Source organism: Arachis ipaensis, chromosome B9 (genome assembly GCF_059453495.1).
Source record: "Arachis ipaensis isolate K30076 ecotype BB chromosome B9, ASM5945349v1, whole genome shotgun sequence".
In the NCBI taxonomy this organism is placed as follows: domain Eukaryota; kingdom Viridiplantae; phylum Streptophyta; class Magnoliopsida; order Fabales; family Fabaceae; genus Arachis; species Arachis ipaensis.
The window spans coordinates 124534473-124606561 of record NC_142444.1 but is presented as its reverse complement, the minus strand read 5'-3'; the positions used below and the strand labels follow the sequence as shown (position 1 = coordinate 124606561).

The 72089-nt window shown below is 37.1% G+C and overlaps 3 protein-coding genes and 1 non-coding gene across 5 annotated transcripts; 3 read left to right on the top strand and 1 right to left on the bottom strand.

The window, feature by feature from the left end:
* The first annotated feature begins 1708 nt into the window (after positions 1–1708).
* Positions 1709–1812, top strand: LOC148546202 (small nucleolar RNA R71). Its single transcript, XR_015901836.1, has one exon. It is a non-coding gene; the product is annotated as a small nucleolar RNA R71 (small nucleolar RNA).
* Positions 1813–16722: 14910 nt separating this feature from the next.
* Positions 16723–18147, top strand: LOC107619270 (large ribosomal subunit protein eL14). The gene is made up of 4 exons (XM_016321528.3): positions 16723–16810; positions 16930–17031; positions 17131–17373; positions 17901–18147. The coding sequence occupies exons 1-4, from the start codon at positions 16808–16810 to the stop codon at positions 17952–17954; spliced, it is 402 nt and encodes a 133-aa protein (XP_016177014.1). The 5' UTR covers positions 16723–16807; the 3' UTR covers positions 17955–18147.
* Positions 18148–45126: 26979 nt separating this feature from the next.
* LOC107617017 (Protein phosphatase 2C family protein) lies at positions 45127–46747 on the top strand. Its single transcript, XM_016318854.3, has 5 exons — positions 45127–45280; positions 45377–45670; positions 45757–46027; positions 46154–46251; positions 46450–46747. The coding sequence occupies exons 1-5, from the start codon at positions 45248–45250 to the stop codon at positions 46585–46587; spliced, it is 834 nt and encodes a 277-aa protein (XP_016174340.1). The 5' UTR covers positions 45127–45247; the 3' UTR covers positions 46588–46747.
* Positions 46748–47349: 602 nt separating this feature from the next.
* On the bottom strand, positions 47350–54610 carry LOC107617931 (COP1-interacting protein 7). Of its 2 annotated transcripts, none has more exons than XM_016319820.3 (13): positions 54140–54610; positions 53352–53531; positions 52906–53026; positions 52768–52825; positions 52601–52653; positions 52457–52515; positions 51762–51914; positions 51460–51656; positions 49761–51313; positions 48724–49671; positions 48136–48541; positions 47791–47856; positions 47350–47675 (listed from the first exon to the last, which is right to left on the bottom strand). In XM_016319820.3, exons 1-13 carry the CDS (start codon positions 54196–54198, stop codon positions 47605–47607), a joined length of 3924 nt encoding a protein of 1307 aa, XP_016175306.1. In that variant the 5' UTR covers positions 54199–54610; the 3' UTR covers positions 47350–47604. The 2 variants fall into 2 exon arrangements, with proteins under 2 accessions (XP_016175306.1, XP_020967980.1); XM_021112321.2 differs by having other exon boundaries at positions 51762–51876; positions 54140–54582.
* Positions 54611–72089: the final 17479 nt, after the last annotated feature.

Sequence of the window (72089 nt, the reverse complement as noted above, 5' to 3'; positions counted from 1 at the left end):
CACTTCCTTTATTGTTTCCTCAAAAGTTTCTTGTACTGCAATGTCCACTACATCAACCCTCATGCATTCCCTTAGTGATTCTGATGGATAGCTCATTGCCTTGAATACATTGAACACCAATTTCTCATCATGTAGTCTAAGAGTGAGTTCACCCTTTTGTACATCTATGATGGCTCCAGCAGTAGCTAGGAAGGGTCTTCCCAGAATTATTGAAGCCTTGGCTTCTTCCTCCATATCTAACACCACAAAATCAGCAGGAAATATAAAATCTCCCACTTTCACCAACAAATCCTCAACTATCCCATGAGGGAATTTAAAAGTTCGATCTGCCAATTGGAGGGCCATTCTTGTTGGTTTGGCTTCCTCAATCTTCATTCTTCTCATCATTGTTAGAGACATCAAATTGATGCTGGCCCCTAAGTCACACAAGGCCTTCTCCACCATGACTTCTCCTATGATGCAGGGGATTTGGAAACTGCCTGGGTCCTTCAATTTCTGAGGCAATTTGTGCTGAATGATGGCACTGCATTCTTCAGTTAACAACACAGTTTCCTCATTTCTCCAGCTTCTCTTCTTGGTCATTAATTCTTTTAAAAATTTTGCATAGAGTGGCATTTGCTCTATTGCCTCAGCAAACGGAATGTTGATTTGGAGCTTCTTGAAAATCTCCAAGAACCGGGAGAATTGACCATCCTTTTCACTTTTCATCAAACGTTGAGGATATGGTGCTTTAGGTGTATAAGGCTTCAGGACCTCTTTTTCTTTTTCTTTTGTTGCAGCCTGTGTAAAAGATTGTCCTTGTTCCTTGTCTCTCACATGTTCCCTTGCTTCATCCTCTATGATTTCCTTCAGATTCTTTCCACTTCTGAGGGTTATGGCCTTACATTCTTCCCTTGCAATAGCCTTGGCAGCATGAGAAACGCTTGTCCCAGGGTTTTGCTTAGACAAATACAAAATTTGATTTTCTAGCTTCTGGATGGCAGCTCCTTGGTTTTGCAGGTTAGAATTTACTTCTTCCTTAAAAGCTTTCAATTCGGTTATGTCTTGACTCATGGTTGTAAGCATTCCTTCTATCCGGTTTAATTGATCCTGAAATTGTTGGTTCGGATTAGGTTGGGTAGGTTGATTATTTTGGCCATGATATGGTGGTTGAGGGTAAGTGTTTTGTGTGGCTTGGTATGATCTTTGGTTGGAGTTTTGGTATGTGGAATTGTTATGTTGGTTGTGGTTGTAAGGTTTGTGGTTTTGTGGTTGGTTTTGTTGGTTTCCCCACCCAAAGTTTGGGTGGTTTTTCCAGCCTGGGTTGTAAGTGTTGGAATGTGGATCATATGATTGCCTTTGTTGGTTTCCCACATAGTTGGCCTCTTCCCAATCACCTCCTTCAATGCTTACTTCCTCTTGATCTTGTGTGTGTATTGCAGCCACTTGCTTTGTTTCTAATTGCCTGGTAAGCTCTGCTAGTTGCTTGGCAAACACCTTGTTTTGGGCTAGAATTGTATCAACATGGTTCAGCTCCATGACTCCCTTAGTGTTGTGCCTTTCTGATGCATAGTAGTACTCATTCTCAGCCACTGTCTCAATCACTTCAATGGCCTCTTCCACAGTCTTTTTCCTGTTCAATGAACCTCCTGATGAATGGTCCACAGCCTTCCTTGATTCATAAGAGAGTCCATCATAGAAAATATGCAATTGCACCCAATCATGGAACATGTCTGGTGGGCATTTCCTTGTCAAGTCCTTGAATCTCTCCCATGCCTCGTAGAGAGTTTCACCATCTTGTTGTCTAAAAGTCTGAACCTCAGATCGAAGCCTATTGACCTTTTGTGGAGGGTAGAAACGTGCCAGAAACTTGCTTTCCACCTCATCCCATGTTGTTAGACTCCCCCTTGGGAATGATTCCAGCCACTTAGCTGCTTTGTCCCTAAGTGAAAATGGGAACAAAAGCAGTTTATAGGCATCTTCCTGGACTCCATTGGACTTCACAGTGTCACAAATTCTCAGGAATTTTGTGAGATGTTGGTTTGGGTCTTCATTAGCACTTCCACCAAAAGAACAATGATTCTCCACCAGTGATATTAGCTGTGGTTTGAGCTCAAAATTGTTGGCCTGAATGGGTGGTTTCTGGATGCTGCTACCACAATTCCCAGAGGTTGGGTTTATGTATGAACTAAGAACCCTTCTCTCAGGAATGGCATTGTTTCCATCAGCTCTCTCATGGTTGTGAACTTCTCTATCCATGTTGAGATCTAGAGCTTCCTCAAAATTGTCCTCAGATTCTCCTTCAGATTCTTCTTCTCCCAGTACTCTCTTCCCTCTTGCTTCCCTTCTAAGTCTATGAAGGGTCCTCTCTGGTTCAGTATATGGAGGAGTTGATGTCTCTCCTCTCCTACCTGTCATACAAGAACACAGCACAGGCAACAAACAAGTGAAATACTCTTGGTTAATGGAAGAGTATGGTTAGAGCAATTGAGGAATTAATTCAAACAGTTAGTGAGTCAGTGAGTTAGTTGCTTGAATTTAAAGGCATAAAGAAAGAAAGCATGTAACAGAGTGCAGAAATTAAAATTCAACAAGTAACTTGTACTGAATTAATCAAAACAAAAAAAAATGCTCAATCTAGTTAACTTCCAATTTGAGAATTGTCAATCGAAAACCAATCCCCGGCAACGGCGCCATAAACTTGATGCACATAAACTAGTTATGCTACGATTTAGGAAATTGCACGATCGGCAAAATTCCTTCCGGCAAGTGCACCGGTTATCGTCAAGTAAAAACTCACAATAGAGTGAGGTCGAATCCCACAAGGATTGGTTGAGTGAGCAATTCGGATTAGAAGTGTGTTCTAGTTGAGCGGAATCAAGATTGAGATGAGAATTTGCGGAATGTAAAGTTGGCGGGAAAAGTAAATGACAAGAAATTAAAATGGCAGAATCTTAAATTGCATGAATTAAAGAGCAGAAATTAAATTGCTGAAATTAAAAAGGGAATGGGGGTGATTGCATGAATTGAGTTGCAGAATGTAAAGAGAAGATGTAAATCAGAATTGGGGGATTCATTGGGTTATAGGAGATATTGAGATCTCCGAATCAAAACATGTTTATCTCTTCCTCAACCAATGCGTTCATTGAATTTTGCTTGGCAATCTTATATGATTGGATCCCAATCCCTTGGCTCACCAATTCTCTCTAAAAATGAACAAATTCCCAATCCCTTGGTTTAAATGTTCATAAGAAGAGATGATGCTCGATCACTGATTATACCACACAGTTTCATGAACCACAATTTGGTAGGATTACATATCACAATATCCATCCAAACCCCAATCCAATTCACTGTGAGAAAGCTTCTCTAGCATGAATCCTCCATTCCTTTCCCAAGGTTCCGAAGGATTCCAATTATGGGTAGTTTCTTTCCCAAGACAACTACCCAATGGAATTAGATCGAGAAGCTTTCTAACAAAATTCAAGAGAAAAGATTGAAGAAGAAGATAAACTATTATTGATTCATTGAATTACAATAGAGCTCCCTAACCCAATGAAAGGGGGTTTAGTGAGTCATAGCTCTGAATTCAATTACAAAGATATGAAAACTAGCTCAAAGTGAAGGTAAAAGTCCTCTCTAACTTAAATTCTATCCTATTTATACACTTTCTATATTGAGCTTCTGTTGTGCTTCTTGGGCTTTGAGGCCTCTCCCTGCTTTCCTTTTGTCTTGGGTTTATGATCCATAATCTTGATGAGGTTGTTGATCCAAATTCTGTAACATTCATTGAGCCAACTTAGTGATAATCAAATAATGACACATGACTCAATAAATTGAGATTTCAAACTCATCAATCCTTCAGGCCCAATCTCATAAACCATGATATTCACTTGGGTTTCATACCAGGGTAAGTTTAAGTTAATGTTTGTGCTCAAAGACTAACTTAAACCGCAATATTTTTGGCCCAGAAACCTTTTCCAAGAGTGGCGTTTAAGTTGCAGTTTAAGCTTAAACTGCAGCTTAAACGCCAGCCACTTCCAGTGAGGCCTTTTGTAGAAGCATGTTTAAGCTTCAGTTTAAGGTTAAACTGAAGCTTAAACGTGGAAATGGAAGAAGGCAGCCCTGGAGAGTCATGTAGTCGAACACGTTTAAGCTTCAGTTTAAGGTTAAACTGAAGCTTAAACGTGGAGATAGGAAGGGCAGCCCTGGAGGTCGAACACGTTTAACCTCCAGTTTAAGGTTAAACTGGAGGTTAAACGTGGAAAAGGAAGGAGGCATCCTGGAGGTCGAACACGTTTAACCTCCAGTTTAAGGTTAAACTGGAGGTTAAACGTGGAAATGGAAGGAGGCATCCTGGAGGTCGAACACGTTTAACCTCCAGTTTGAGGTCAAACTGGAGGTTAAACGTGGAAGCTTAGAATGGTAGCCCTGGAGGTGTCGAACACGTTTAACCTCCAGTTTGAGGTCAAACTGGAGGTTAAACGTGGAAATGGAGAAAGCAACCCTGGAGGAAAGTTCTTGGTCGAACACGTTTAAGCTCCAGTTTGAGGTCAAACTGGAGCTTAAACGTGGAAATGGCTCCCTGGTGCTCTTCCCACTTCTGGCGTTTAACCTCCAGTTTAAGGTTAAACTGGAGGTTAAACGTGGAACTCCTTGCTGAGTGGCATTCTCATTCTGACGTTTAACCTCCAGTTTAAGGTCAAACTGGAGGTTAAACGTGGACATGCTTCTTTGGTGAGACTTTCCATTCTGGCGTTTAACCTCCAGTTTAAGGTTAAACTGGAGGTTAAACTTCAATTCCAGCATTTCTTAGCCTTCATGATTCTGGCGTTTAAGCTCCAGTTTAGGCTTAAACTGGAACTTAAACTCCACATGTGATAATCAAGCTTCCTTTGTTGATTTTGTTACTTCCTTGCCTAGCCTCTTCTTCCCTGAAATCATCCAAACAATTGCATCAAAGTCTTGCAAATTTTCATGAGAAATCTTCCATTCATAGCATTCAAGTAACATAACTAAAACTCATGGAATTTGCATCAAAATCATATTGTTTGGATGGTTCATTGCTTTGTTCTTCCTTTAACCATTTTTGGTTACTTTAAGCTCAAGAAAATGCATAAAACAACTAAAACTAACAGAAAAATGCTAGTGAAACTAGCCTATGATGCCTTGGCATCAATTACCAACATACTGAAGCAGCTACAGCTGAATCAACAACAACCTCAGCCTCTCCCGCAACAACAATGTCAACAGTTGGTTCCTCTGAGAGTGTACGGAATATGTGCCTGCTATACTCATTACACTGATGAGTGTCCACAGCTCTAACAAGAAGACAACACCTTGGCAGCTACCCATAATTTCTACGATCGCCCAAATCCAGGATACTATCAACAAGGCGGTAATTATAACCAAGGTGAGAACTACAATCAAGGTTGGCAAGATAACTCCAACCAAGGATGGAGAGATAATTCCAACCAAGGATGGACAGACAACTACAACCGAGGAGGCAGAGACAATGGAGGAAATCAGAGGTGGAACAATAACAGACAGCAGAACCAAAACCAGCCTTACCGAGCACCTCACCAAAGGTAGTCCCAAGCGCCTCAGAACAACCAACAGCAGGCCCCTCAAATCACTTACCCCCTTCTTCTAATGATGAGATGCTTCGCTCTCTTGCGCAAGGACAGCAAGACATTCAGAATACACTTAACTCTACCATAAACGGTCTGAACGCTACTTTGCAAGCGCTCATCTCCCGGATGGATTCACTATCTACCCCCAACAATCAACTTTCAGACTCCAGTGCAATTCCTTCTCAACCTTTACCCAACCCCAAAGGTGGAATCAATGCCATTACTTTGAGGTCCGGAATGACACTGCAAGAGAGGAATCATAAGGAGCCAAGCTCAAAGGAAGACATTCAAGTTGAAGACATTGTTGAGGTAGAGGATGTTGAAGAAGAGGAGGAAGTACAAGACATGGTTGAAGAAGAAGTGGCTCAACGAAGGAATGGAGCACCAAAAGAAGATAAAGTTACAAGAGAAGCCATTCCCATTCCCATTCCCACACCTTGCTAGGAAGTCCATAAAGTAGATGGAGCTCGATCCCAAGATGGTGGAGATCTTCAAAAAGGTTGAGGTAACCATTCCCCTTTTTGATGCCATTCGCCAGGTACCTAAATATGCGAAGTTTCTAAAAGATTTATGCATGAATAAAGATAAAATACAGGATTTAGAAACTATTCCTCTAGGTAGCTCTATTTCTGCTTTAATGGGTGATATACCGGATAAATGTAGTGATCTGGGTCCATGCATGGTTACTATTACTATAGAGGGTGTGAAATTTTCTGATTACATGTGTGATTTAGGCGCGTGTGTGAGTATTAGGTCATTATCTGTATATGATGCTTTGAGGCTCCCTCCCTTAGAAAGGTCGGCAGCACGTTTTGTTTTGGCAGATAAAAGCATAATCTCGGTGGTAGGAATTGCCGAGGACGTGCTGGTGAGCATTAAGGGGTTAACATTCCCTATTAACTTCTATATTTTGGAGATGCCCCCTAATGACTTAGGAAGACCATCTTTCATCCTCCTTGGAAGGCCATTTCTGAAGACTTCAAGGTTCAAATTGGATGCTTTCTCTGGAATTTACTCTTTTGAGATAGATGGCAGAGCAGTGAGTTTCAACCTGGATGAAGCTATGAAGCACCATCCGGAAGATCATTTCATCTTCCAGTGCGACATCATTGATGAGATTGTAACTGCAGTCCAGCAAGAAGAAGTAGAAGAGCTGCACATGGCGCAAGGTGCAAGTGTGGGAAAACCCTCTGAACAAGATGAAGACACCTTGCCACCATCACCAGCTCCAGATGATCAAGTGCCTAGCAATGAGCAGAAAATGGAATTGAAGCCCTTTCCACCCCACCTCAAGTATGCTTACCTTGAGGATAATCAGAAGCTCCCAGTTATTATTGCAAGGGAACTCACTTCCCAACAGGAGGAGCAGCTGCTTAGTGTGCTGAGAAGACACAAGAAAGCAATTGGGTGGAGCTTGGCGGATATAGTAGGTATCAGCTCTCAAGTTTGTGAACACCGGATATTTTTAGAAGAGGGAGCAAGGCCTGTCCGTCAACCTCAAAGGCGGTTGAACCCCACCATCTTAGAGGTTGTCAAGAAGGAAGTGACAAGGTTGCTTAAAGCTGACATCATCTATCCAATCTCGGATAGTGAATGGGTCAACCCAGTAGAAGTGGTGCCCAAGAAGTCTGGAGTCACAACAGTGAAAAATGAGCATGGAGAGCTCCTGACAACTAGAGTGCAGAACTCCTGGAGGGTGTGCATTGATTACAGGCGCCTCAACCAGGTTACTCGCAAGGATCACTACCCCCTGTCCTTCGTCGATCAGATGCTTGATCACCTGTCAGGTAAATCACACTACTATTTTCTATATGGTTACACTGGCTATTTTCAAATTCATATAGCTCCTGAAGATCAGGAGAAAACTACTTTCACATGTCCCTTTGGAACGTATGCATACAAGAGGATGCCTTTTGGCTTATGTAATGCACCGGCTACTTTCAAAAGATGCATGATGAGTATTTTCTCAGATCTTATTGAGAGCTGTATGGAAGTTTTCATGGATGACTTTAGTGTGTATGTTGATTCATTTAACCTTTGCTTGGATAGTTTAGCTAAAGTATTAGACATGTGTGTTAGTTCAAACCTTGTATTAAATTTTGAAAAATGTAATTTTATGGTAAAACAAGGTATTGTTCTAGGACACGTTGTTTCTAATACTGGTATTTCAGTTGATCCAGCAAAGGTAGATGTGATTTCTAGTTTACCTTACCCCTCCTCTGTGAGGGAAGTCCGTTCATTCCTTGGTCATGCAGGTTTCTACCGGAGATTTATCAAGGACTTCTGTAAGGTAGCATTGCCTTTATCCAGACTGCTGCAGAAGGATGTTGAGTTTGAGCTGAGCGAGGACTGCATGGAAGCGTTTGATAAGCTGAAGATCGCCCTAACTCAAGCTCCGATTGTGAGAGGACCTGACTGGAGCCAGCCATTTGAGATTATGTGTGACGCCTCCAACCAAACAGTAGGAGCGGCGCTGGCTCAGCGCGAAGGTCTACTGAAGAAACATGGCATTGTGCACAAGGTAGCAACATCTTACCATCCTCAGACCAATGGGCAAGCCGAGGTGTCTAATAGAGAGATAAAGCACATATTGGAGAAGATAGTCAAGCCTCATAGGAAGGACTGGAGTACCAGACTTGTAGATGCACTCTGGGATTATCGGACAACATACAAGACACCCATCGGAATGAGTCCCTTCCGCCTATTATACGGAAAGGCTTGTCACTTCCTAGTGGAGGTGGAGCACAAAGCTTTCTGGGCTGTAAGGGAATGCAACATGGAATTTGAAAAGGCCGGTACTGAAAGGAAGCTGCAACTAGCAGAACTGGAGAACCTTCGACTCGAAGCATATGACAACTCCAAACTATACAAAGAGAAGGTGAAGGTTGTGCATGACAAGCATATCAAGAGAAGAGAGTTCAGACGTGGGGAGCTAGTTCTCCTTTACAACTCAAGGTTGAGGCTCATTCCAGGCAAGCTGCGATCAAGGTGGGAAGGCCCCTATAGAGTAGAGAAGGCAGAGCCATACGGAGTCTTACACCTGAGTTATCCCTCAAGCTCCAAATTCATCAAGGTCAATGGCCACCACTTGAAGCTGTATCATGGTGAGAAGATGAAGAACAATAAGGAGGTAGAGATCTTCTTCTGGGAGGATCCACCAATAGAAGAAGATTGAGCTTGTGGACCATCCAACTTAAGGACGTAAAAGCAAAGTGCTAGGTAGGAGGCAACCCACCATGGTATGATCGTCCCTTTTCATTCTTAGTTTTATTTTATTTTGTTTTTATCAATGTTCATTCATAATTATTGCATAATCACCTGCATTCTGCATAAAAAAAAGCATTCGACGCGCAAGCGTCTAGGACGCATATGCGTCATATGTGAATGCGAGAATAATAGGAATTGAACAGAGAGTTGGGCAGGAGTGGCGCTGAAACCATGCTTTGCGCACAAACAAGTCCACGCGTATGCGTACCTCACGTGTGCACGTCGCTTGCGCTTTCAGCAGCCCACGCATAAGCATCCCTGATGCGTACGCGTGACCCTGGAAATCGGCGTAAATAGCGTGCTGAACAGAGAGTTGTGATGGTTTAGGGCTAGAACTGTGCTAGAAGCACAAACCCCATCACGCGTACGTGTCCCTGACGCGCACGCGTCGTATGCAATTTTGGCCCCCAGCCCAGACTGAACAGAGAGTTGTGTGTGCGCGGGACTGTACTCGCGCGATTGGCACAACCAAAGGCAGGCGCATGCGTCCCAGACGCTTACGCGTCGCATGCGTCGCATGGTTCAACCAGTACGCCGCCAGATTTCAATTATTCCCTCCCCCAATCCTAATTCTTTTTCAATCCTAATTCTCCCTTATTTCTTCTTCCTTCTTTCTTCATTATTCCTTCTTACTATCTACTACTTTCTTCCTCCCTTTTTCATCTTCTACCTCAGGTTCTTTTCTTCCTCTGCTCTACTCTTTCATTCTTCTTTCAATTATTGTATTTATTTGTTTTTCTTTCTTCTAAATTTTTCTTTTAAGCTTAGTTATTTATGGTTTCTTTTTCATTCTTTTGTCATGCATTTTTATGTTGGCATTGGAGTTTTATTTGGGTAGTACCTTGTTTTCATTAAGCTTGTGGATACTATGAGGAGTGATTTGACAATTGACATTTAAATTTGGCTCTCATATACATTTGGATTCATTATTTTCATTCCTATTTTAATTTGCACACCAAGTGTTTGTGAAAAAGCTTTTATGGCATTTTGAATTTTATTTTGTTTTACTCTCCCACTTTAATGCCTCTTTTTCACAACACTTGTACTCCACATGTATTTGGGATTATCATTCACAATTGTCATCATACAAGTGCTCTTTAATTTGGCACATTTAATAATTGATGCTTGAGTTATGCTTCTCATGCCTATTACTTGCATCTAATTTTTATGAATTGCCTTCTTGCTCTTAATTGATGTCTTACCTACATGTTGTAGCTACCATGTATTTAAACGATCACCTTTTCTTTGGCATTCATTCTCACTTGGAATTTCTTCCTTCCAGTTCTTTAGTTATCTATATTTAACAGTCTCCTTCTTTCTTTCTTCCTTAGGCATGGGTACCAAGAAAGGAAAAGAGAAGGCCACTGACAAGACACCGGCAAGGAGAGGAACCAAGAGAGCTCTGGCTAAGGCACCACCATCTACCAGCGTCAAACCACCAACAAAGCGGGTGAAGAGGATCATTAAAGTTGATGAAGTAGAGAAAGTCTTTCCTGCACGGGACTCCACACGGTTCACTAACCGTTATTGCGAACAGATGTTCCCCATCCTAGCCGAGAGGAACTGCAACAATGAGCATCTACTCATTGTCCCAACACACTTTGTTGATTTTGTGGAGCCCCGCATCGAGAGGAGACAGTGGGGATTTTTGAGGAGGCAGCCGCGGGAGGCCAACTTATCATGGGTAGTTGAATTCTACTCCAACTTCTACTCGCCTACCCTGCAGACTGTCTATGTTCGTCAGCAGCAAGTCCCTGTCTCCGAGAGTGCCATACAGCAAGCACTGGATCTTCCACCTAGCCCAGAGGGATGGGATGCATATCAAGAAGCCTCTCTTAAGCACCAAATATATCAGTTCGACTGGGATAGCGTCCTTGGAGTTATAGCCCAACCTGGCAGTACCTGGATCTATGGGCAGCATCAGTCAAAATCCAAGAGCATCTCAACCCAGTCACTTACCTTTGAGGCTCGCGTGTGAGCACAGATTATGTCTCACTATATCTTTCCGAGCACTCACGAGTCCACCTTCACCGCGGACATGGCTGTTCTCATCTGGTGCATCCTGACAGAGCAACCTCTCAACCTGCCCCGACTCATCCGGCAGGCAATCGGACATGTACAGATTGTGGATAACCTGCCTTTCCCTATCTTGGTTTCAGATTTAGTCTCTGTAGCAGGTGTGTCCTACCGGGCAAGAGACACGACGGTCATGATCCCTAGGGCCGACCAGTATGTCCCGAATGGAAAGTACATCAGGCCACCAGTTCCCTCTGTGAGCCGGCCTGCAGGCCCATCTTTGGATACTCCTCCTTCTTCTACTCCACCATCATCCACACCACAAGCACCATCCATCCATCAGATGTTCCTTCAGATCCTTGAGAGGTTCGACCGGCAAGACCGGCGGATGGAGCAAATGGAGTACCGTAACAAGCGCCAATACAACTATCTGAAGGAACTCATTGTTGGTACTCACCCACCTCTAAAATAGAAGGACACCCTGGACTCCCCTTCATCCAGTAGCACAGGGAGCCATGGCGAACCAGACAGCGGAGGCAATGCTTCCAGTCCTACCTTACTCCTTACTGATGGCACGGAGGACCATGCCAAGCCTTAAGTGTGAGGAGGTCAGTCCTTGACTTTCGGAGGTAATTTCTCTCTCTTAACACCAACATTTGACTTTTTCTTTTGTTAGGTAGGATAGATTGCATGTATGTTTTGCTTGGTTAAAGTAATAAATTTCTTTTCAAGACCCTATTTTATAATATTTCACTAATTTAAATTGAAAATTTGTGTTAAACTTGTTTGAAGATTTTAATTTGGAACATGGTTTATAGCTAAGAACACACAACCTGTGAGATTTGAGCTTAATTATATGGTTACATTATTTAACCATGATTTTTATTCTTGTGTGTTTTCTTCTCTATGATTGTAATCTATAGTTTGTTCCATTTTATATGTCCATTGTTTAGTGTATTTGCATGCATGCATATAATTGAGGCCATCATTTGTTATTAGCTCACTTATCCCAAATAGCCTACCATTTCAATTACCTTTTTTTGCCACCTTGAGCCTTTTAATCCCCATTTGTTCTGTATTTTACCACATAACTAGCCTTAAGCGAAAAACAATTAATTACCCCAATTGAATCTTTGGTTAGCTTAAGATAAAGATTGTGTATCAATTAAGTGTGGGAAATTATGGGAACTTGGGTTGATGAAATAATGTTGACAAAAGTATTGGAAATTTGGGTGCATACTCATGTGAGACCAGAAAGACCATGTGCATTGATATGTTATGTTTGCTTTCATGTTCATCCAAAAAAAAAAAGAAAAAAAAATAAATAAATAAAATAAATTATTACAATATAGATAAATAAGTAAATTAATAGAGGGACAAAATTACCCCAATATTAAGTTTAATAAAAGATCAATGCATATGTGGTGAAATTAAAGAAAATTTGATATATGAGTATGTGAAATATACAAAACTGAATTTATGGGTAGCTAGGCATGATTTTAGAATTACATAGAGTGTGTGTGTGTTAGGTGAGAGCTTAGGTTAGTCAAAGATTCATATTATAGCTCACTTGGCCATATATATATATCATCACCTTACCTTAGCCCCATTACAACCGTGAGAAGACCTCATGATGTTTGCATTGGTATACTAAATATTTGTTGATTGGTTAGATGAAGAACAAAGTTTTAGAAAGCATGACTAGAGAAGAGTAGAGTGGATTGACCCTAGACACTTGAGAGATTAGAGTGCGTATACACTATCAGTGAGGGTTCAATGCTTGATTCTATGTTCCCTGCTTTCATGAGCTATCTTCTTACAAGTTTACTTGTCTTTTACTGTATGATTTGAATTAGTGGAATCTGATTTATGCTTGTCTTGGAGAACTTGTTTACTTTTGACCAAGTAGATAGAAACATCTTAGCATATAGTTGCATTGCATGAGTCTTGCTTTCTCCCATTTATTCCTTTTGTCTCCTTGAGCTTAGCATGAGGACATGCTAATGTTTAAGTGTAGGGAGATTGATAAACCACTATTTTATGGTTTATCTTGTGCTCAATTGAGTGGTTTTTATCAAGTCTTTGCACACTTATTCATACAATTTGCATGATTTTACAATTCCTTCCCAATTTTGTTCTATGGTTGAAAACTTGCTTCCTAAGCCTTTAAATTGTGTATTTTAATTCCCCTTTATACAATTCGATGCCGCGATATGTGTGTTAAGTGTTTTCAGGCTATATAGGGCAGGAATGGCTTATAGGATGGAGAGGAAGCTTGCAAAAATGGAAGGAGCACAAGAAATAAAGGAGATAACCCGCGAGGATCGATGCGCACGCATGGCTCACGCGTGCGCGTGATTTGGAGATTTTCATAGCGACGCGTGCGCGCACCTGACGCATACGCGTGATAAGCGAGATTGCACAGTGACGCGTGAGCGTACCTAACGCGTACGCGTGACACGCGAAGAAGACTATCGACGCGTACGCGTGACATGCGCCATGTGCAGAAAATACAGAAGACGCTAGGGGCAATTTTGGGCTGAGTTTGGACCCAGTTTTCGACCCAGAAACACAGACTAGAGCCAGGGGACAAGCAGAGACTCAACACACATTCTCATTCGCATAGTTTTTAGTTTTAGTTTTGAATCTTAGAGAAAGAATACTACTTCCTTTAGGGTTCTTCACTTTCAAAGTTTTTAGAGTTTTATGCTTTTGATTTGGATATTGAGAAGAGTTACTGCCTCCATTTAAGTTTCTATCATTCTAGTTTGTTTCCTTATTCCCTTACTCTTTTAATCACCCATTAACCCTGTTCAGATTTACATATGGATATCTTTGATTTTGGAATTTATTAAAGCAAAGAACTATTTTTACCTTTAATTAATTTTCTGTTATTATTTGAATTTCCATGTCTTCTTTCCTTCCCCTTTTATCGTTTATGAAAATGGCATTCATGTTAATGGAGTAGACTCCCAACTTGACTTGGGAGTTGATTAAAAAGAGACCCTTGAGTTGGAATACTCAAGTGTTAATTGAAAATTGGAAGTTGTTGGCTGGCTTTCTAGTCACTAACGCTAATCCTTCCATAGAAGAGGATTAGGACTTGTGAATTGGGGTTGGTTCAGTTACTTGACTTTCCTTTATTCGGTAAGGGATAACTAAGTAGAAACAACAACCTATTACCATTACACTTGGGAAAATTCAACAAGGATAGAACTTCCAATTAATCTTCTCCCAGTCAAGGCTTTTTATTTCAAATATATAAAACCTCTTGTTAATTTTCATTACTTTTATTTATAATCATTTATTTTTCTGTTCTCCAACTCTAAAATTTCTCGAAAAACTCCCGACCAATAAATAGCACTCTTTTGTCAACTCGTTGGGAGACGACCTGGGATTTCTACTCCCAGTACTTTATTCTTAAATTGTGACAACCCTTTTTAAATTGATAAGCGGAATTTTCGTCGGTTAAGAACTGTACTTGTAACGCTGTTCTTATTATAAATTCTTAATCGGCAATTTTTCACCACATCAATGATCAAGACAAGAGAGCAAGAAACATAAATAAAACTACATTAAAATAAAAATTAAATGCTGAAATTAAAGAGAAAGTAAACTAAAAACTCTAATTCTAGAGAGAAGGGGGAGCTTCTCTCTCTAGAAAAACTAAATAAAAACATGTAAAAACCTAAACCTAAGTGCTCCCCCTTCATCCTTCTTCACTTTGACTTGAAATAGCTTCAGAAATGAGTTGGACTGGGTTTTGGAGGCCCAGAATTTGCCCCCAACGATTTGCAATTAATGAGCTAACGTGCCAGGACTTGTGCGTACGCACACTTAATCTTATGTCCACTATAGCAAATTGTATATCATTTTGAAGCTCCAGATGTTAGCTTTCCAATGCCACTGAAACTTTCTCATTTGGACCTCTGTAGCTCAAGTTATGATCAATTTAGTACATAGAGGTCAGGGTTGGCAGCTTTCCAAACCCTTCATTTCTTGAATTCTTCCACTTTGTATGCTTTTCTTCCTCACTTCTTCAATCCATACTTGCCTTATAAGTTTGAAATTACTCAACAAACACATCAAGATATCAAATGGGATTAAAGTGAATAAAATTTAGTAATTAAAAGGCCTAAAAAGTATGTTTTTACTTTCAAGCACAATTTAGGAAGAATTCAAGAAACTATGCTATTTCAATGGATAAATGCAAGAAACGTTGATGAAATCCACCTAAATAGAGCAAATATATATCATGAAATGTGGATTCATCAATCCTTCCCAAGTTTCATTACCTTTTCTAGTTCCCTAACAGCTCTCTCGTTCAACTCTGACCTTGCTTTTCTGATTTGCTGAGTTTTTGGGATACCCTTTTTCCTTTTTTTTTTCCTGATTTACTATACCATTACCTGATTCCAAGACAGCATTGTACCTATCACCGTTCATTGCTTCTACTTCAGCCTCCTCTTTTTAATATTGATCTCCCAGAATTATTATTTGTCCATCTCCTATTTGCTCTTGCTGATTTGCCCCTCTTTCTAAAGAATTTGCTGATACACTGGTCTAAGAGCTTCTTGCTCCTACTTGACTTGACTTTTCTTCTCTCTCTTGCTGTCTTTTTAGCTCTATTCTCTGATGCAGACTTCTTTTATGTGCCTCTCATTGCTTATCCATCTAGTTGTTCTATTCATACTTCTGCCTTTTAATGCTTGCCTTCCTTGCTTCATTATCAATCGATCTCAATCCAAGAGTAGTAAGTTCTGGTCCATATTTAGGGATATTTGGATTTACAATAGACATAGCTATTTCTTCAGTGTAAAATCTTTTATTATACCCAATTCTCCCACATTTGTAACAATAATCATGCAGTTTCTCATACTTGAATTTAGCCCATGAATGACTTCTTTCATTTTTTTTGAACTAAAACCCAGTTTTTAGTAGCAACTAAACATTAATTTCAACTCTGATACTCAAAAAATATCTTAGCATATTTCCTTAAACAAATGAATTTTACCACTTATCACTCTACTTAACATTGCTCCTATTTTTTTAGCATTGTTTGTATTAATTTTATCATAAGATAGCCCATGTATTTGAACTCAAATAGAAAGCTAATTATAGTTTACCTCATTAATGGATAGATTGAGACTCCACCATTAAAGACTCAATATATGGCCTTCTATTTTTCATGGTCATCTATCATACGCTTTTCTTGTTTCATCCTGACTTTTAAAGTTCAAAATGAAGGGGTTAGGTCCTGCACTAGTAATCACTGGCCCAACAACTTCTCCATGAAAACTCGACCAACTAGTTTTTTATTAGTGGCTCCTTCTTGATGTGTTGGAGACTCCTCAAGTTTAACAATGTTTTCTTCCATGCCACCAAGTGACATATCTTTCATGATTCTTGTATAAGTATTTTCTCTTGTAATGATCGTTAATTTTCACTTGTGATAAGCTAATAGGTGTAAACATGTTTATATAAATAAAGAGTTGAGTACAGAGGCTCTGCTTGTCGAAGAAGTTCAGCTCCACTTATGGAGAGTGTAAGGCTCCACTCTTTAGAGAAGTGAATAACTTCCAGTGTATTTTTTTTTTTTTTTGGTCAAGAATAACTTCCAGAGTATCAAATCCGAAGGATCTATTTTTTTTTGTCTTTAAAAAAAAAGGAAAGAAAAATGAGAGGGGCCCAATAGCCTAATACAATTTTGTCATAGTTTATTTTGGAAGTCATGGATAAAAACTCTTGTTGAATGTGGCCCAGGCCTGAACGAATCCCAGGGTTATTTCAAAGACAAAGCCCATCACTGCGATGAAACGCGCCTTTATAAAACTAACTACAAAGCGCAATACAAAACCCTAGCTTTCTCTGTTCTCACTCGCCTCCTCGCTCCGCCTCTCTCCAACACAAAAATGGTGAATCTCTCTCTCTCTCTCTCTCTCTCTCTCTCTCTCTCTCTCTCTCTCTCTCTCTCTCTGTGTGTGTGTATGATTGCAATCCTAACTAACACAAACACTGTTTACTATTGTCGCAGCCGTTCAAGAGGTTCATCGAGATCGGGAGGGTGGCCCTCATCAACTACGGCAAAGAACACGGCAGGCTCGTCGTCATCGTCGACGTTATCGACCAGAACAGAGTAAGCTAAAGTTCTAACCTTTTTCGCAATTCAACAAACCCCATTTCGCCCGTTTCCCCAAAACGCATCTGGGTAACGTCGTTTTGATGGCGCACGCAGGCTCTGGTTGATGCACCTGACATGGTTAGGTCACAAGTGAACTTCAAGAGACTGTCATTGACGGACCTCAAGGTTGACATAAAGAGGGTGCCGAAGAAGAAGGAACTGATTAAAGCCATGGAGGATGCTGATGTCAAGAACAAGTGGGAGAAGAGTTCCTGGGGAAGAAAGCTCATTGTTAGGAAGACTAGGGCTAACCTTAATGATTTTGATAGGTTCAAGCTCATGCTGGTCAAAATCAAGGTTTGAAATTTCATGATTCTATTTTTTTTAATTTAAATGATTTTAATATTTTTTTCACATGCCATGTTTTGGTGTTTTGTTAACTAGTTTGAAGTTTGTTAAGGAATGAAACTTATATTTAAGTTGTTATATTTATTCTAGTAATGTAGTTCATTAGTTTCCTAAGTCCATTAGAAGCTGAGGATACTTTGTTTAGATTAGTGTCCACATAATTAAGTGTATATATCTATAAAAAATGTGAAGAATTGTGGGAGAATTGTTATGATATGACCTCCTAAAAAATTTTCCTAGCTATTGTCCTAATTGCTCAACAAATGCTTGAAAATATTTAGTGCATTCCATATCCTGAAACATAAACAGGACTCTGTTTTGATTAGAGATTAGGAAGGTATTTAAGAGAATGGTTTAGGAAGATAAATCATTTTTATATTCTATCATCTTAATTAATGTGCATGTTGGCTAGTGTTCCTTATTGTTGTGATTGTTGTCCATGCTAACATTGAATTCTTTTGGGGGTAATTTTGCAGAAGGCTGCTGTTGTTAGGCAAGAGCTTGCAAAGTTGAAGAAGACCTCAGCTTAGGCGTTGTTTCTTATAGAAAAATGTTCAAATTTTGTTATGGATTACTTTCATTTACAGCTACTACACCTTTGATTGTTGTGAGCTTTTTATTTTTTGTTACAAGGTATCATTAATTAGACACATCGAGTTTTTACTATTCAGATTTTTAATCTTAGGGATTCATCATGTGAGGTGCTTTCTATTGTTGCTTCAATATTTCAGTGTTGATCTTTTCCAACCTTTTTATGTCAGATGTTAGTCGCTGGTTTAAAATTGTCTATTTTAAAATTAAAATTTGATAAACATGGAACTGATTTTGATGGTTTGGTTTATATGGTTTTTCTTTGAAAAGCAAGGTTTTGTTATAATGTCTTCTTCTATAAAAAATGACATGTTTTGTGTGTGTTTATCGCAAACTAACTATCCCACTTGTCAGTACCACCACCATCAACTTTCATATTAGCGAATACTTCTTGGCCTCTATTGTTCCCGTTGAACCTTCCAATGGCCACCACATCTACACTGTTAAGTTGTCATTCTTCTTGTTCTTCCCACTCAACTGTGGTGCTGAGGGTGTTGCTTCTTTACACCATTTCTAGTGTCACTTCTTTCCACCTTCCAAAAGTTATACTCTCAACTCTGCTTTTTTAGAGTTGTTTCGACTTGTTGATCACCATAAATAGAGTATCCTGTCAAGTACCGTCTTCTATCATTTCCATGGCTTCATTAACATTTTCTCCTTAACATTTAGGTAAATTTTATGGTGTTTATAATTTGGTATTTAATTTTTGTCTAATTTATTTTTTATGACAAATTTTAAATATTTAATAATTATTTATTTTTATATTTTAAAAATTAAATAATTTTTAATTTTTTTGTTAAGTTAGATAAACATTTTTAGATACCATAATAATTATTTAAAATTTATTTTCCAATTGTTTGTTATTACTAGTTCAACCTAATTTGTTCAATGATAATTAGAGTAATTTTTCACGTCCAAACAATCTTACATTTTAAGTTCATCCAAGTGATTTGAGTTATATGCTTTTCTCCCATTGTGCTGTTGCTTCTTCTTTTTCTTTACTCTGGATGTTGCGTCTTCTTATCTTTTTTTTTTTTAATTTAGTTACTCGTCACTAATAACACTTCTTCCTCTTCCTATTGGAATTTCATCTCCTTTTTTTTCATCTTTCTTCTCCATCATCATCATCATCATCATAATTATCATCGTTATCGTTATTGTCTTCGTCGAATATATATCGTCGTTATTGTTATCATCGAATTCGAATTTATATAATGGACAGTTTTCGGTTCATTTGGTATTATACAATGGTTTCATTTGGAGCTAATTTTCGGTTCGTTCGAGACACAAGTGTTTCTGAATTCGAATTTATATAATGGACTATTTTCGGTTCATTTGGTATTATACAATGGTTCGTTTTGATAATATTTTCAGTTCATTCGATTACCAAAGAGAATCAGAATCAATAAAGATGTTAGCAAAATATTGGTGGCGATAAAGATGATGAAAGAGGAAGAAGAAAAGGGAGGAGATCAAAGAAATTTAAATAAAAAAAAGTAGGAGGATAAGGAGATGGATGTGGTGGTATGGTGGTGGTAACTAGGGGTGGCAAGCTGTCCCACCCCGCCCTGCCTAATTGCGGGTTGGCGGCTAGCCCGCCAAAACTCTTTTTTTTTTTTTTACTATTAACTACTAAATAATATATATAATTTTACAACCATATTAATAAATTTATAATTTCTAAAAGCATAAAAAATTATATTTTTTTATATTCACGAACATTAAAGTCTTTGTAATTATAAATATCTAATAAACATAATTATAAACCAAGTTTTCATCCAAAACATAATTATAAATATTGTTTCCAAAACAATATTGTCTCCAAAACAAAATAAACATAATCCAAAACATAATTATAAATATTGTCTCCAAAGCAACATAAATATAATCCAAAACACTCAATTTTCATCTTCATACTCTTGTAAGTTAGGTTGGAGGAAGTTAGGTTTTGGTAAAAAAAAAATTGCAAAAATATCCCCTTGCCAAAAGCCCTGCCAAAGCCCGCCAAAACCCGTGGTTTAAGCGGTGCGGGTTAGGCAGGCTTTTGCTCTTTGGCGGTCCCAATTTTCCAGCCCGACCAGCCTTTTTTGGCAGGTTACGTGGGTCGGGCCGTCGAGTTTAGACCCGTTTGCCACCCCTAGTGGTAACAATGACAATAATGAAAAAAAAAAAAGAAGAAAAAGGAGAATGAGAAGAAGCAGGAAGAGGAGGAGAAAGACGAAGAAGAATATGAAGTCTCGCAACGTAAACTAAATGACTTGGGTGAACTTAGATGTAAAATTACTTGAATGTGTCGCAGGACTCTGATAATTAATTAGAACTTGTTGAATGAATTGACTAATGGTCTAACCAAACACATTTAGACCCACACGATCTCCACCCTAAAAGAGTGAAAGTTAATGAAACGGTCTTAAGCTTCTATTTTCAGCGGAAGATGATTTGGGACATCTTCATCGGGAGTATCTGCCATTATAAAATTAGAATTAGAACTTTATAAGTTGTTCATATCCTGCCCCAATATATAAAAATTAGGTCCAAGAAAACAGAAAGACCCACTAACAAAGTGGCCTTTCACGATAGGCCCGACCTCTTAAAGAGGTTTTAAGAGGTCGGACAAAGATATAAAAGTCTAGTTTTACTTGACTAAACAAGTAACTGCCTCCTTAAATCTCTCCCGAGATCTCTACCTCATCTAGAAGGTAGATCCCAACAAACTCCCAAAATAAAGGGATCGCTCATCTATCAGAAAAGATAGATCTACTCCAAGAAAGATGGTTATTAACTCTACTATAAGTACACTAGCACCCCCCAAGTATAACTCATGTTCTATATTACTAAAAACCTACTTATAACCCTTACTAACTTAAGCATCGGAGTCTCTTGCAAATACCATCCCCACCTCCTCACGAGGAACTCGAACAGGCGGCACCTCAACACCAAGGAGGTCAGACGTTGCCACTCAAAGGGACCTGGACCCCACGTTCAGGTCCAAATCAACGTTTCAGGTAACCTTCGAAACTGAAGTGATTTCCAAAAGAGTTGCAAGTTAGATTTGATTTACTACGATTTGAAGATTTGACATTTTTATCCATCTCTCCTTGTCGAAGGAAGTTTGTTTGTTGATGTTTTTATTTTTTATTTTTTGTTTTCACTATATTTGTTAGTCTGACAAATTAAAAACTAAACCACGCAAATTTAAGCTTCATTTGAAAATTTGGTACTAACCAATAAATTAATACATGTATCGGGTTGAACCTGACACTTGCTTTTTCTTTTCTCTCTTCACACTATCATCTTTTGCATGAGGGAGAACGGAAAATGCTGACACTTGTGAAGCCAAGTTGTTAAAAAAATTATATAAAGAATTTGTTGACAATGAATAAATATAAGATAGTGAATTGAGACAATTTTGTAAATATTTTAGAGAGCTTCGTTGGATGGAAGAAGTCAAAAAAAAAAAAAAATCCATCAGATACTTCTTTAGCAAACTATCCCTCTTTTTCCTTTGTTCGTCGACGTTTGGTAGCCCTTGTTGCTGGCCGACACTAATCGACTGTTGTCAGCCCGATCAACCCCCCCCCCTCCTCAACAATTGCCAACAATCGTGGCCACCACCGAATGACATCAGGTAGCCCCAGCCAACATCTTGTGGTTCCGACTGACTGACTGCCAGCCCACATCCAATAGCCCCATCTCGACTGACCGTTGACCGACATCAATTGACTGTGGTTATTGGTTACGACGAAAGATTATATGGTAAAGAAAAATATAAAATCAAATAACTATATTGAGTTTTAGGATTTAGCTAAAATGAAGAATCGACGTTAAAGTTATTAATTAAAAATTTTATTATAAAAGAATTATATAAAATTTAATTTTTAATGTAATTATTTTATATTTATTAAAACAAAATATTTATAATTTTTTATTAATAATAATTTTAATTTATACTCTTAAGAAATATGTTAACTAAATCCTAAATTTTAACTAAAATCAATTCCTATTTCAACATAATTGATTCTAAAGACAATAATTCATTTGCCTTTTCGTTCTAGACACACTTTAACTTCAATGATCGTATTACTATGATTTTTGTGGTAGAGTTTATTGGTTACTTTTATTTTCAAGAAGCTATTTTTTAAATTATAAAATTATATTGAAGTATTTTATATATATTAAGAAATCTTACCTGTTAAAAAAGTCTTTCATCAGGATACTATTCTTTTATTTTTTAAAAAAAAAAAAGCGCCAAATTGAATTAGAAATTTATACATTATAAATTGGGCAAAAAACCATAATGAGCCAAAGCAAGAATCGTGTAACCAAAATGCGCCAAATCCAATTTCGTTTCAGCAATGAGCCAAAGTGTATTTTAATATAATTCGAACCAAGCTGGTTCGAATTTCTCTCCTTCATAATTCGAACCATCCTGGTTCGATTTAGTGTTGTAGGTATTTGAATAATTCGAACCAATAAGGTTCGAACTCCTCCCATACATAATTCGAACCACCCTGGTTCGAACTTCTCTCATACATAATTCGAACCAGGTTGGTTCGAATTATGCTTTGAAATCGATTCCATGTAATTCGAACCGGGCCGGTTCGAATTACTCCTAATGCACTCCTTCATAATTCGAACCAGGCTGGTTCGAATTAGGTGTGATTCGAGTATATAAGGAGTTCGAATCACCCTCATTCGAACCATTATCCCTTCACCCCTACCCCACAAAATCTCAGAGAAAACGACCCAGATTCTCTCCGAGGAAGACCTGAACGGACTACTCTACTGATGGGGGACGATCCGGCACAGTTATATCGGTTGGACGGAGTCGCTCATATAGCCGGGGTCATCAACGACGAGGTTAGTACGGAAATATTTTTGATTCAAGCGTTAGTTGTGCTTTAGTGGTTTTGTATCCTGGTTAGACGGTACTTTATGTTAGTGGTTTATGTAGGTGGTTTAGGTGAGGGGATTATATAGGTGGTTTATGATAGTGGTTTAAGCTAGTGGTATTAGTTAGTGGTTTATGTTAGTGGTTTAGGGTGGTGGTTTAGGGTAGTGGTTTTTGTTAGTGGTTTAAGTCAGTGGTTTTTGGTAGTGGTTTATGTTGGTGGTTTATGTTAGCGGTTTTTGTTAGCGGTTTTTGCAAGCGGTTTTTATATGTGGTTTAGGGTAGTTGTTTAATGCTAGGTGGTTTAAGTAAGCCGGTTTATTGAATTTCTTTCTTGTTAATGGCTCTCGTTAATTGTGGTATATGCTAGCGGTTTAGTTGTGTGGTTTAGGGTTTGTTTTCCATTTAGTTATCTTTCATGTGATGTTATGCTGTTTAATTTAGCGAAATGATTAATGTAAACCGGATTATGGAAACCGTTTTATGTAAACCCGTTTATGTAAATCGGTTTACTTTAAACCGGTTTATGTGAACCGGTTAACTGTAAACCGGTTTATGTGAACCGGTTTACTGTAAAACCTGTGTAGTTATATATCTCAGTATGCGTTTCTTTTCATGCGCAGCCCGAGCGATGCATTAGGAGCATGAGGCGGCAGCAGGGCATGCGTCTTGATGATAGATACGTTCCATACTTGCAGATGGCAGGGCTATACCATCTTGCAAGGCTGAACGACCGGTGGTTCCGGCTAGACGAGGCGCTCGTCAGTGCATTCGTGGAGAGATGGCGTCCCGAGACGCACACATTTCATATGCCGTTCGGAGAGTGCACGATCACACTCCAGGACGTGGCATACCAGCTGGGTTTGCCAGTCGATGGCCGTTACGTGAGCGGCTGCCTGTCAGAGTTTCATATATACATCGATGGCGGCCGTCCACCCTGGGTCTGGTTCCAGGAGTTGCTAGGAGTTATACCTCCTCCCAGTCAGGTTCAGAAGTATGCAGTGAACTGCACCTGGTTTCAGGAGACCTTTGGTCAGTGCCCTGAGGATGCAGATGATGAGACTGTTCGCCGATATGTCCGGGCGTACATCATGATGTTGCTGGGCACGCAGCTGTTTGCGGACAAGTCTGGCAACCGGATTCACATTAGATGGCTTCCATATGTAGCGAGGCTGGAGGAGCTGGGTACGTACAGCTGGGGTTCGGCAGCACTGGCCTGGTTGTACCGGTGCATGTGCAGGGTGGCAAACAGACATGTTGTGAAGTTAGCGGGCCCGCTCCAGCTACTGCAGTCTTGGATCTTTTGGCGGTTTCCTCAGTTTAGGCCTACAGGATATGAGGCCTTCAGCTGGCCTTTGGCGTCGAGGTACTATACTGGGCCTATTCTTTTTCAATATGACTTACAGAATTGCGTGTATGTTAATACTCTGTTGCATAATGTAAACACATATATCAGTATATGTAACTCATATGTATGGTGCAGATGGGCAGGTTACAACCCTTCCGGTAGCAAGAAGGGTCCGAGAGTGCGGGCATGGAGGCTTAGGATAGACCGGTTACAGTCCAGGGAGGTTAGTATGCTAATTAATAACTGATGCTCTTTTAGTTAAATATTTTACACTTGGCTCGTACAGTTGCCCTGATAATTGTGGGTTTGTTCTGCAGTTTATATGGATGCCGTACAGTAGCCCCGATGTACTTCAGGTGTTGCACCCGGAGGTTTTGGAGCCTCGGCACATGGCGGTGTGGCGCTCTGTGACCGCGCTGATCTACTTTGCTGTCATAGAGTGGCATCAGATAGATCGTGTTCTTCCTCAGTTTGGAGGGGTACAGGCCCCTCCGCGTCCCGCCTTGAACATCGACTTTCTGATGTCCAAGGACGGGAGAGGCGGTGATCGATGGTTCCCCTCTTCCATGCCGAAGTGGCATGCATACTGGGACGCTCGTCAGGACAGTGTATTGAGGTTCGATGTTGTTGCCGACCCTGGACCGTCTCATCAGTTCCTTCAGTGGTGGAGTCAGCATGGGAAGAGGTTCCTGGCACCGGACACTCAGCTGGGGGATCCGAGATCAGTTCCTATACCAGTTGAGGCCTCACAGCGGGGTCCGGGGCGTGTGCCTGACATGGATCGGCCGGATGACGTGCCTGACAGGCGCAGGGTTGAGAGGAGGATGGGTGTAGGGACACGGAGGAGCCAGCGTCAGTGGAGGTGGCCGGATCAGACGGCGAGGAGTGGTTCTGACCATGGGGACGACGATGACGACCAGCCTGGCCACGTTGGAGGATGCACACACGATGGAGGTACTAGTACACACGATGGCGGTCATGGAGGTGAGTGGTATGGCACAGGGCTCGGTGACGGGGCTGACACTGGTGACGCTGGACCTGGACCTGGAGCGGGCCCGCTTGGAGATTACTTCGTTGGTGTGCCAGCGGATGATCAGGCTGAGCAGGGTGGTACACCTTGGCGCATATCAGGATCACAGTGGGCAGACTTTGTTGGGTCAGACTCGTTTGTTGGAGACTTCGGGAGTCCACGCTTCCTAGATGAGATCACCGCCATCATGCAGGGTGAGGTGACCCCCCGCAGAGCTGGCCAGACCTCAGGGATCCAGGCCCCCTTAGATGTTGATCTGAACGAGCCTCCATCCTCATCCGCTGGTCAGCAGTTTCGTCTTGGAGGTACCCCTACATCCGCCTTCACCGCTGCATCAGATTCTATCGCAGCATCGTCTGCAGCACCGTTGCGTGTTGCGCCACCAGTACAGCCTACTCCGCAGGAGGAGGATGACGAGATAGAGGATGAGGAGCCGCTTGTCCGTCGAGGTCAGAGGGCACGGATAGCACGTCGCTGTGGTACTGGTTCGCACCTGTTTAGATGAGTCACATTTCATGTATTTGTTTTCCTCTATTCCAGTCATGTATGATAGTTAGGTGTAGTTCTCTTGTTATGTAGTGCTCTGTTTATGTCTGTTTATGTATTAAATGAAACATGATAAGGTATAATGATTTCGTTTAGTTATTAAAATGAGGATCAACGAGTCCTGTAGCATAAGTTGTAATGGAATACAACATATTCATTACTACTCACAAATACCAAAGTTCAATGCATTAATCTCAACAAGTTACATACGTGGTCAAGCAATGCATCTAACAAGACAACTTAAATGTAAATAACACTAACAATAACATCATGGAAACTAATTTCGCCCTGTCTGAGACGATCCTACTACCTGTGGGCATCTACGTCTAGTGTGTCCGGGTTGGCGACAAAGGCCACACCGTTTTGGCCTGTTTGGATCTGCCTCATCCATATTCGTCCGTATCCTTGTGGATCTAGGCCTCCCCTCTCTCGCACGCCTTCTTTTTGGGTCCGGAATCACCGTGGGCCCATCGTAGGGTGGCCAGTAGCCCTCCGGGATTGGTGGTGTGAATCCCATCCGATAGACATTGAACACCGAGCTAATCTGATAGACGCTGTGAACATAGGAGCTCCAACTCACACGTGCGTAGGCACAACATGCAAGTGCGTGCTGACACGGGAAATGAAGCGCCTGAAAGTACCCACAGTCACATGTCCGGGAGGCAAGCGATACTCGGTAAGAACCCAAGGAGAAAGTACCAGTCGGAGTGGTCTCCGCTACGGTGAACTCGGAGTTATCCCGGTCATACAACGTCACAGTGAAGCACCTGGCCGTCTTCAAGTTGGCCTCGATACACTTCACCAAATGCTGACTGAACTGCTGTCCGGTGCCCATCTGGGCCTCAGCCTCTCGCCCCTTGCGAACAAAGAGTTCGGCCACCCTGCCATATGTTGCCTTCACCAGGGATGCTACAGGAAGATTTCTTACACCCTTGAGGATTGAGTTCACACACTCGGAGATATTCGTCGTCATGTGACCGAATCTCCTCCCTTCATCGCGATGCTGCGTCCACAAGGAGTAATCAATACGGTTCGCCCAATCACACATCGCCGGGTCTTCAGACCGCAGTATATCAAACCAGTAATCAAACTCAACCTCAGTCTTCGCGTACGCTGCATTCACGAGAAGCCTCCTAGCGTCTTTGCCCTTGAAGGTAAGGGCGAAATTAGCAGCTACGTGTCGTATGCAGAATGCACGGTACGCAGATGGTGGTAACCAACCTCCGTCCGGGGCCTCAAGCGCAGATTTGATGCCGTTGTGCCTATCCGATATAACCAGCAGACCGGGCTGCGGGGTCACGTGCTGCCGAAGGTGCGAGAGAAAGAAGGTCCACGACTCCGCATTCTCACCCTCTACTAGTGCGAATGCGACAGGTAGAATGTTGGAGTTCCCGTCCTGTGCAATCGCAATGAGCAACGTTCCCCCATACTTACCATATAGATGTGTCCCGTCAATGCTGACTAGCGGCTTGCAATGCCGGAATGCCTCGATGCACGGAGGGAAAGTCCAGAAAAGTCTGTGGAAATAAGCTTGAGAGTCGTCGACCTGTCCTCCAACTATAACCGGGCTCGTCCTGAGGACCGCAACAGTACCAGGCATCGTCAGCTGGACACCCAACACCCACCTAGGTATCTCGCTGTATGACTCATCCCAGTCACCGTAGATGAGGCCAACGGCCTTCTGCTTCGCCATCCAAACCCTCCTGTAAGTCGGCCTAAAACCAAAATGCGCTGCCGTGGCGTTCAGGAGCACCTTGATGCTAACCGATGCGTCAGCCCTAACCATTGGCATAATGAACGCCGAAATCACAGAATGATCCAAACTTCTGTGATCACTTGATATGGATGTGGCTAGGCAAGTGTGAGGGCCATTGTACCGTTTGACCTCCCAAAGGCCCTTGCGCTTCCGGAGACTTAGCCGAATCAACCATGTGCAACCATTCCCGAACTCGGAACACTTACCCACATACCGGCGGTGATCGGACTCCACCACCTTGTACTGTACCCCTCGCCGGATGCTGTAAGTCTTCACACTTAACAGGGCCTCATCTTTATCCTGGAATTGCTGACCAACTTGGAACTCTGTGAGACCAGCATTCCCTTCCGCATCTCTAGCTCCGAATCCAACAGGGTGCCCTAGCGCACCCTCATGCGTCATGGCGTCCAGGTCCAGCGAAGAAAAATATGGTGGATACTGCTGTGTGCCAGAGCTAGAACCACCGCCAGCCAATGCAGGCCCAGCCGCTACAAGCTCGTCCCCGCTATCTTCCTCAATCGTTTCGGGCTCAACGTCGTCCTCATCAGGATCACCCAATTCTCCGTCTCCGACGCCAACCGGTGGAACGCCGTGTAAAGCGTTTGGCAGAACATCAAAGGATCCTACCTCGTCGCGGACGCCGTCATTCAAATCAACAGCAAATGACGGAGAGGCGACAAGTTGGGCCGCTGGCTCGTAAACTGGGACGGAGGAAGAAGCCACAGCAGCCATCGAACTGGAGCCAGCTGCATTGGCTACATTGGCGGTATTCCGGTTCGAACCGCCTGAGCTGGATACCACATCAACCAGCTTTGCCAGCAACTCTGGTGTGCGGACCTCCGGAAACTGCCTCCGACAAAGAAACATGACTTGGAGGTCCTCATCACTACCAATCGTGAGACAATCATACTTCACCGTATCGTGCAGGATCGTGACTGGAATGCGATAGAAAAACTTCTTAATCCGCTTCGCACCTTCCAGGCCAAGTTTCATCAGCACAGCTCTAACCAGGTCATCATAGCTTGTCGTTCGATTCACCACAATATAGAGAGGATTCTTATCTGTGAACTTCACTCCGGACCGAGTTTTCCTCTTGATGGACCCTCTGTGGTGTACCAAAACAGCAAAACTCTCCTCTTCACTAGCCATCTTAAGTCCTCTAATGAGAGCAAATCACGTTTACAGCGTTTATATAGAGCTCTGACTCCTACTAATTCGAACTAACCTGGTTCGAACCATGATACATGTAATTCGAACCAGGCTGGTTCGAATTATAACAATCAGCCACTCTTTGGTTCGAACCAGGTACATGTAATTCGAACCAGCCTGGTTCGAATTACTTCAGTCGACCTCTCTTCCCATAATTCGAACCAGCCTGGTTCGATTTATTACACTTGACTAATCTCCACATAATTCGAACTCAACCGGTTCGAATTACATGCTCTCCTGGTTCGAACCTGACCGGTTCGAATTATTCACATTTTTTTAGTGGTAGTTCGAACCAATGTGGTTCGAATTACTTGCTAATAGAGTTCGAACCTTGTTGGTTCGATTTATATAAAAATGCCTCTTGGCTTATTGCTGAAACAAATTTCTGTTTGGCGTATTTTGGTTAAACTTTTCTGCATGTGGCTTAATATGGTTTTTTGCCCTTATAAATTATATCTATAAAATTTCAGGTCAATCTAAAATCATTTGATATACTTTTTTATAAATAAAAATTAACTGTCCATACAAATTAATATAAAGTTGTTAGATTATAGCATTATTAATATTCAAATTTTATAACATTTGGTACAAATAATTTTTATGATATGTATTTGCAGTTTTTTGTCTTTTTTATAAAAAGATATAAAAAAATATAATTTTACTTAAAATAACACTAATAATTTGATCTTTAACTTAATTTATTTTAATGTACTTTGACTTGTCTCAATAAGATACTTTAGTGGCCACTATAATTTTTTTAGCAAGACCCAAAATCAGTTTTTAAGAAAATTTTAGTTGAAAATTTTAGTCCTTAATAAATTTTAATCATCAAATCAATTTTAAAAATTTTTATTTTATTAGACAAATCAGTCGTGAAATTAAATTGTTTGTCTATATGAAAGAATTGATATGAGCGTTTTAAATTAAGAATTATTATGTCTTTATTAAATAACAACAGAGATTAATTTGTCTAATTTTTTACTAAAATTTGATATAAAGATTGATATTGTGAAGTGTATAAGTGTAATTGATGAGTTAAAGAGGTAAAGAAGTCGTAGTTGGTTAGGTGTTAGTTCAAGAAACTGTTTTCTATTTCTTAGTAGGTGTTCTCTAATTATATATAGTATGTGTTCAGTATTTAGAAGGGTATATTTCTTTTGTACTCAGTTGTAATATTACTATTGCTATTAGTCTTGTTTTTCAGTTTCGAATACTCTTCTCTGCTCTTCTTCTTGCTTCTGGCTTCTTGCTGAAGAAGCAACTGGTTCAAAGTCTCTTCATGGTATCAAGAGCTTTTGGTTGAAGATTCATGGTAGACCAACCTGAAGATTTAGCCATTTCCCCCACCAATACACTTCTGAATCAACCCATGACTGCTATCCCTACTCATCTTTTGAATCAACGACCCTTGAATCCTATTAGACAAAAGTTGAGTGAGAATAATCACAAAATTTGGCAGCAAGCCAGCAACAAGCTTTGTTTGCAATAAGAGGCCAACATCTTAAAGATCACCTTCTTCCTAATCGAGTTCCTTCTCAATTTGATACAGTCGAACAACAATAACAACAAGAAAAAGAAAGTGAAAAATACTAGCAGTGGTACACAGACAATTGTAACCTGTCAAATTGGTTACTTGTATTTATTGATTCTGCTTTCAAGAACAAGATGGTTGGATGTAAGTTCAGTTTTGAAATTTATAGAAAAATAGAGGAATATTTTTCTAAATCTACTAGATATAAAATCAAGCAACTTCAAGCCCAACTCAAAATCATCAAGAAGCAAGGTATGAATGCTTCATTATATCTCAAAAATTAGAGCTATTGTTAATTCTTTAGCAGTTTTAGAAGAGCCTCTTAGAATAGAAGAACATAAAAAGGTAATCTTAGAGGGTTTATATGAAGATTACTAAATGCTACTCACTACAATCAATGCAAAGCCAGAGACATATATCCTTACTAAAGTTGAAATTGTCGTTCTTACACATTCTGATATGATTGAAAATTTCAGAAAACCAGAAAATCTTGTAGTGCAAGAAAATCTTGTACAATGTTCTTTCCCAACCATTCCTAATCAAATTAGAGAAAATTGTGAAAGAAGAGGAAGAGGAGGATCAGGAAGGTTTGTAACCGCTTTGGACACATTGCATGACATTGCTTTCATCGCTTCAATCAAGAACAACCTCCACCTTCTCAAAATCAAAATAATCAAACCAGCTCCTCCAATTCTATTTAGAATTTCTCCGTTGCTTCTTCACAATCTGGTTTTACATTCAATACTCCACTATCACCTGCATCTACTTTTCACAATTCAACTACACACTTGGTTGTTTTTTCAACTATTTCAGATCGAAATTGGTACCCTGACATAGGTGCATCTCAACACATTATTACAAATCCATCCAACATAATCACATCATTAGAATACCTTGGAATAGATTAGGTTCAGTTGGGTAATGGATTAGCTATTCTTCTTACTAAAATTGGTAGTTCTTTTCTTTATGCAATTGAATCTAAAAGATTATTCTATTTACAAAAATTGATACATTCACCAAATATGACTAAGAATTTAATAGGTGTTTCAAATTTTGTTGGTAATAACTATTTGTATTTTGAATTTCATGCTTTCTACTGTGCTGTGAAATGCCAGTTCACTCAGAGATTGCTTCTTCAAGGATTTAGAAAGGATGGCCTTTATCAGTTTGTTAATGTTGCTGTACTAAAGAATTCTAAATCTGTTTTTCAAGTTCTTTATACTTCTACTATTTCTTTTGATGTGTGGAATAAGAGACTTGGTCACTCTGCCATAAAAAAATTATAAAACTCATTCTAAATAAATGTAACATTAATGTTCATCATAATACAACAACAACAACAAAGCGTTGTCTCACTAGGTGGGTTCGCCTACATGAATCAAACGACGTCATTGTGCTCTATCATGTATCATGTCTACAGAGAGACCGTTTACATATAGATCTCGTTTGACCATCTCATGGATAGTCTTCTTAGGTCTTCCTCTGCCTTTCACCCCTTGTCAATCTTCCATCTCATCCACCCTTCTGACTGGGTGTTCTGTCGGTCTTCTTCTCACATGTCCAAACCACCTGAGACGCGATTCAGCCATTTTTTCCACAATGGGTGCTACTCCAACTCTCTCCCTTATATATTCATTCCTTATTTTATCCAATCACGTATGACCACTCATCCATCTCAACATCTTCATCTCTGCCACACTCAGCTTATGTCCGTGCTCCCCTTTGGCCGCCCAACACTCTGTATCATAAAGCATAGCCGGTCTTATAGCAGTGCGATAGAATTTACCTTTAAGTTTTAAAGGCACTTTTTTGTCGCATATAAAACCAGATGCACTCCGCCATTTTGACCAACCTATTTGGATCCTATTATTTACATCATGTTCAATCTCTCCATTATCCTGTATGATGCACCCAAGATACTTAAAACTTTTAACTTTTGGTAGGATGTTTTCTCCAATATTTACCTCTATATTAGGGTTTTCCCTTCTCAGACTGAACTTACATTCCATATATTCCGTCTTGCTACGGCTTATGCGCAGAACATACACTTCTAGAGCTTCTCTCCATAAGTCCAACTTCTTATTTAGGTCTTCTCTTGACTCCCCCATAAGGACGATATCATCGGCAAAAAGCATGTACCATGGCACAGGCTCTTGAATGTGCTCTGTGGGTACTTCCAAGACTAATGTGAAAAGATATGGACTTAAGGATGATCCCTGGTGTAATCCTATACCAATAGGAAATTCCTCTGTTACACCACTTTGAGTCTTCACACTAGTTGTGACCCCATCATACATGTCTTTAATTGCCCGAATATATGTGATCCTTACTCTCATCTTTTCAAGAACCTTCCATAAGACCTCCCTTGGCACCCTATCGTATGCTTTTTCCAAATCAATAAACACAATATGTAGATCCCTTTTATTACTATGATACATTTTCATCATCCTTTTTAACAGGTATATCGCTTCGGTGGTGGATCTGCCTGGCATAAATCTAAATTGGTTCTCTGTTACTTGTGTCTCTTTTCTCAACCTCCGTTCTATCACCCTTTCTCATAACTTCATGGTATGGCTCATAAGCTTGATCCATCTATAGTTTCCACAACTTTGTATATCCCCCTTATTCTTGTAAATAGATACCAAGGTATTTTTTCTCTACTCATCAGGCATCTTCTTTGACCTTAAAATCTCATTAAAAAACTTGGTTAACCAGTTGATGCCTTTTTCTCTAAGGCCCTTCCAAACCTTAATCGGGATATTATCAGGTCCTACTGCCCTACCATTTTTCATCTGCTTTAGAGCGTCTTCTGTAACAGCTCAGACCACCCGCTAGCACGATATTGTCCGCTTTGGCACACAAGGCCTCACGGTTTTGCCTTTGACGATAGGGATGATGGCCAAAGCCCCCCACACTCATTCGTCAAAACGCGTCATGCTAGGGAGAGGTATCCACACCCTTATAAGGCATGCTTCGTTCCCCTCTCCAACCGATGTGGGCCTTACAATCCACCCCCCTAAGGGAGTCCAGCGCCCTCGCTGGCACATCGATCCGGGTTCTGGCTCTGATACCATAATGTAACACCCTAACTACCAAAGTTCACACTTCCGGCTGCGCGACTCTGATAGCTCGGACATTACGATGACACTTATACTACTTAATACTAAAATATGAGCCTGTTTAAAACTTTAAACCACAATACCGCTCCCAAAAATACTTTCATTCAATAACGTACCTCCATAAATACCATTCAACTTACAACAACTCATAAAGAGTACATCCATATATATACATAAATATATATAAATAATATTACAAACATAATCCAATACAATTCCTATCCCTCTTACAGATTATATCAAGATAAAGGCGAGGGTGCAGTAAATCATAACTAAAACAATACAGAGCATCACAACAACAATTAAATAAGCTCTTCGTAACTTCTGCGCCCATATCCTGAAAGGGGAAAAATGTAGGGGGGTGAGAACATCATCCTCGAAAGGGTTCTCAGTAGAGGGTTTTTGGGAATTACTGTAATAGGATATTGGAAGATAAACCGTACCAGTGATTAATAACCGTCTCATGCCTCTTTTCAAAAACATCGGTTTACAATAAAAGTAAAGTCGGAAATCTTTTCTAAAAGAGGAACCATTCAATTCTCAAAAACACCAAAAGCCTTTCAAAAAGGTTTATCTATGCTGAACCAAAATAGCCTTTCATATTTTTTCCAAATCAGAAACACAAAACCGAAACCAACCATCGGTCCATCTCAATCCAACCACGGCCCTAGGCCCAAACAATCCAACTATCAACCAAATCACCACAATCCAACAGAGTCCCAATTGCAAACACAGATAGAAAGTTCAAATACAAACAAACAGTTACAGCAAGTAGAACAATTAGCAGTTAATCACAAAGGCAAACCAAGTACAATATGCACACCCAAACAATGTCACATAGATGCATATGATGCATGCCTATCCCTAGTGGCTGATGATATCATCTGTCGGTTATATAGCCAACCCGACACGTCCTGGTAGCTAACCATGGACAGAAACACCCATCGCGGAGCAAGTAGGTTTGAGCTACAACCCCATTGCTACTACCCGCTCAACCCAGAGCCAGTGGAATAACTACTACTGCGGCTACTACCCAGGCGGGTGTTTAACAGCTCAACCTGGAGCGAGTGGAATCACCACTACTACCGCTACTACCCAGGCGTCACAGTCTCTGACCTGGAGCAAGTGGGACGAACCACAACCCTTGCTACTACCCAGGTATCTCAAACATATATTTATTCAATTCCAGCCATGGATCAACATCCATCTCAGCCATCCGACTTAAATTCAAAATTCATAGTCAGCCATACGGCCCATAACTCATTCGGCATCCAGCCATAAATCAATATCATACACAGTCATTCCGGCTCACGGTTCAATCCAAAACCAGCCAATATTCATAATCATACACAGCCATTCCGGCCCATAACAAAACAGCACTTCCACCGTTCAACATCATTAAATTCATAAAATCGGAATTTAAGCCATAAATTACTTTTCTCAAGCCGTTTCACTCTGAAATCAAATTTCAACTCTTTTCAGCCTTGGCTTTAAATATCTCATTTTCTCAAATCATCTCAGACTCATAAGCCAAATTTACTCAAAGTGAGTCTCCCTTTGAAAACAAAGCCACTCTCGGCATTCTCTTTCCAAAACTTCCAAAACCATGGCAAGTTAAGGATTTATTTCAAAGTATTCAAAATCACTCATCCAACAATGGGATTTTATAACAAAAGCTTCTCGGCAGAGTCCCAAGTCTTTAGGGAAGGTCAACCTATATCAATTCCTTAAAATTCATTGAAACTCTTAAAATCATAGATTCTCGGTTCAAGTAAATAAAACTAAATTTACTATAAAACCGGCCATACAAAATCACAAGTTTCAACCCGGTCCAAAAATCAACTCATTTGAAAAGAAACCGGTTCATTTGAATCAAACCACTTTCAGGTTTCTTTTTGGAACCCATTTTTCTAACTCTTCCAAAATGCCTCAAACTTAATTACTCAATCAAAAGTCTAGATTCCTTTGAAATCACTAAAAGACCCTTTTTATATTGAAATCAATATTAGAGCATCATTCTTTCCTTCAGTGATTCAAACGGTAAAAATAGCTCATTTCTAAATGGGCCAAACTCAACGCATAAAGTCCATTAAATAAATTAAGCTTGAAAACATAAATATTCTCTTAATAAATCAAATAATACAATTTCTCAAATCCAATCCTTTTTAAATAACTTTTTAAACAAGACTAGGATTTTGTAGAAATTTCGACAGCACCTCCCCTAAAACTTGGACTTTTGCCACCCGGTTCGGGTCCCAACTAAACCGTTTCTCATTCCTTTTCAACAGCTCAAAACCAGAAATCAATTCAAGGCAAGCTAAATCCAACAGTCGCCTCAGTGGCATATCTCAAGAAAACCATTTCAAAATCAACTCAATATCAACCGATTTAACTCATTTCCAAAGCTTTAAAGAATTGGTTCAGCACTAAATCATTTGTCCAAAACCAAGTCAATTAAAGTAAACCAGGGTGAATTCAAGAGTACATTCTATTTTTCACATTCCCAAGAAAATTAACTCAAATCAATCCTCAACGGATTAAACTCGATTTCAAAGCTTTAAAGAATCAACTTCAAAACATTACATTTCACAAGCCGCACAACAATTCAGCCAAATCAACATCCATAATCATTCGAGTCAATCAAATAATACATAAGGCAGATACAATCACCAAATACACAATATCTCACATAAGTATCCATATGTAATAATTCCAATACATAAAACACAGTTTTTGGAAAGCGCCCCTACCTCAAATGCAATCTAACTACGCGACACAACTCTTTCTCTTTCGGTTCGCATTCCGCGGCAGCTGCATACACAGTTCCATTTACTTTCACAACAACAGGAACGGCTCTTATTTCAACCATGCGATTACCAAAACTCGACCCTAGCACGTCAATATCACAGAATTCTCACTAATCCACAGCAAAAATAATAGCGGTAACGATATCAAGATTAGAATACCTACTGCAGCTATAGGAAACAGAACGATGGAGTAACACATAACAGAATCAGGGACCTGTGCACCGTCCTAGCTGCAGTAACACCATTCTGTTTGGTAAGGCAGCAGGGTTACCAACAAAATCAGAATAGCGGAGAAAACATAGAAATGGAACAGATTCAAGAAAGGAGAGAGCAGTTACCGGCAAATCTGGCTCGGTTCCGACAATGGCGTACAGCCGAGCAACTTACAACAATCAGAACCCATGAAGCCAGAGGCTTCATCTGCGGTCTCCGGCGGCCGGCACAGTGGCCTGAAGCTCCGGCGACACCACAGCAACATACGGAAAGCCCAGCAGCTCCGGTGATGGATCTTCGGCGACGGTGGAGGAAAGGGGGCAACCCTCCACAGCGGCGAGCCCAGCCTCGTGGTGGCGACGGCAACCCCGCGGCAGCTCCTTTTTCGCACATTCTCTCTCTCTCTCTCTGTGCGTATGGCCAGCAGTGGCGGTAGGGACAGGTTCGACGGCGGAAATCCGATAAAGCCGGCGGCGCTGTGCTTCCTCCTCGCTTGCGAGCTCGACGGCGGCGATGCGGCATGGGCGCGGTGGCGATGAAGGTGCGACGGTGGCGCGCAAGGTAGCGCCCCTCTCTCTTCACCGCGAGCTCCCTCTTTGCACGACGCCTCCCTCTTGGTCTCTCACTCCCCTCTGGTGGCGACATGAACGGCGGCAGCAGGGAGGGTTCGACGAACCCGAGCAGCGTGGTGGCAGCGAGCTAGGCGGCTCCTTCCTCCCTTGCGCGCGCGCGTCCTCCCTTCTCCACTGGCGGCACGGCCCTCTCCCTTACTGGTCTGTTTCTTCCTTCTTCGTGGGTGTTGGGGAAGGCAATGTGTGCCATGTGATGAGAGGTGCGGCTGGGGGTGCATGAGGGGGAGGAACGGCGATGAGCTAGGAAATGGGGAGCGTGGCGGTGATTCGATTTGAGAAAGGGGAGAAGGGTGTTGCTGTTGGATTCAAGAGAAGCCGTGCATTGATTTGGTGAAAGGGAAGAGGAACCCAGCGGCTGATGGAGTTAGGTTAGGGAAGGGTTTCATTTTTCAAAAATTAGGGTTAAGGGCATTTTAGTAATTTCACTTAAAATAGGGATAATATAGTAATTGAAATTCAATTTAAATCCAACACTATTTGTATATAGAAAAATACTATTTACTCATCACTTTTACAAATTATTTTCAACAAAATGCCCAAATCAAATAATTAGAAATAATATACTTAATTTCTTCATTTTTCCAAAATAGCAATATCAATATATTAAAATATTGATTATTTAGTCCATATCATATAAAATCCTTATTATTTCATAACTATCAACTTTATAATTTAAATTTAGAAAATAACCCAATAATTATAAAATTGGATAATAATCATAACTCGTCTCAAATCCAATAAATTAAAAATTGCCTTAATTATCTCTGATAAAATAATTTTTGAAATTAAGGCTATAAATAACTACATGATTTGAGACTTACTCATAAAAAGACTTTTCAAAGGTTTTGGGTCTTACATTCTACCCACCTTATAAAAATTTTCGCCCTCGAAAATTGATATAAAATGAAAGAAGTTTCATAACAGTTCACCCTTGAATACATTTCAGGAATAAGCAAAAATATCTCAACATATAGACTTATATACGATTTTCAAATACTTGGATGGTCGTATGCATAAAGATATGAAGGTAGGAATATGGTTGCAAGGCACACATTACAAGATAGGCTCAAATGCAAAAGATGTCATGGTTCAAGCATGTGATAGTAAAGCAAAGCATTGAAGGTTATAAAAACGGATGAGGTTACAACGACGTGCTCAACATCCGCACACTAATCTCATCTCAACCTCAAAGTTTCAACTCTCCAACTCCATCAAGCACTTTACAACTTCATAGCCGATCATGAGCCTAACACCCGCAAACTCGTTTGCAAGGGACAAAACACCCACAACTCATCATAACGTTACACACTTACCGCTTCACCTTCTATATACACATATCATGTCTTAAAGAACTAACGCATCGCGTTACTACGTCTACAAGTCGCACGTGATATCAAAACAATTCTCGAGTCTACTCAGAAGGATACAAGATTTAGAAAGGAGAGTCAAGGATAGTACTCCTAAATTTGAGAGAATGTATCCAATTCCAAGTAAACAAAGATGCTCAAGCAATGAAGTTTGCTAGAAATAAGTCAATTGACAACTTCAAAGATAACCCTTGGATCAAAGAAGTTCAATAGGATCAATAAGAAGAAAACCAACGCATCAGTTTGGAACAAACTCAAGCTGAGTCGAGGAAGCATGAGGTTTACAGAAGAGAATATTTCAAACCCAAGACAAAGCTCACAAAACTCAAGAGCATAATTAAGATACCTCCGAATTTATTGTTCTTAAAAGAATCGAAAACTTGCAGAAAAATCACTTCACACTTTTAAAAGAAAAGTTAAGCAACAACATCCTCCAAGAAAGTAACAAGGCACAAACGCGGCTTTGCTTTAATACAGTTTCATGTTTGAAGTGGATCATGTAGAATTTTAAAAACAAAATGCACACAAGTTTGGCTAAGAGCTGAAATATTTCCCCAAATATTTTAGAAAGATAATTAGATGTACAACTTAACCAGAAGCAATTCATAAAAAAACCCGGAAGTAATCAAATGCTGGTTCAAAAATCTCCAAAGTCCATATAGCGTGTATAAAAATCTTAGCAAGGTCGAAAGAGAAAGTTAAGCTCTATTTAGAAAAGAAAATCCGAGGTAAAAGTTTGCTTATAAATTGGTAAAGGAATCAAGTGTTACATTACAAACAAACCGGTTTCCAATAAACAAGAAGGCTTCCAAAACTTCATTGAAAACAGTGCATGCCAATTCTAAAACAACTTGTCAAAATTGTACAATGGTTCTAATCTCAATCAAACCACAAAAAAAATAAGTTCGAAACAAGACTCCAAAAGTGTTCTTGAAATCACCATCACAGAAGAACATCCAAGAAGATTAAAATGTACTTAAAAAGGAGTCAAGCCTTGCAAGAAAGGATCTTAATTTAAAGTAGTTCAAACAAGACCCACTAGACATGAAATATCAAACAAGTTTTAAATTGATCCAAAAGAATACAAAAGTCATAGAAAAAGACAACTCAATCATTTGTAATTTTTCAATGATAAATCTTTAACTAAAAACTCTTGTAGAGATAATGGGAGAATAAACAATGCACTATCTTGAAACGAATCAAACTGACCCACATAAGGATGAGATTCACAAGAGGGGACAAACCAAGATCAATGGTAATGTTCACAAGATGTAAAAGATTAGTTAAAAACAGAATCACGTATGACATTCATAGAGGTGAAAAGCTTAAGAAGGAACCAGTCCGTTCATAAGAAGAAAGCTATGAATCCAACATTTTCAAAAGAACAACAATGGCATAAACCATGTAGTATGCTAAACCAAACTCAATTCAAAATAGTTAAGTAAAGCTTATCAAACGAAACTCAACCGGAATAAAAGCGAAGAATCCTTTCTTTCCAGTATTTCGGAAAATATCCAAATACACAATCAAATAAAGATGTCCATTGGAACTATAGTAAAATTACTAGAAGGTCAAAATTTACTTTTAAAGTAAGTGCAATTGCGTAAACCAGTAAAAGTACAGGCAAGGTATTAGAAAGAAATAGTTGTTAAACTGTATAAATAATTTCAAAGTCTCATATATAGAAAAATATATATCTAATCAACAGCAATTTATAAAATCTCAAAATTGGCTGTGATCACTGTCAAGTAAGAGAAAAACTGAATCAACAATTTCTCAAAGAATGGACTCAGAACCCGGAGTTAAAGGTCACAGCACATTAAGACAGGTTTAAGGCTATATCAAAGAATACTTGAATCAAGAAGAACTCAAACAGAGGAAGATAGATGCAACAAGGATCTTAAACCAGCATATGCACTTAAGGTCAAACAAGAATGCATATGGATAGAGGAATAGAGTGAAGACATCAAATTACTTTTCAAAAGGTCTAGCAAACAAGAACTTCAAGTTAGGATATGAAAGAACATGTCGACTCGAACAGAATTCAAGACACACAACTGAATAGCCTCGAGAAGTAGTTTCCAACTTTTCCAAAACCCGCGATTCGCCTTACTCAAAACTAGGATTTCATCTATGATAACCCATCAGTGCTTTCATATACATACTTCACTAGTATTAAGCCGGCCGAACTTAATATCAGGAATTATGCAATGCAAGACTAACAGCGTTAATCAATAGACCGTCATGTGCATAAAGCTCTAATTCTCGTCATTCGACAAGACCTAATACATGACAAACGCTCAGAGTATGCAACTGAAGCATAGTCAGTCCATTCCTCAGGCTCTACAGGAAGAACTGCTCTGATACCATAATGTAACAGCCCAGACCACCCGCTAGCACGATATTGTCCGCTTTGGCACACAAGGCCTCACGGTTTTGCCTTTGACGATAGGGATGATGGCTAAAGCCCCCCACACTCATTCATCAAAACGCGTCATGCTAGGGAGAGGTATCCACACCCTTATAAGGCATGCTAGGGAGAGCGTCTTCTACCTCGAAGCCTCGAATCCTTTGATAGTAATCAAAGTTTTGATCTTCTTCCCTTGTGCATAACCGACCAAGGCTCGGAAGAGTCTTCTGTCCTTCATTAAATAACTCGTAGAAGTAGCTCTTCCACCTTTCATTAATCTACTCCTCTTGAGCCAGCACCTCTCCATCCTTATCCTTTATGCACTTAACCTGATTCAAATCTCTCATTCTTCTTTCACGACTCTTTGCGATTCTATATATACATTTTTCTCCTTCTTTCGTGCCCAAAGACTGGTAGAGACCCTCATATGCTCTTGTTCATGCTTCACTTACAGCCCACTTTTGTCTCTTTCTTAGCCGCCTTATATTTTTCCCAATTATTTGCATTGCGGCATAAAGACCACTCTTTAAAGCACTCCCTTTTTATCTTTATCTTTTCTTGTACACTCGCATTCTACCACCAGGACTCCTTGTCTCTTGGTCCTATTCCTTTAGATTCACCAAAGCTTTCTTTTGCTGTTCTTCTAATAACTTCTACCATCTCCCTCCACATCTCTTCCGAACTTCCTTTTCCATCCCACTTTGTCTCTTTTCCTACCCGTCTTAGGAAGCTTCTTTGTTCCTCACCTTTCATCCGCCACCACCTCGTCCTTGGGTTCTTCGTATGATGTCTTTTCCTCAACTTTTGCTCAACGCGAAAATCCAAGACAAGCACCCTATGTTGTGTTGTCAAACTCTCCCCCGGGATAATTTACAATTAATGCAAAATTTCTGATCGACTCTCCTCAACAAGAAGAAGTCGATTTGTGAGCTTCTCATGCCACTCTTATAGGTTATAAGATGTTCGTCTCTCTTTTTAAAACATGTATTTGCGATGAGAAGGTTAAAGGTTGAGGAAAAGTCCAAAATAGTTTTACTATCGGCATTGATCACCCCGAAACCATGGCCTCCATGAATACTTCCATACCTAGTCACTTCTCTTCCAACATGGCCATTTAAATCTCCTCCTAAGAAATCTTATCTGACGAAGGTATGTCTTGGACAAAATTCTCTAGATCCTCCCAAACCTTATCTTGTGTTGTTCGTCCGAACCCACTTGCGGTGCATAGGCACTAATCACATGAAAAGCACTTCCGTCCACCACAAGTTTGATAGAGATGATCCGATCTCCCACCCTCTTGACATCCACTACGTCCTTCTTCCACTGCTTATCCACAATAATACCAACCCCATTTCTATTCTTCACATTTCCTGTATACCAAAGTTTGAAACCAGAAGTATCCAATTTTCTAGCTTTCGCACCAACCCATTTTGTTTCTTATAGGCACATAATGTTAATCTTCCTCCTTATCATGGTGTCCACCACCTCCATGGACTTTTCTGTTAGAGTGCCTATGTTCCATGTCCCAAATCTCAACCTTCTTTCGCTCCGACCTTTACCTTTTACTTTGTGAACTAGTTTATTTACCTTCATCCGTTCACGAAAACGCGGGAACCCTTGCTCATTTAACACTACATCCGGGCACCGATGCAGCGGCTCTTGCTCATTTGACACCGTACTCGAGCCATACAGCACGTTGCTTCCGGACAACGACCTAGCTTTAGCGCAATAATATCTTTGATTCATGTTATGGGGGTTCAACTATGTTTTTATGTTAGTTGTTGAAGACCTAACACAATCCTCCTCCTTTATCAGGACTTGGAGTATTGTACTAATGCTAAAATGCATTCTTTATCATATTCTGACTCTAATACTATATACACAACTCCTCTACAACTAGTGTATTATGATGTTTGGGATCTAACACCTCTTATTTCTCATTTAGAATGACGGTATTATGTAACATTCATTGATGCATATTTTAGGTACACATGCACATTTGTTTTAGTCAATAAATCTCATATCTTTACTGTGTTTAAGCAGTAAAAATCATTCATAGAAAAAATGACAAATTACAAATTAAAAGAATTACAATATAATAATGGTGGTGAGTATACATCTAAAATCTTTTCTGCGTATATGGTACAAGAAGGCTTTTAGCATAGGTTCTCTTATCCATATACCCTCAACAGAATAGAAGGACAGAGAAGAAGCATAAACATCTCATTAAAATGAGTTTATTTAAACTTTTAACTGTTGCCATCCCCAAGACTTATTAGGATGAAGCTGTAGTTATTGCTACCTATCTTATCAACAGATTAGCAACACATGTTTTGGGCAATAAATTCCCTTTTGAATTGATTTTTAACAAACTATCTTATTATACTCTTCTAAGTATTTGGCGGTGCTTGTTATCCCTCATTAAGGCCATACAGTAAGAGTAAATTAGATTTTAGGTCCGCTAAATGTGTTTTTATTGGTTATGACTCTCAATATAAAAGATATAATAAGAACTTACCTTATAATGGCAAAATTTATGTTTCGATGATGAATTATATATATATATATATATATATATATATATATATATATATATATAAGTTTTTACTTTAATTTATGTTATGTATGTGACGATGATTAGATAAATTTTTAAAATTTTATTTTATTTTTAGATTTTAATAATTATAGAAATGTGTCGAAATATGTTAGAATTTAACTTTTTACTACTCGTGAATTATAAGTGGAACAGATTCTATGCCTAAGTTAAATGCCTAAAGAAATTTAAGCCAAAGTCATCAGCAACAACAGTTATGAGTTTAAATTTGCATCCACATTAGTATTTTTCATTTTATAGGAAATCAAGAACACCCAAGTGCAATTAAATAAAATTATCTATCAACAGAGAAGAACCAAACAAATAGAGTTACTCTTACAACAAGCACCCCATCTTCCAGGTAGGGCACATTCAAAATACGCAACCAACTTAATAAGCAAATATTTAAAATAAAACCTAACTCATAGCATTAAAATTAAATCAATAATTTAAAAAAAATGTAAAACCGATTCGCTTCGAGGATTTATAACAAGCCACCTTAATATAACAACCAAAAGCCATGAATATCGACGTGCCATGTGCCGTTCATAAATATTTGTTATGCCTCTTCATGCCGTTTGTAACATGCTTTTATTAATTAATTAGTAATTGATCAGCTTAAGAGTAGTTTGTTTACCTTGTTGAAACTTGATAAATGCATTTTAATACATGGTCAACCTTTTATTTTTTTAAATAACAATCTCGCTACGTTATCAACAGTATTTCTGCCAACTTCTACCAATTATTATTTATTATCGTGTTTAATGAAAGTATTTTTGTAGATGTGTCTAATAAAAATATCTTTTTTATGACCGTGTTTAATAGAAATGTCTTTATAAATATATTTTTTGAATGTGTCTCTTTATATATGTATTTAAAATATAATAATTAATTATTATTGACAATAAGTTGTCAGATAATATGTTGGTACCGTATACTTTTTCTTTAAAGAATATATAAGAGGTAAGTCACCAAAAAAAAAAAAATATATATATATATATATATATATACAAGAGGTTTAACATCCACTTAGAAATACTAACTCGTAAAAGGGGTTAGAATAACTGAATAATCCTTAGTAAAATTCTAATTAATTGATTAATTAATTAATTAATTAATTATCAATTACTTTTAGGAATACTTGGTATATGTCAACCCAACGCGTTGATTTTTCGTTTTATTTACTCTATGGTTCTTGACATTTAATTCCTATTCAAAGTTTCCTCCTATCTGAAGATTGAAGCTAATTGGAGTACCTTTTCTAAATTCAGAATTCTTCTCAACGCATTTAACATTACTTTCTTTACAATTTATGGGTATCTTTGAGTCAAAACACAAATTTATTTGAAGACTTATATAGTTCTCAATTTAATTAGTCAAACCAGAAAAACAAAATAAACATTTCTACATTTCTAGAGTACATTTAATTTGTAGTCTTATATTGAATTATTAATAGCCTTTTTTATTTTTAATGACTAAAAATTACATAAAAATATCGAGAATGAGTTAATATAAATATTTTTAAAACACACATTTTCAAATATATATTTCTTTGTAACCGCTAGGAATGTTAAGGGGTTTGAAACTCATTAAAACCCTTTTATGAAAGGCACCAAGGCCAATTGTTACTCAACAACTATCTTCAATACATATATCAGCCTAAGGTTCTTCTCATGTTATATTCTGATCTATATTCAAAGCTTGGTTTGTTAATTTTCTTTGTTCAACATATTGTGCAACCATATGTCATTTTTTCTCTGAGAGAGAGAAAAAGAAAAAGATGGGATTCAAATATCTTCCTCTCAAGCTTAAGGTAATTTTTGTTCAATCTTGATTAAGTGATGGCAAGAATGATTCTTTATAGATCAAGAACTAATAATCTTTGGCTGTTGTGTTTGGGTTTTGTAAGGTTTTCCGGCTGAAACGGTTTCTGCTAGGCCGCGGCCGAAGAGGAGTAAAGAGAAAGCATGTGATGGTGCCTGCAAAGAAGCCTTCATGGATGATGCCAATAACACATGGATATTATGTGGTGGAGCATCATCAAGGTTCTGAAAAAGACCTTTTGAACTTTGATTCAGTAGTGGTGCAAAGAGAGCAAATGGATCATAATGAATTGTGGTATTTCGGAATGTTTGACGTTGTAGTTGGAGATGTGGTTACCAAGTACATTCAATCCAATTTCTTTAACAAGAAGCTTCAAGAGGTTAATTGATTTTTTTTATCATTGTGTTACTTTGTTATTGAAGATTCTTGAATCCTATATGTTTGGTCTGATGTCGAAAACTATAGTCTCATTTAAGGAGGAAAAGCAAGGAAACGCTGAAGAGGGCATACCTTGGTGCAAGGGCAAAGATAAGAGAGGAGTATGAATCAGATGAAAGAAGCAGAATGGGTTCAGGATCATGTGTTATGGTGATCAATGGAGAGAAGCTTGTGATAGCAAACATGGGAGATTATAAAACTGTTGTCTGCAGAGATGGCATAGCTCATCATCACACATCATCTGGTAGACACCACCAACATTCACCACGAATACATTGGTCTCGCAGACTCTTCTCCGGTATTGCGCATATTTAATCTAACAAAACACTCTCTTTTGTTTTTTGTTGATTTAATATATCTATCATTTTTCGCATCTTATTTTGGATGCTATAGCTGTGTTTAACAAAGTATAGATGTGAATCAGGTAAAAGTCATTCTAGAGGCTCAGAACTTGTTGTGAAAGGAGAAAGGATTGATTCAGATACTGAATTTCTGATAATGGCCAGCAATGGTATATGGGAGGTAAGCTATTTAAAGTTTTAAACCATTATAATTGTCAAGGTTTTATCAACGAGTATTCTAAGGACATTTGTTAACATTTTAGAAGTAGTAAGTTTCTAAAACATTAATAACTCGTTAACAAAACTCATAAAGCATACAAGTGTGTTTTTGAAAAGCGGGAAAAAATTGAATCTTGCATATGTATATGTGTATATGTAGGTGATGCAGAATCAAGAGGCAGTGAATCTGATAAGTCACATAGAGGATCCCCAAGAAGCAGCGGAATTCTTGGCAAAGGAAGCTATGAATAGGATGAGCAAAAGCAACATCTCATGCTTAATCATTCGCTTTGAGTGATAATCATGCAATCCTAATAGGCAATATCTATAGAAATGTGACAGTGTAGAATGCCTATGTTTCTTTATGGTCCATTGACTTCAATGGTTTTAGAAAAGAAAGTATATTGTTCAACAGAATATTGTGTTAGATTAGATTCAAGTTCAAATTCCTTTCTTTCTTTGGAGTTTTCTTTTGGATTATGCAATTAAATTAATGATATTCATTTTTATTATTAGAATAATTAGTTTGAGATCTTAAAGAAAATAAAAACCAAACTAATTGAATCCACAGAGTAAGATCCACGTCGTACTATTTAATGTCTAAAAACATAGTCATGCCTAGCATTTATCAATATTATTTCTGTTGTTTTCTTCAAAAATGCCCAAAGAGAATTTTCAAAAAGCAATTGAATTGTCTTCGTATTCAAAACATGAAATACTAATATAATTTTATTTTGAATAAAATGACAAATAAACACCTATAATTTACACTTCAAACAAATTAGTTAAAAAAAAGTCAATAAAATCTTCCAAAACCAGGATAACAAACTAGATTACCTTCAAATTAGCCATCTATAATTAAGGTGAAAAGTCTTAATTTAAACTAACTTATCCACATTTATTATCTTAGAAGATTTTATTGATAATTTTTTTTTCATAAAGAACTAATCTGTCCAAAATGTAAATTTTCAATAGTTTATTTGTCACTTCATAATTTTTAATAACCCAAGATTTTTCGGATAACAAAAAATGAAAATAGAAAGGAGAACACCTCGATCCAAAAGATAATATCTAATTTAATAAGATACTAGTAAATATACAAATTGATTCGGAATATGAACAGCAGCACATGAATTTACATACAAAGATCAATTTCACAGCAATATATTATATATTAATTACTCGGTGATCTTTTCGCAACCACACAATAACTAATGACATCAACTGGAAAAGAAAGAAAGAAAGAAAGAAAGAAAGAAAGAAAGAAAGAAAACAAGAGAGGAATCCAAGTGAAGGGTGAAACCACTATATTGTATCAAGCCATATTTATTTTCTTTTCACTATTCTTGCTTCGAAATGGTGATAGCAATGAGAACGACCGAGAAGCTGCACAAAGAATATGGTTTACCATTTTACATATTAAGAATGGAATGGATTATAGATATCAAAAAGTTAATTCAAATGCACTTAAATTAATTGAGAGCATGCATTGAGTACTCACATTTTTGTTGAGTTGAGCTGGTAGTTGGTGTTTCATCTTGAGAGATCAGATTCTTCAAAGTATGAACTGAACATGAAACAGGACATATGACGATAAGTCTGTAATCTCAGGGTAAGTGTTGCGCTAATACGGGTACAAATACTAGATACGGCAAGATACAATACGATACGAAAATACGAAGGCAATACATATTAGGTAACATGTCACAATAACATAGCCAAGATAAATATTTATACAAAAAGAATGATATAATTAGAGAAAATAGAAAAAAAAAATTGATATGGACAAAATTTAATATCCATGGAAGAAGATTGATTATGCTGAGGTCCAGGAGGAGCAGATTACCTTCAATGGACGAACCATTCGTTCCAATCTGATCTGCCTCAGCACCATCATTGCTGGCATTATCGGATTCAATGCTGTGTCCAGAATTTGCTGAGCTGTGACTCTTTTTTCCAAACTTCAATAGTCTTCGGAAACCTTTTGATGATTCCTTTACCTGAGGCTTCTCAACTGCTTCAGGAATCTTCTCAAGTGTTGAGTTTCGAGTGTCGGACACATGTGCTTTAACACTCTCCCCGCCAATTGCCGTGGCCTCTAAAACGGTTGGGACAGCTTTACCATACTCTGTATTTCTGGTGCTAGGATCTTCCAAAGAAGAAACTCGGGCATATGGAGCTTGATATGTTTCCTCGGCAACAGAAATGTTAAATGACTTCGAATGTTCTTTCTCTTTATCATTCAATTTGACCTGATTTGGGAAGATATCAGATTCAAACTTAGATGATGCACAAAGAAGTTCTAAGCAATATATGCATTTCTACAATCATGCAGATAAGGGTAAAAATAAGACATTAGTGCTGAATAGATTTAGCATATCTCTAGCTATAATCAAAGGCGCAAAGCTATATCATCTAAGTTATGAATACATACTCCAGTAGATGCATGTGGCAGGTGCGATTGGCTCCCTGATGTTGCAGTATCTGTCATATCCATGCTTGGAGGTGAAACAGGTGCACGAATAGCAACATATCTTGATGCTGCCTCAGATTTCTCCTTCATGTCTTCATTATCATATTGCTTTTTCAGTGTCTCAGTTTTTTCTTCTGATTTATGAATAGCAGGAGCACAAGGTTTCTCACATTCAAGCATCACAACAGTCTTCTCAACAACAGGATTGTCATCTAGGTCTTTAGAGGGTGAAGTTTGTGTTTCATTTTTCTTTCCTAAGGTACTGTCTGAGTTCACAGAAGGCTTGTTACCATTCGATTTCTGTGCCTTCTCTTTGACTGATGATTTGTTTTGAACATCATCACTTGCTGCAGAAGTTCTGATTTTCAGTTCCGGAAGGGCGGCAGTCTTGCTTTTATCGTAACTCACTATAGCCGAAATCTTTCTGCTCTCAGGTCCATCAACGGATTTAGTCTTTGATATTGTCCCGGCGTTATGCGGCTTAGCTGAGGAAGTCTGACGGACAGTGCTCATTTTAGGTTCTGATAATCTTCTAATCCGCGCCATCGATGCCTTAGTATCTGTTGTACCTTCACCCTTCTCAGGCTTAGATTCAGGCAAAGAAGACACCGATCGGCTTAGTTTGTTTTCAGACGACTGGCTTCTGGTATTCAATTTGCTGGTTCTGGAGACTTTTGAGTAATCACTAGATCCAGCAGAAGCAGTTCGGACAGGGAATCTTTGAAGGGGTGAGGATGGTCCTGGTTCCGAATCACTAAATTTTGATCCTTTATGAGAGCTTGGTGAAAGTTTTGCCGGTAATTGTTTCTTGGTTACTGGTGACTTTGTTGTAACTGTGCCACTCTTGGCAGCAATTCTCTTTTGCCTCTCTAGCTTTAAAGCTTCTAGGCGTTTTATCTCCTCTTCTTCCTAGTTATTATCAATAAACAGAAATGAATAGAGTTGAATGACAGATGAGTAACCTTGAACAAGTGAACAACATGAAAAGAAATGAGTACCTTTTCTTTCTTCATCTTTTGGAGATCAGCTTTATAGTTTCTCAATCTATCAGCACGGGCTCGAGCCTCGTCCAAAGGACTCAGTTTAGAAGGCTTCCCTCTCCTGATTGGCCCAACAGCCTTAATCTTATCAGAACTATTTGGAGTAACTTTTGATTTCTGCACTTTATCTGGCTTCGCAGATTCCTCAGTCACGACCCCTTTGTTATTCTTATCTTGCAAAGAAGAACCTTCAGCCTCAGCCATCATTTCATAGTCTAAAGCAGGGTCATAACTCATCGACACCATTTCCGCTCCACGTTCAGGCATCATGCTCAATTCATCTGGCTCATAATTTATCCCATTAGATGATTTTTCTTCCTTATGCGACGTTGGAAACTCAGAGTCCATGTCAATAGCATTTCTCTCATCATGTCCCACATCATTGACTGCAACCGATCTATGGTCCACTATGTAGGAGTCATCATTCATATCATGAAACAACTTCCTTTCCATTTTATTGTTTGAATAACCTAGTCCACTGACTGCTTCCATATCCGAGGAAGGGTGTGAATTACCAAAGTGACCTTCATGGTTTGGGACTATGAAATCATCATTTCCAACAGTCCTATAACCACGCCTTATTCCATTTACTTCTAAAGATTGTACATCTATAGACCTGCCATCACTAGAATGCCCTTCCTTCACAGACAATGATAAATCATCACCGGATGCCCTAGGCTTGAGGGTCAGTCCTTTGCTAATGCTATGCATATCTATAGAACCACTGCCTTGAAGTTCATGCATATCTCGCTCACTAGAAACCAAAGGATCATCACCTACAACATGTTTCTTTCTTCTCATGGAATTTGCATTTGGCAGATCGAATTGTTCTTGGTCTATGGCATGTCTATTGTCATCAGCATCTCTCAATAAACAACTTTGGAATGCTTGCCAGTGTCCTCCATCTGCATCATTCCCATGGTCTACTTCCTTATCTGTCAAGTTCAACCTCTTCGCAGATTCACTTCTGTCCCTTCTTTTCAAGGTCTTCACAGATTCCTGAGCATCTTGGCCTTCATCTATTTCTGAGCCAGAATCTGAATATGATTCACTGCCAGAAGAATTTTCAGCCTTTGTTATGTAATTGATGTTCCGAATGACCACCATTCCAGATTTCTTTCTGCCTGATCGGCTACCCTTCTGTCGATCTCTGCTCTGTGAACCATCCCTATCCATATCCGCTTCATCCTGCAACCTTGATTTTGAGGTTTCTACATCCCATGTTTCGGATTCAGTATTGCTGTGTCTACTATCCATGGAATGCCTTCTGTGCCTCATGTTTTGACCAGAAGCAAATCTTGGCTCCTCCATAGGTGAATAATTTGGCTGCATATATGGACTGTTTCCAGGATAAGCTTGGTAGTAGGGTATACCTTGAACCGGATATGGTGGAAAGACAGGTACAGCACCCAGGGGAGAATGGACATGCCATGGAGGAAACATAGGGTGCGGGAATTGACCTTGACTATTATCCCCAGGACTTAGAGATGGTTGACCCATTGGAGGAACATCTGAAAATGTGCAAACAAAATTGTCAAGACATATGCATTTGGGCATGTTAGAAAAGATATGAATAATACGATATTATGATTTTCTAAACTACTAATGATAAATCCATATATTTACAAGTTTACAGTATGTTGGAATTGATAGGCACCTGAATTTGCTTTCCCATTATTCCCCGAGTCTGACTGAGTATGCGGTGTAGAGGCCATGATGGGAAATGTGATGTTTGATGTATTTAATGCAGGGAAGTCCGAGTGATTGGACATCATTTCGGCAGCTCCAATTTCAAGCCACTGTCCAGTTTCGTGTTTTCTTTTCCATAGATCTCTATATTTTGAGCATGCATCCCTAACACGTGATGAAATTAGCACCAGGTAAACGAGTGAAGAACCAAAGATTTTACCGACCAATACAAAAGGTCAAAATAGCCTACAAAAGAAAAGCTTTCCTTACAATAAGCGCGATGCTCCAAAGCATTCAGCAAATGAGACTAAGGCTGGCATATGATCAATGTCGAAACCAGCAGCAACAGCACGTGCAAATGCCATGCCTTGCTCTTTCTGCAGCACTGATTTACGGGACTCTAGGACTTTCAGAAGATGGGCTCTAATATAATATGTCATAGAAGCGAACACAAAATAGGTTTTAAAATTCTGTTTTACAAAGTGCAAGGAAACTCAATGAATAAGACAAACTTTAATATAAAGTATAAGACAAGCTAACAAAGTAGAAACAGCTATCCTAACAGTTTCACACTATCATAGATGTATTTATAGACTATGTCTTTTTGCATGCAGTGATCCCTAAATTAGATTACTTATCCCAAAGAGAGATACGCTTTCCAACATGCTGCTTGCAATACAGAATTATACATCGAAAAATCAAGTTATGGCCAAGCTTATATAAGATTCACCCTAAAATTCTTTTTCCGACTTACTGCTAACAGAGTTTGTCTATTCTCTTTAGAAAAAAAGAAAAGGTTGCCCGAATTAGAAATAACTGCAATGGCTGGCATATTTAAGTATGTTAAGGACAGGTACATACATCTTTTATTTAATCATACACAGCCTTAATTAAAACTTGAAAGCTTCTACCTGAGGTGCTCATAGTTGAGGGAAAAATTCGAAGGATAGAAAATCGGCACTTACTTTGAGTTTTCTTCTGATGCAGTGGTGCTTCCATTTGCTGCAGGTGGCTCTGCATCAGGCTGGGACATAACCACGGACAGTGAAATGTGAATAGAACATAATCAATCCAATAATAAATTAATGGAGGTATGAAAGACCACTAACCTTGTAAAGGACTATTGCTCTCTCCTCATTGGTATCCTGCACAGTCTTTCGGCCTACGTAAAGAAGCAAGATTCCTCAGTTGTAAACAATTCTTAATCTTAGCAGACATTTTACCAAATATATAATTGTTCAATTCTGTGCAGAGTGATATTTTGCAATAAACTTACTTGTTCTTTCAGGTGTGGCTTCAGTGTTTTCTACATGTTTTACTTGATTTTCTTCCGCCTGCAGAAATGTATGATTGTTGAAGAAATAGTCTTTTGGTGCTGTAAAAAAATCATAGAATATGATATATATTTACTTACAGTGCTAATCCCTATGCAATTGTTTCCTTGAATTGCAATTGCCTCTTCAATTTGTAAGATTTCAGATTCTGTAGTATACACACGTTCCAATATCTCAGGAGTGCTCACAAAGCGGACAAACCTAGAAAAAGCAGAGAAATAAGTTTATCCAGGTAAATTTGTACAAACCAAAAATGTAACCTAGAAAACATTTCTAAAAGGGAAAACTTTTTAAGTCCCCCAAAGGATGACTTCACTGCCAATTTCCCAGCGCATATCTTTTGTTTCGAAAGACTAAATAAACAGAGACATAACAAGAATTTAAGCATAAAGATCACAAAAAAGGCAACAATTGAGATCCATACTTGTGTATAGGCGATGACATTGTCTAAGAAGCAAACATAAAATAAATTCAACTTCCAAGAAATAGAGACCGCAATTATAAACCGAGAGTTAAAAAGTCAAACCTTTCAACAGTTCCCTTGGTAAACCATGTGACATCGCGGCTACCATCAGGCTCAAGAACAATTGAATAACCACCCTTGGCCATCTGATCCTGAGCAGCCTTCAAGTGAGATAGAAACGGATGTAGCAAGCCCGATGCTATTTTCTCCTTCTTTTCATTCACATTTATAACCAAGTCAAACCTGATTTACAGAACAGCACAGAGGGTAATGCATCAAAACCACAAGTAAGGCTACAGATACTACTACATTCTCAATTACATCGAGTTTTAAGATGAATCAATCAGGGATACAAAAATGGAAAGCAAACACAAAACAGGGTTTCTCAGAGTTAATCCACCTTCCTTAAGCCTCAGTATTGGCACTAAAAAAATTACCAATTCCAAACAACCATATTTAGACACCCATAGAACTTCAAATTTTAGCACATTAGAGTTTCTTAACCAAACTTAAACTGGAATGTTATACCCATGTTGCAAAAAGGCCAAACCATGTGGCTCCAATAAAAAAAAGTTAACTCGCTTGAGTGTAAAACTAAACTGAACCACACTCCAAATCAGGAAATAACTAAATAAGCTAAAGAAATTGCACCTTTAATGAACTATTCCGGTTCAGAAACTAGCAAATGTCTTAACACAAAAAACATAGTGCCTACGAAAGCTTCACCATTCCATAACCCAAATTCAATCCTTTATTAGTGCCAAGTTTGCTTCTTTGAGGTGAAAAATGACAAAAATGAAAAGAAACCCAACATGCAAACCATTGATGAATTGGAGTGTTACTATTATTACCTGGTTCTTGTGGGTGTGAGCTGAAACACAGCTGAATCCAACCTTGTTGAAGAGTTCATTGTTTCTTTGCAACACTAAAAAACACCAACCACAGAAGCTAAGAGCCTAAGACTAAAAAAGCAGAAACTTTGGGTTTTTTCCCGAGATCAGTGGCCAACTACAAAAGGATTCTCAACAAAGGAATCTTAAAAGAAGAAAACGAAAAAGGGGTTGAACAAATACAACCCAAAATGGGGTTCAGTGAAAAAAAAATAAAAAAAAGACAAGCTTTTTTATTGAAAATGAAGCTTTGTTAGACTTTAGGACTCGGAACAAAAGAGTGAGTTACAGAAAGAGCTACAAATGGAAAAGCAATGCCTTCAGCAGAAGTAGAAAAAGTTGCAAAGAGAAATGAAGAGAGAGAATCCAAAGATTTCTCATTTTTGCTCCAAATTCCGGTGCGGGTTATTTTCTGTGTGACAATCCAAATGGAGTTTCATCTTTTCTGTTTAGATTGCAAATATTGGAAATTATTGAGGGCATAATTGGAATTTCAACAGAACTTACAAACGGTATTGGAGCGCCCCCAATAGTGACAATGACTGGATTAGACAGACAGATCTGCTTGAAACTCAGAGGTCTTGGTTTAAATTTACTATACTACCCTTCGTCTATTTTTTAGTGTACTTTATACCTGTTTGGCAAGTTGGAAACCAGCAATTTCTATTTTTTATTTTTTTGAAACACCAGCAAGTTCTATATTACTCTACTACTCCTATTAATTTTTAGAATTTTGCTAATCAACATCTTAAAGTATTCGTTAAGGTTTTTAAAATAAAAATTTTTAATTAACAAATAGTACTAAGTTATGAATGTATTTAATAATTATAAGTTTCAAAATAAATTAGTGATATAAAACATAATAAATATTTGTAATACACTTGTTACTAAAATCCTAATTATATTATTATAAGAAAAGATTAAAAGATAATAAGTTTTTTATTTTTTTTTTTATTTTTTTACTTAAATAGTTTTGAATCAAAACTTGCAAAGTTGCAATCGCAAGTGAAAAAAGAGGTGTGGATTTTTCTAATCAGAAGTCATGGTAGATTGGTAGGTGTTCATTTTAGGTCAAAATTTTTAATGTACTCTGTTTGGATCTCAGTGTGTTTATTAAGTATTAGGCTGCTTAGCTAATAATTTCTAACCTATTCAACAATCAACAAATAATAATTCTCATGAACCACCCTGATTAAAAAAAACTGTGCTGTATGGAATCAATTAATGAATTATCTATTATTATTTATTAGTGAGGGACTCGGTTAGTGATTGTCACACATATGTGTAGCATGAAAAGCTTAATTAAATTTTAAATGGATTTAGTCATTTAGTAATATTTTTGTATAGGCAAAAAGAGTCTAAACTTTCCTCTATTCTACTAGAGTATTTTCTTTAACAGAATTCTCAACGTGAAATTTAATTCTTAGCTTTTTCATTTATAATTTATAAAATAATAAAACCTCTACATAACATTTAACGGTTATTACATGATAAACATAAGAAAGATCATGTAAAGCACTACACTAGAAGATGACAGAAAAGTTGAATAATTGATTCAATTTGAGGAAAAAGATATAAAGAAGAGAATCAACAATTGTATTAATAGCCTGATAAGTAAATTATTCGCTGATAAAACTTTCTCACTAATAACTATAGAAGGAGCTCTCCATGTCATTTGGAGATGTCTAGAATGATTTTGAGTCTCTGAAATCGGTCATAACCAATATCAATTTTTTTTTGATAAAGAACGGAATGACATGAGGATTGAAAATGGCTTTTCCTAATTGTTTAAAGACTATGCTTTATAGGTGCAACGATGGAAGAATGGGGTGTGTATCGAGGAATAACTGATAAAAAAAACTTTCTATTTGGATCCAATTTTGGGTAATCCTAAAATTTTTTAAAACATTGGAGGTGGCTAGGAAGATTGGTGAGGGAATAAGAAGGTTGATAAATGTGGATTTCTTTGATGTGAAGGATAGAAAATCAAGAATCCTCAAAGAATGGGTGGAGATAGAAGGAAATCGAATAGTGAAAGACATGATAAATGTGGTGGGTCCATATAAGAAGACTTTGGGAGCGATTTTACGCTATGAGCAGCTGGGAACGGTGTGCACATACTGTGCAAGAATCGGCCATGATCACAAAATATGTCTCAATTTCATGGAGGATTCAAAACAGGAATATTTGAAGGAAGATAAAATAGGTGACTGGATACGCGTTGATCAAATTAGCACAAGGGTAAAAATTGGAGAAGAGGATAGGCCAAAAAATCGCAACACAAACTACCAAAACCAAGAAACTTGGAAGAAAAAGCTGATGTCCGACTGTCTTCTTGCTAGCTTCTTAGGTATGAATGTCAAATAAAGAGAAAGGGGAAAAGATGGAAGGAGGAATCGAGTTGGAGGAATGCAGATTGTAAATATAAAAATTATTGATGATTTGGAAATTGACATGAGTACTAATCTGACAAAGATAACAGGGTCGGAGACTATTTTGGAGGACGTTCTTGCTTCCAAAGAAGTAACACACCACTAGAGGATCTCACTAATAAAGCAACTAGAGTTGGAAATGCTGGTAACTTTGAGACATTGAAGAGAATGGCAAGAGATAGTACCGGGAGAGGTGTGATTTTTTTTAGGACCAAAAAGAGTGTAGAGGAGGATTTGATGTTTGACTTTGAATGGGAGAATTATAAGGCTCGTCAACACATGGATGTTGTGTGATGGTGGAGGGTGTCAGTCGTATAACGACACCTAAAGCACCATGAGGATCCTCATGTGAAACTGTTGGGGTTTGAAAAGATCCCTGATAGTCCACAACTTCAAAGGGATGTGTCAATCCCACTCTCTTGAGGTGATTTTTTTTTTCTGTGAAACTAAAAATCAACCTCATTGGTGGAACAAAAAATCAGATCTTACAATTTTAACAGTTTCACAACAGTAAATCCTAGTGGTTTAGCTAGTGGTTTGATGTTGGGCTGGAAAGAGTTTATAGACGTCACAATTCTTGAAAAAAAAAAATATCCTTTCTTAATAATGACACATATCAAGGATAAGAGAAAAAACCTGGTCTGGGACTTGATGTGTGTTTATCTTAATACAAATGAGCAGGTAAGGGCTAACCAGTTTGAGAAAATCTTATCAAGGCTACACCCATTCGAAGGGAGGCTTATTTTTTTGAGAGACTTTAATGCTATCAAGAGCATGGAAGAAAAGGAGGGGAAAAATCTTTGAATAATAGCATCAGTCCTTACTTTCAATGATTTTATTAATTACAACCAGCTGGTAGATCTTGGCATAATTGGCCAACGCTTCACATGGTCTAACAAGAGAATGGGAGATTAGTTTATTAGAAAAAGACTAGATAGAATCATAGCTAGTAGGATTTAGAGAGAAGAGTATGAGGCTACTATGGTAAGGAGGCTATGTGAGAATGGTTCGGATCATGTTCCTCTGCTCCTTGATACCGAACCACGAACCTAGAAATCAAAACAACGGTTTAAATTTCAAGAGCGGTGGTATGGAATTGAGGAAGTAACGAAGATTGTAACAGAAGAATGGGGTATGAAAGTTCAAGGCTCTCCTATATTCACCCTTACGCAGAAACTCAAGGCTTGCCAACACCGTCTTGTTCAATGGCAGCAGCATAGCAAAATGAATTCTAAGAAAGAAATTGAGGCCCTAACTAATTAGATCAACTGCGAGTTAAAGGTCTTTTTGGAGCAATGAGATCATTGAGATTGAACATAAGCTAGAGGAAGAAATTAAGAAAGAAAAGAGTAATTGGAGAGAAAAGTCTAGATGCAAATAGCTCAAAGAAAGAGATCGAAATACAAAGTTTTTCTATCAAAAGTTCCATGCTAGAAACCAAAAAAATAAAATCTAGAGACTGGTTGGAGTTAATGGAAAGAATGCATTAGACCCAAGTGGTATTGCGACAGTGACTGAAACTTATTTTAAAAATATCTTTGAAACAGCTAATCCTGAAGACCCTGGGAATATGTTTGATGAGTTCAGTCCTTCGGTTACAACTTCCATGAACTGAAGACTGATGAGACCTATATCTTTTGAGGAAATTAAAAGGGCTCTTTAGTATTTGTCCCCAAAGTGCACCAAAGGAAGACAGATTTATAGCTAAGATTTTTCAATTCTATTGGGACATTGTCGGAGGTGATGTATATAAGGCAATATGTAGTTTCTTTGGAGGAGGAAAAATATTGAGAGGCTTTAATCATACCCAAATCTATTTGATTTTGAAAGTCCCAAATGCACGAGACATGATACATGTTAGACCAATTAGCCTTTCTTCTATTTTCTATAAGATCATTTCTAAAATTCTAGTACATAGACTATAATATTTTATGAATAAAGTTATGAGCCCAAATCAATGCTTTTTTGAAGGGTGAGCTCATCTCTGATAATATTCTTATTGCTCATGAATGCATGTACTACTTAAAAACTAAAAAATCTAGTTTGCTATGTGAAATGGCAGTGAAACTAGACATGAGTAAAGTATATGATAGAGTAGAATAGAATTTTTTATGATTTATTATGGAAAGGATGGGTTTCGACACTAGATGGATTTCTTGAATCAAAGAACTAGTCATTACTGTTTCTTATTCTATACTTGTGGAGAGTCAACCATATGACTTCTTCACGCCAACAAGGGGTATCCGGCAAGGAGACCCCTTGTCACCTTTTCTTTTTCTATTCTGTGCAGAAGGTCTTTCCTATATGTTACACAAGTAAAAGCAAAACAAGACAATTCAAGGTATTCAGATTCATAAGCGGTGTTCGACAGTTAACCCTCTTTTATTTGCAGACAATTCTATTATATTTTGTAAGGCTACTGAGAAAACTAGTACTAATATGTTGTCCCCCCTCCAAGCCTATGAGATGAAGTGATCACGAGGTAAATTTTGACAAATCCGCCGTGTTCTTAATCAAAATATTCCTACTGAACTAAGACAGCAGTTGGCCGAGGTTCTTAATATTGGGCATGTTGGGGCTCAAGACAAGTACCTAGGTCTTTCTTCTATTATTCAAAGGTCAAAGAATGCTACTTTTGGTTCAATTAAGGACAAAGTACAAAAAAGGATTCAAGCGTGAAAAAGAAACCTATTATCAATGGGAGGTAAACATGTTCTTATTAAAGCGATAGGAGAGGCAATACCAGCCTACACACTCTCTTATTTTAAACTTCTCAATTCTCTGTTGGAAGAGATTCATGGTATTTTACAACAATTTTAGTGGGATTAGCGTGATTCAAAAAGAAAAATGGCATGGATCAGTTAGGATCACATGACAAGGCCAAAAATATAAGATGATTTAGGTTTCAAGGATTTCAAGGCCAAAATTTGGCTTTACTTGGTAAATAATTCTAGCGTATCAACATATTTCCTATCTCTATCCTAGCTCAGATGCTAAAGGGTAAGTACTATCGATACTCATTGTCCCTGATGCTGAAAAAGAAATCCAATCCTCTTGGAGTTGGCAAAGTATATTAGAGAGTAAGAAAGTAGTTGAAAAAGCTAAGGATTGCGATGGAGCATTGATTCTGGTCAGAATGTTAAAATTTGGCAAGACCTTTGACTACCCTCTTCCTATCCCTTTCAGATAATGTTCAACAATAATTCAGTAATAATTGTATATTAGGTGAATGATCTACTTATACTAGAGATAGAAGCTAGAATTTTAAGCTGATTGGTAATGTCTTTCTTCTAGAAATTGGTAGACACATCTTTTCTATCCAACTAAACACAAACAATAAAGACAAGCTCTAATGGACTCTGAACAACTGCAAATATTATGACATAGCCTTGGAATATCGGGTGGCATATAGTTTATATCATCTTCCTTTTGAAAAGCTACCCCTTGTAATGAAAAATTAAAACATTTGGAAGATAGTGTGGAAGCTTAAAAATCCAATAAAGGAGAATTTTTTTGTGGAAAGCTATACATAAGAAGCTACATGTGATGAACACTCTCCACCAACGATTCTAGTAACCTTATCACTTTGTCCATGGTGTCAAGTAGAAGGCGAATCAATCATACACTGTTTACAACAGTGTGGTCCAGTGCTAGAAGTATAGAGCTCTTCGCCTTTTGGGAGATTAATTGTGCATCTTGGATGCCCAAAATTTGAATCATGGTGGCAATCAACAATCAATTAGGTGCACTGTGATGGCTCCTCTGTCGAGCTTTTTCATCTATTTGTTGGGGCATTTGGAAAGCGTGCAACCTTGAAGTGATTGAAGGGGAGAAATCGGTAGCAAGTAACATCCTGGAGATGGCATTGACGACCCATCAAGCATTGAGCAGTTGATACGACACGGTCCCCTGCTGATTTTCATTCTTAGTCTACCGTTTTAGTTTTTTCTTACTAGTTACCTCTTTATGTTATGTAATATTTTGATTTTGGAAGAATCTCACTGTTGGTACTTTCTTTATTTTGTCCTCATGTGGACTTTGTTTTTCTTTTCTATAAAAAAATGAAAGCAATCTAACTTTGAAAAAAAATTTGTATAAACAACAAAATTCTTAACAAGGAAACATACACTGCTCACCAATGATTTTAACACATTAATAATTTATAGGACCTTATTATATCCCCAATTCAATTTTCGAATTGAGTTAAATCAAAAGACATGATAATTGATTAAGTGTATATTTGGTTTAGCATTCATAAACATGAACGCACGTTTAAAAAGCTTGAACAATGGACCAAATTTGTTTGGATACTTTTTTTTTAACATGATTTTTATCCTCAAACGTACGATTACTTGAAGCAATATTTTGTAGCTTTTGCTTTCAATTCTTACCGTTGAGAATTGATTGCAAAATTTATTCTCTCAACTACCCTTCTTCACATTATTCATTTTCTACATACATGTCAGCTTTATTTTATTTCTCAACTATCCTTCTTCACCTTCCTCATCTTTTCTACATATCAGCTTTATTTTATTTCTCAATTATCTTTCTTCACTTTCCTCATCTTTTCTACATGTAAAGTAATCTTCATTTTATTTTTTAACTATTCTTTTTCATCTTCTTCCTCTTGCATCTTCATTTTATTTCAGCTTTCTCCTTGTGGCTTCTCTATCTTCATTTTATTTTATCTTCATTTAATACTTTTACAATTAAATTAGTGTTATATTTATATTTATATGTTGCAATGCACTTTTATATTTTATACACTTTATTCATATTTTTATTTAATTTTTTATAAATTTATTTGTCTTTTACTATTATAGTTTATATTAGATATTATCAATTATGTTTATATATATATATATATATATATATATATATTATGTGTAATTTATTATAATATGCATATAATATTTAAGATAATATTTTATATAATAATATATTATAATTTAAAATTTTATAATATAAAATTTGTTAAAATAATAATATTAAAAGTTAATCTAATTTTTATTATTTTGGTAATTTTATATTTAAAAATAATTTTAATCATTACTTTCTAAATAATAATTTATCAATTATAATTACTTTTAAATTAAAGTATGCAAATATAAATCAAGTTAAAACAAATTCAATTTAAATCAAAATCAATTCTAGTATAATTAATAAATTGAACTCAATTCCAATTTAAAAAAACTAAACCAAACACACTAATGGTATATTCTTGCAAGCTTTTACCAAAAGAATAATAGTGGTTAGTAGTTGATGGATTGGAATGGAGTATTAGAAAGGATGTTATTAGTTAAATGTAAGTTATCATATTTTATATCAACATTAACTTTATCATTTTAAAATTTTAGCGTAAGTTTTATTTTAACATCCCCAACTTTAATGTTTAATAAATACTAAAGTTCAAATATTCAAATAACATTACCCGGCAAACTTATTAAGTAGTAGCCAAACGATCATCTTGCATGCATCACAAGTTTTTTTTTTAATACAAAATAAAAAAATTGGCAAGTGTATTAGGAGAGTTGATGAGGAGGAATCTATATCCTTTAAGTCATGATGAAGAAACGGGCCTTAAATCCTTTAATCAATAATCACCACCAACTTTGTCAATCATTGAAAATTGAGAAGCGGAATCTTATTCTCGATCAAAAGCAAATGCTACACTCTCGCTTTGTTTATTTTTCTTATACAATTGTCTATAAGCGGCATTATTGCCTATTTGCATGCACCAGTAAAATTCATATGCTGACCAAAAGGCGTTAATCTTAAACCCTACTACGTTACCAACAAAATTCATATTGTACTAACTTTTATTTATAATTATATTTAATGGAAGTGTTTTTATATATATATTTAATAAAAATATTTTTTTATAACTGTGTTTAATAGAAATATTTTTATAGATATATTTTCTGGATGTATCTCTTTATATATGTGTTTAAAATATAATAATTAATTATTGTTAGTAATAAATTAGCAGATAATATATTACAACCCTATACTTTTCCTAAAATGTTAGATGATTAATATTTTTTATATTTTATTTATATTTGAAATAATATTAATTTTTTAACTTTTATGTAAAATATTGATTTCTAATATTTTTTATATTAACTTTTTTTTTGTGACCACGCAAAGTTTTTTCATTGACTAGTCGTGGGTATAATGGAATACAATATTAAATATTTTTTTTTTGTCGTTACTCTTGTTTACATGCGAGGGCGTGAGGCAGCTTATTAAAGTCGAAAATGTAATATAATATAATATATAGTATAGTATAATAGTAGATAGAGGCCAGGGCTCACCGCACGATACTGTCCCCTGGATTGGTGAGATGAAATGGGAAATAATTGCTGATATGAAATAGTATTATATTATATATCATATATTTAAATAATTAAGTAGTTAATTAAAATATTAAATTGAATAATCATCTGTCTTCGAAGTTTTTTTTTTTTTTTTTTGGGATAGAATCTGTCTTCGAAGTTCGAACTCCCCAAAAGCTTGTGCATGTTTTGAGAAAGTTACATCCCCAAAGGATTTGTGTTTTAGAAATGTTTGTTTAGAACATTATTAACAGATCGATGGATATTGTTCATAATATATATACCTAGGATTTATTAAGGATAAATGTACAAAATTTAGATTTTAAATATCGTATTAAGTGGGACTATTCTAAACTGTATTCGATTACAATAAGTAATATATTCTTACAGTCATATTACATAAAAAAATATTTTTTTATAACTAGGTTCAATCAATTAATCAATTTAATTCAGTTACTATTTGACACCAATCAATAATAGATTTAGAAAAATTTAGTAATAAAAGAAAAAAATATATAAAGAAAAAATTTCAATATAAATATATTTACAATTTAAAATTAGAATGATCCATATATTAAAAATATAAAACTATACACGCATACTTATATATATTTCTAATGAATTGATTAGGTTAAAAAATATTAATCTAAAATAATAAAAAATCATTTATAATTATTTTTTTAATTATTCTTTCTTTACACACATAGTATTTATTATCTCCTACTAAAATGTGAAATCTACTTGTTATAGAATTTATAGTGATAGAATAGATAATATAGTTAATAAATGTGAAGGGCTAATCAGTTATATACATCTATCAAGAATAAAGTTATTAGGAGTGCAATTAAAAGTCATGTGAAAAAGTTAGTTCGATTTAGCAATGAAAGTTTATTCTCCTTTCTATTTTTTTCTCTCTTAATCTCTAAATTCTTTCTTTTCTTTAACTAAATTTGGTACCTTTCTATAGTATCAGAACTTTAAATTCTATCTGTACGAAATAATTTTGATAATTCTAAAACTCAATTAGTAATGGCACCAAACTTCACTTTTTCTTTAATTTTAATGAAATTAGACGATGACAACTTTTTTTTTTATTGAAAAGATCAAGATGAATAAATTAAATGATCGAAAAGCACAATTTGCTGAATCATATCATAAGAATGGACATTCCACAGCAGTATGATGCAACATGAGTAAAAAATTTTGAATTTTAGAGGTGACTAGATGCATTGTTGAAGTCTTAGTTATTGGCATTCATGTCAAATCTTTCACTATTCGAATGGTAGGGTATATTTACACATATCAATTGTGAAAAAAATTAAATTATTTCTCCTATCAAATTAGAATTAGAATAATGTAGCTAAAAAATAGACTCAACAACATTAGAATTGAGAATTCGGTAAATGAATATGTATTAGCAATTAAAGTAACTATAGATTCTTTAGTTTCAGTAAGTAAACCAGTTAGTGAAAGTGATCACATAAATGCTATATTTCATGGCTTAATAGAAGAGTAAACTCTGTTAATCACAACAATAGTATCCAGGCCTACCAATATCTCAGTTGGAGAGTTGAAAACTCTATTGTTAACACATGAGAGTATGTTTGAGAAGTTTAGAAAGCCAGACTCATTTATCCAAAGATAATTTAGCACAAAGATCTTTCGATTTCAATGGTAGCATATGTGATTTTAAAGGTAGTGATTATAGGGGCATACACTACAAGATTAATATTGATTTGAGGGAGTATTTTAGTGAAGGTTTTTAAAAACCTCCACAATACATTTTATTTATGGCACTTTAAAAAACCTCCACTCATAATTAATTAAAATTCAAAATTAAAAAAAACGTCATTTTCTCTTTTTTCTCAAAATGAAAGGTGCAGAGTCAGCTGAGAGAGAATAAACCCTAAGTTTTTCACGCCATTTTTGCCGCCGTTCTCGCTGCGGTTTTCGCTGACGGTGCTGTTACCACTGTCGTGCCCGTTGCAATAGAGAGCTTCTAGATCGAGTCACCCCTTCTATCAACGCGTTTTCGGATTTGTTCTCTCTGTCTGTCGTTGCTGCCACTTTGCCATCGCAGTTTCTGCCACCATTGCTGCCACAGGTTCTGCCGTCGATGCCACCGTAGTTGCCGTGGTACAATGCATTTGCAGATCTGTTCACTCCCGAGCTGCTTCTTCAACGTCGCTTTCTCTCACTCCAATTTCTCCTTTGAATTGACGCTGGTACTTCTTTTTCTTCTTCTTCTCTATTAATTTGCTGATATTTCTTCTTTGTTAACAATAAATTTCTCCTCTGTTGCAACTTTCTTACGGTATCCCCTCTTGTTCTGTATTTTTTTTATTATTTTTCATTTGTATTGATAAGGAGTCTTGGAAACAAGGCAAGGAAGACATGATAATTGTTCATTGAAGCTGATTTGTTTCATGACAATAGTTAGTAATTTTTTTTGTTTTAGGAGTGATTATTAGTTACTTTGTTAGGATTCTGATTGAGTCTTCTATAGATTAACAATGGTGATGTTGACATGTGTGTTGTCTTTTAAATTATGCAAATTCAGTATTGTTACTAGTTGAGGCTAGATTATTCTTTACAATCACTTTTAAATTAATGGTGAATTGACAAGGTGTTGAAAAACAGGGATTTATTTAACATATTCAAATGGTATCACTTGGAAAAAGGCTAGTTCCTCATGGCTTATTTGTAGAACTTTAAAGGAAGAAGTGAATATTACAGGTTAAATCACTGCAGGGCTCCATCTAGTTTCTCTCAATTTTTAATTGGGTTATTCTGATTTAAAAATTAATAATTGAGTCTTTCACTATTATGTGTTTAATAATGTATTTGAGGTGTTGTATTTTAGGACCACTTGGATTTCAAAATGAGGAATATAATGGGAGCTTGCTTACTTTGGTCTATAGGCCATACTCATGAACAAAGGTGTGGATTATCTGCATTTATTTGCTGAATATATAGTTTGGCATTCATTTTGTTTATTTTATCAAATCTTTTTAGATTTTTCTTTCAGTAATTTTGTACATCTTCGTTAATGCCTTTAGACAGCGAGTAAAAGAGGTATCTATCATAGCCAATTTGAAAACTTTAACAAGTTTCTGCACAGTTCTATTCATCTGTATTTTTCATTATCTCTGTGATTTAAAAAAAATCAGCTTTGAGTTGGTCATGAGATTGGTTTTCCTTAGATTCTTATTGAGTTGCATCTTTTTTCCAAGTGAGCAGAGAAAGAGGGTGTATCTTTATCTCATAGAAGAATCTACAGTTAGCATAAAGTCATCTGAATAGTCTTAATTGGTATTTCTTGCTACCTATTGCAATGTTCAGTTATGACATTCTATATGTTTTTACTTTCCCAATAAGTATATAATCTGGCATTCAATTGAAGCCAATTAACTATTGCCTAGTAACGTGGATTTGCATTTGTTAGCAAATCGTCTATGAGATAATTTTAATTGCACTAATTTACTTTACAGTTAACAAATCCTATACCTCCTTAAATTTGGATATGCTTTTTGTAACTTCTGCTTTCTTTTCTATCAAGTTGTTGATTTGAGATTCTTCTAGGTGAAATCTGCTATTCGGCAAGGCAGGAGAAGTATGCCGGTTAATGGATATGAGGCAAGGGTTGTCATGGCTCTTTTGCAATGTGCTGAGACGTTGCAGGGTGATCTAAAAGTGGCCATAAAGGAAGACAAGGACTGGTATAGTCGTTTCATGCCTCTTACAGAAGTGGTAAATGGTGAAAGAAGTTATTGGATCTATAAATTATGAATATTATTATGTCTCTGATAGCTTATTCTTACCTAAACGTGCTTGCAGATCATGGAATTTGTCGTTAATTGATCTTTAGTTAAAATGATAGAACAAATTGAGGTAAATAAGAACTCACTTTATGTAAATTATATTTGTGTGAACTCACTTTTTTGAGACTATGTTTTCTTATCCATTAGCAGCAATGAAACACTACAATAATGGGCTAAAAGAGGTAAATTAACTTCTTAGTCCTAGTCTTCTATTGATTTCTTTTTATTATAGTACCTTTATTAAACAATAAAAAGAAAAATTCTTCTCTGTGATGTTTTTCAGGAAGAGCAATACAATAGAATTGACGTTTATTCTCTCTTTAGTGATAGTAAGATACATTTATTTATATATTTATAAGAGTTTATATTAACTTATTTTTATTTTGAAATTGAAGTGCTGAAGGTGAAGGAGGAAAGGAGGAGTATTGGGAGTAAGAGTCACTGTTTCCTTTTTTATAATATCTTTATCTCCTGCATACGGATTATGATTCCTAATTGAAAATTGTTTGGCTTACGCCGTTACTTCAATTTGTTTTTCTATGTCTTCTGCAGTGGTTATCACTCCGTCCTCCAGAAATTGTTTGGGCAGGCAGAGACCCAAAGGTCGTAGAAGAAGTAGCCGCCAGGAGAAAGAAAAAATGTTGAATGGATCTTAGAAGAATTGAACCACTAATGTCCAGTTTGTGATCATTATAACTAATCAAGTTATAATGAACCTCAGCCATCGAAAGATTTCATTCAAACTCAGGTTGACCACAATCATAACTTAGGCCCTGGCTTATCATGCTTCTTCCATATCTCCATTTTTGTTCTTTCTTTATTTTCTTCCTTAACTTGCTTGATAAATTATTTGGATTTTATATTACTTTTGAGTATAGATGATGACTAACGGAACTTCCTAATTTCAAGCTTAACCTTTGATTTTAAACTTCTCTGACTAATTCTCCTATTTTGTTAACCAATGATTATTTCTTATAATTCCCTTTGCTTTGTTGCAGGGAACAGCATTGGTGGTACTCGTCGGACTTGTCGTTGGTTACCACCACTAGTTCCTCAAAGCTTGGAAGAGAGAGTTTCATAGATCTTAACCTCCTTGCCTTAGCTGAAGAAGATGATGCGAACCAATTCGAGGATTCCGCGGTTTCAGATGCAGATTTTGTGAATCCGGTGAAGGTTTTTCCTAGCTGAAAGTTTTTTTTTTCACGATGACTATAATGATTATTTTAGTTGTTATTGATCCAAAAAGGTACTAAAAAGTTTTGGTTCATTATTTTTCTTTCTTTTTTCTATTTTCTCTTCTCAAGAACAATTTTTAGATTTGTTCAGTTACAGCTAATTGGAATAATATGGTTTACTCTATAGTTGTTATTTATTTAATAATTTCAATATCAATTATCATTCTTCTCTGATTCTAACTCTAATTCAGTTCTTTTAACCTCTTTTCATACTTGTTCTGTTAGTCATATTTAACTAAAATTTTCTTCTTGTCTTTTGAATATAATTTAATAGTAGAATGAAATTCTGGGATATTCATGCTGAACAAAGACTTATTTTAGAGATTTTTATTTAATTAATGATTAAATAAATATATAAAATGAGTACAGATGACATATATTAAAGTTTTTTTTGTTTTAATTTATAATTTTAAATTTTGATATTAAAAAATAAATTTTTAATTTGAAAATATGTAAATGAAATGAGATTAATAAATTTTTTTAAAATTAAAAATAAATAAATAATTATAGGATTTGTGGAGGTTTGAAAATCTCACAAAATGGTTAATTTATGTTAAATTAAAAAATTAATTTGTGGGAGTTTTAAATTGCCACAAAAGTTTAATATAAAATTCCCAATAAACACACACAAAACCCCCCACTGAATAGATTGTGGAGGTTTCTAAAATCCCCACAAAAGACCTCATGGCACCTCAAATTTTGGGGGTTTGAAAAACTTCCATAAACCATTTGGTGGGGGTTACAAACCTCCACAAATAAGAAAAAAAACTGCCACAAATAAACAAAAACTTTGTAGTGAGAGGAGGCAAAGTAATGAGAGGTGGAAGATTTCTTCAAAATGGAGGTAAATCTGATAGTAGTAGTTCAAAATTCAGTAAAGCAGCTTCAAGATTCAACAATAAGGTTTCAAGATTCACTAACGAGGGCTCAAAATTCAATAATGTTGAGAGTACAAGAGCTTATAATGGAGATAGGTGACAAATGAATTAGTTTAGTGAAGGAAAAATTAGAGTAATATGTCAAGTATGTGCAAAAGCTAGCCACATCGCTCTCAGATGTTGGTACAAACTAAGTATGATTTGAGTTATGACATTGAAGATCTAGGTCCAAGATAGCAATATGATACTTAAAGGTAGCAGTATGATGCATCAACCTCACAAGGTCCTCAAGCAAATCTCAGTAATGTTATGGCTACACCGGCAACTATGTACGATCAGAATTGGTATCCAAATAGTGGAGCTACTCACCATATGACACCAGACTCTAAAAATGTGCTAGATGGAGAGAACTACGTAAGTACTGATCAAGTTGTGATTAGAAACAGATCAAGTTTGCAAATCATCTTAATTGAAAATTCATACTTTAAAACTAATTTGAGTTCTAAGTAATTTTTATTAGCCAAGTTATTGCATGTACTAGAAATCGCTAAGAATTTGCTTAGTGTACACATGTTTTGTTGTGACAATGGAGTTTTATTCTAGTATCATGCTAACAAATGCTGTGTGAAATATCAGAAAACTGAGAAATTAATATTGCATGAAGATATTATGGGTGAAATGTATAAGTTTGTGAATTTCACATCCTCAAAGCTAAACTCAGCTGCCTTTAATTCAATACTTACTTTAACTTATTAGTTTGAATGATAGCATGCAAGACATGGACATACATCTAATATAGTAGTGTAATGTTAAAATCACGTAATCTTTACTTTTAAGGGAATAAGATGATTTGTACATCATATAGTGTAGGCAAATCATATTAGTTACTTTTTTCAATATCAAATACAGTATATACAAACCCATTAGAATTGATATATTCTAACATATGGGACCAGCCCTTATCTCTAATAGAAGTGAAAACTTTTATTTTGTTAATTTCATTTATGCATATTCAAAATTTACTTGGATATATTTACTTAGAGCTAGATCTTAACTCAAATAAATTTTTTTTTAATTTCTAAAGCATAGTTGAATTGCAATTAAACTCAAAGATTAAGATTTTTCAATTTGAAAATGCTATTGAATATCGTGGTTTATCAAAGGTATTACAGGAGAAATGAGTCATTCATAGGTTCTCTTGCCCACATGTACACCAACAAAATAAAAATGCAGAAAGAAAATACAGACACATTATTGAAATAGGGTTGACATTGCTAGCTGGTGCTAAAATGCATACTAATTATTGGAGTAATACATTTCTAATAGCAACACAATTGATCAACATTCTTCCTACACCAACTCTAGAAAACATCTCTTCAAGTGAGAATTTGTTTGGCAAGAAACTTGATTACAACAGCCTAAGAATCTTTGGATGTTTGTATTTTTTCCATCTCAGGCTTTGCAACAAGCACAACTTGAAATTTTAGTCAGCACCATGTATCTTTCTGGAGTATGATACTTCGCACAAAGGCTAAAAATGCCTCACTAAGTTTGTCAAAGTTATTGTAACAAAAAATGTGGTATTCAATTAGAAAAATTTTTATTTCAAAGATGATAGTTGTACTATTGACTATGATAATCCAGTTCAGGTAGCAGAACCTCTTTCAATATCCAGAATTTCTTTCATACTGAAATCAACACTATCTTAGCCATAAATTCCTCCTCACAATCCCTTACCAAGTCTAAAAATTCTCACACTTACTCCACATCTCAACCAATTCCTCCTCCTCCTTTCAATCCCTTAACCTCATCACAAATGATGTAGAATCAGCACTTTTGTAATATCCAAAACACTATCATATCACCACAAATACCAGAGTCTATACTTGAATCAACTTCACTAATTTCTAACACCATCTCCCAATCATCTATTCAAATACCATTATCTCCATCAACTATACCAATTTCAATTCTCATCTCAGATCTTGAAATAGTGCTACTATAGACAAATTCACCACCAACCAAATCTACAAATACTCATCCATTGTTAACTCGAAGCAAAATAGGTGCAATTCATCCAAGAGCATTTTATGCTACTGTAGAACTTAGATCAGTAAAAGAGGCTTTGGTGCATCTAAAATAGAAGGAGTTCATGCATGCCAAATATGAGGCATTGATAAAGAATCACACATAGAAGTTGGTCTTTCCACCTTAAGGTAAAGAAGTTATTGGAAGCAAGTGAGTGTATAGAGTTAAATATAATTCAAATGATACTTTACAAAAATATAAGGGCATGTTGGTAGCTCAAGGCTTCTCCTAAAGGCCTTTTGATTTTACTGAAACATATTGTCTAATGGTAAAGCCTACTTCAATTAAGATTGTATTGACAATTGCATTAGTTAACTCTTGGTCCATTAGATAGATAGATGTGAAGAATGCCTTCTTTCATGGTGATTTAGTGAAGTTGTGTTTATGAAACAACCAAAGGAGTATGTTGTTGGAGATTAAAACCTAGTATGCAAGTTTACAAAGATTTTGTATGGCTTGAAACAAGTCCCAAGTTTTTGTACAAGTTGTCTAATGCTTTACAACATCTTAATTTTTGTGCAAATAAGTCAGATATGTCAATTTTTTCAAGATTTCAAAATAAAGTTATTATATTTGTGCTAGTGTATGTAGATGATGTGATCTTCACTAGCAATTTAGATATTACTAGTAAGAATGGGAGAATTTTACTGAGTCAAGAGAAGTATAACAAAGATTTGCTTGCAAAAGCTGGGATGGTTGAGTGTAAGCCTTGCAAAACACACTCCTTCTTTCCTCACTCAAAGTTTATGCAACTGGAAGACCTCAATTCACAAGTTCATCTCTTTATTGTTCAATGGTAGAAAGCTTACAATATCTCACAATTACAAGGCTTGAACTAACTTTTAGTGTCAACAAGATATCTCAGTTTATATAGGCTCCACTTGAATCACATTGAAAATTAGTGAAGTGAATCTTAAGATATGTGAGTGGAACAATCAGTTATGGGTCGCAATTACAAAAAAGTAGCTATCTTGAGATCACTGCTTCTGACTAGGCAGGGAATCCCAATGATAGAAAATCAACTAGAGGGTTATATGTGTTCTTAGAGAAGACTTTGATTTCATGGTCCTCTAAGAAGCAAAATGTAGTAGCAGGATTGGTACGGAATTCAAAGTCAACAAC

What these genes read in the sequence shown, in the direction of transcription:
- LOC107619270 (XM_016321528.3), top strand. An exon ending in ACGTTATCGACCAGAACAGA is followed by an intron (nt 17,032 to 17,130) that starts GTAAGCTAAAGT and finishes TGGCGCACGCAG; the next exon opens with GCTCTGGTTGATGCACCTGA. An exon ending in TCATGCTGGTCAAAATCAAG is followed by an intron (nt 17,374 to 17,900) that starts GTTTGAAATTTC and finishes GTAATTTTGCAG; the next exon opens with AAGGCTGCTGTTGTTAGGCA.
- LOC107617017 (XM_016318854.3), top strand. Translation starts at nt 45,248, where the DNA reads ATGGGATTCAAATATCTTCCTCTCAAGCTTAAG. An exon ending in ATCTTCCTCTCAAGCTTAAG is followed by an intron (nt 45,281 to 45,376) that starts GTAATTTTTGTT and finishes GGGTTTTGTAAG; the next exon opens with GTTTTCCGGCTGAAACGGTT. An exon ending in CCAGCAATGGTATATGGGAG is followed by an intron (nt 46,252 to 46,449) that starts GTAAGCTATTTA and finishes GTGTATATGTAG; the next exon opens with GTGATGCAGAATCAAGAGGC.
- LOC107617931 (XM_016319820.3), bottom strand. Translation starts at nt 54,198, where the DNA reads ATGAACTCTTCAACAAGGTTGGATTCAGCTGTGTTTCAGCTCACACCC. An exon ending in TTTGGAGCATCGCGCTTATT is followed by an intron (nt 51,657 to 51,761) that starts GTAAGGAAAGCT and finishes ATCACGTGTTAG; the next exon opens with GGATGCATGCTCAAAATATA. An exon ending in TGCCACATGCATCTACTGGA is followed by an intron (nt 48,542 to 48,723) that starts GTATGTATTCAT and finishes TTCCCAAATCAG; the next exon opens with GTCAAATTGAATGATAAAGA.